Below are 51,646 nucleotides of genomic sequence, written 5' to 3'. Positions count from 1 at the left end.
TTTCAATTTTAAAAGTCGCATCTAAAGTCCCATTTTTTATGCTTTGCAAGGTCTTCCAATCCTGGATTTGTACCAAATATAAGAATCCAATTTTGGTCATTATCCCCAGAATTGTATAGTAGAAAAATTTCCCCATTCTCTTGCAATGCTACAAACTGGGGTGGATGGGATATCCTGTGCGAGAGAGAGGAGCAGATGAGAAATTGTGTGTCTCTTGTTTCCAGCTTCTAACTCATCTGGATATACTTTTTAATGCAGGTAGCTCTTCAATGTTTCCCCGAGTAAGATTTGACATGCTATTGGAGAGAAGATAGCGTGTTGATTGATGAGGGTTGGTTTTATAATTTTCTTTCAGATCCCTCTTGAATTCAATAATCTTCAATTCATCATTTGTCGCCTCATGACAGTGTTCATCAATAAATTTATGAATTGTGACATTTTCTAAGTCTGAATTATTAACAACTCTTGCCTTGCAATGCTTTAACTTTCTTCGAGAGCATTCCCAATAATTTTTTCCTCCTTTCGAATTCTCGCCATTCTTGTTATAAATGTGTTGAAATTCATCGACAAGCAACAAACTGTTTCTTTCAATTTTGATTAACTTTGCCGGATTGTAGAAATAAGTAATATGATAGTAGAGCAACCAAAAGAAAACTGAATATTAATTTGAATGATGCGTGTGAAATATAAAAAAGATTAATAACAGAGTACCCAATAAATTAATGCGTCATACGTAAAATACAGAAAACATCCAGTGTTCAGATTTCACTCAAAAGTACTTCGATGTATTTACTTTGATAGTACATAGATAAATGCGCAGATTGTTAAACAAAGATAAAATTCAGTACTCAGATCGCACTGAAAAGTACATTGAAGATATTATTTATGTGTATATTACAAACAATTATGTTTAGAAATTTATTATCACACAAGTTCTTGGATTTCGTGGGGGTACCATGAGAGTCACGGAGGTTGTAAAGGTACAGGTACTGAGATAATGCCCGAGCCATCCTATGGATTGTTCAAAATATAGAATACCGTTCTCACTGCACGAAAGGGCCTATTGCTTGCAATCTTTCAAAAAATTGCATAATAATCATATTGCATATGCCATGAAGGAGGGTTAAATAAAATGTCAACAATATGTGCGTGCTGAAGTAATATTATAGAAGTATACATTGAACTAACATAGCCTCTAAGATTTTTTTAAAAATAAACAAATGTGAGACATGCACCTTGTTGATTCGACGCGTGCCACTTGGCTTTTAACACTACACAGACTTCCACGCCCAGCCCGAGGTACTGAAACTATCTTTTGGTATTAAAGGGGTTCTTTGAATGTATGTGATGCTTTGGCGGTGGGTTTTAAGGATGCCGGGGGTACCCTCAAGTACCCCGCGCAATACGAGGGCTCGGAACTTTTTTTGATATTAAAGGGGTTCCTTGGATGTATTGGCGGTGGTTTTAACAATCCCACACCACCCCCGGGACATTGGTCAATCCTAGGGTGGAGAGTATTCAACCATATTTTAAGAGGCCCTAAGCTATTTATCCCCCCTCCCCCTACCAATCCTCTCAATCCATTTATTAGAAGATTGAATTGAATTTCAAAAAATGCAATGAAATTGTATTGCAATCATATTACTCACACTTGAAGGCACTCCCTCGGGTGATGGAAATAACAAATATATTTAGATATTGTTCATAAATAATATTAAACGATTTTTAATGTGATATTATTCATCATGAAGTTTTGATCAAAATACTGCCAATTTTCCTAAGTGGTAATTTTCTCCATGGCAATCTTCCACTGGCAATTTTCCCCAGAGCAGTTTTCCGTGCACGATTTTAACTAATGATGGGAAAAATTTATAACTTTATGATGATTACGAACACTGTTTCCCAATGAGTTATATATTTATATATATATATAGGGGTAAATAAAATGCTGTTAGGGATCTACGTTGGCGTTAATTTTTTTGGTCAATAATCTACCTAATTAGGCAAGTCACGAAATAACACAAAACACAAATTTTGCCTTCATAATACTAATTGTTGTGTTCTTACCTAAAGATACAATCAATATATTAATATTCAGTCTCGTCGCCGACCCAACGGGTAAAAGGAATATAAAAAGAGTTGACTCCGGACGAGGTATAGTTTAAAAGGAGTATATTAAATGGTTGCACTTAAATAAACGGACTAAAGTACATAAGAGCTAAAATACCGGGAAGTGACCCGACCCACGGGTAAAGAGGGAGTGACCATGTAAAATATATTATATACTTGAATACATAATATATTAAAAGGTACACAATGATAACTAATATATAAAAAGGATTGACAAGACACTACAATACTTATAATAAATTATTCTGCATTAATATTAATAACGTTTAATAAAAAAAAAATATTTTAACTCCTATTTTATTTGTGAAGTGCTACGTGGCAGCTTTTTTTGGGTAAAATTGATTTGATGACGCAGATAATGGGGAAATACGTTATCCAGGTTCCCCAAATTTTCATCAACAAACGTTTAGGGTTATGATGTACGCCTAACATTTACACGTCCTTCAAACCAGGTTTGAGTATGTTTTGACTATGGATATACCATCATATTATGAGATTGAAGAAACATAGATATGTCATGATACAAGAAGAGCTCATCGGAATACAATCGAACGAGAAACTTCAGGTTCAGTTCAGATAGGGGTTATAAGAGTAGCTTATCTGTCATGAAGTTTCATTAAATCAGCTGCAAGCATCTATGACGGGGACTTGAGAAAGAAAATAGACAGGGACATTAGCAGGAATTACTCTGATTTCGATCCTCAATTCTACTCTAAGTCCAAAAAGGACTTACTTTATAACTCCTCAACAAATCATCAGTGTTATAGTCTCAAGAATGATAACATCTTTGGAGAAAAAAAAAAAAAACACTTGTCAGATTGCCAACTACGAAAAACTTGAACACTAAACAATGATGAGGATCTACAACTCTATCCACATCATTAGCAGAAGTTATTTTAAGTCAACATACAAGGAAATTTCGCAGGATATTTGCCATAATTTTTTCATACATATAGCTTAGAATATTCTTTACTGGCGGGAGTACCCGGCATTCCTCGGAGTTATTAGGCATCGATGAACAGACCAAAAGATAGACACACTTTGCTTTAATAATACAAATATGTACGCCCTTTTTTATATTTCAAATAAAGTTATAAAGAGTTTCTCAAAACTTATCATTCTAAGTGGACCTTGTTCATTTTTTTGAAAAAACCTAACTAACATAAAGTTACATGATACGATAAGGTTATCCACGCAGAGGCTACTTCTTGATTAACTGATATTGGATCGAAGTACATAATCGCCGGGATACTTTGGGAGATTTTTCCTACAGTTGTGTGTCACAAGGAATTTTAAAGATTATATGTCTTCCAATCAGCCGTACGAGGGTTAAAATGGTTTCTACTCAAGTTGGAGTTCTTAAAAACCAAAAAAAGAAATTGTATGAAAACTGAGCTGTTGGAGACAGACTCAGGATTCTGGAAATTAATTCTCAAAGATTTATTCATACAGAATCTGCATTAATGTAATTACTATATTATTATCATAGCTGGGCTGTTTGGTCAGATAAATTACTGTTTTGAGATTAGAAAAGGAAAAGTTTGTAGAATTTCCTTTTTTTCTTAATTATTCATTCTTTCTCAAATTATTATTGTGCTAACACCTCCTCAAAGAATCTATTGTTTGCCGAATATCTTTGAGTTTGTACAATAAAATAGCTTATAATCAATAGTACCATATGTCTCGCTCCTGTTTTTTTACATAAATTCGGTCGACGCCCAGTCCTAATTATTATTTAGTTCAATCTACAATAATATAGTTGTATATTTCTATGTCCCAATCAAAAAAACTAATTATTGTACTAACAGAAAAAGGGAGAAAGTATATTGAATACGAATTAAAAAAGGGAATTAGAAAGAGGATTAGCGAGTTAGTCTTAGTATGCATCTTCATTATGATTAAAGGATGAACATAATTCCAATTATTTTGTTGTCTATCGACAAGTTTTACAAAATTTTGGAGTTATTTAAAACATTAATAAAATCTTTCGAAATAAAATATATAATTTGGGTACGTTCTAGTATACAGAAATTTATTATTGTTTTTCTTTGTTTTCCCTGCATTTTTTCGTTTCAGGCATCTGAAAGAACTTCCATGGTCAATTTTCTATTCCATTACATAAATATAAAGTACAAAGCTAATAAATAAAGTAAAGACACTCTAATACTTTTTAAAGAATCATGATTCAATCAAAGAAATTAAATGTACAAAAAATGAATATAAATATAAAACACCACATTCATAATTGTAAATATAAGGCATTGGAAATATGGAGACTTGAAGAGAAAGAAAACAAACCCAAATATACTTTTAATTATATTTCTTATGTTATAACTTGTAGATGCTTTCCAATGGAGATAAAAGCATCCACAGTTTTGTCAATATCGTCGGTAGTGTGAGCAGCTGAGATTTGAACACGGATACAAGCTTTTCCCTTTGGAACAACGGGGAAACTAAATCCAATCACATAAATACCCTTTTCTGTGGATAAAATCAATATAGTTAAGTAAACGAGACACATAACCCTTAGAGCTTGTACGTTATAAGCATTAAAAAACAAAGAATGAAATGGTAACCATGACAATTTGAAGGATGTTTTGTTAGGAGAGTGGGAAATTTAGCTGTAATGACGTTTTATTGCATTAACTCCAAGCGAAGCTATAATCCAAGTAGCGAAAGATACTTTTTAGCTCGAGTAGATTATTTGGCTACTTTATTTTTTTTCTCTTAAGATGTCACTTTTTATTATAACACAGATTACGTTACTATTTCATTTTTCTTCTCTTTGCAGATTTAAATGAACAGGGGGAATTTATGGAGGCTGCGAGTTAGCTATATGGTAATATTCAATGCCTTTAGTGGACAAAAACCACTACTTTAGACAGGGAGTGATCCCTGTTTCTTTGTTTTGGTAATTTGGTTGATAGCTTTCGTTTTAAGTACCAATGAGGGAAGATAAAATAAGTAGACACTGTTGTGTCTTGACGAGGGAGAGACACAAACTTATTTATAAGATCATGTGTATTCTTTATAATACAAAACCATACTCTAATTTATTTAAAATACACGACTATTTATACTATATAAAATACAGTACTTTAATACATAAAAGAAAATACAAGAAGATATGAACAAGGGGAAAGGAAATATGAAATACATTACATAACCCCCCAAGCACCAAATCCATGACGGTGCTTACACAGGTTCCTCTCCAAGAATAGCAGCTTATAGATCCGCTCCATCCATGTCCAGGCGCGGACAAACCATTTTTTCTTGTACATCAAATTTTTATCTCCATAGACGTGCCGTGCTCTCAGCACGCGCACCGGAGAAAGGAGAACAATACTCCTCATAGAGGTTTTAAGGACCCGAGAACCCTGTTCGTCCCTGGGAGAAATAACATTCACCCTTAACGAGGTTTTAGAGACACGAGCACCCTGCTCGTCCCTGGGAGACATATCGATCTTGCTCGATGTACCCTCATCCAACTCGGGATGATCCATAGGAGAGACCGTTGCACATCCATTAACCAATGATGTGAACGGGAGAGTAGGAACAGCAGAGAACCAAAACTGTGTAGGACTAAATCCACTTTTAATTATGTGGTCCCTGACCCGGACACACACTTCACTTCTTGTAAGTGACCAAGGTTCTCTTCCTTCCTCCACGAGGCCCAAACTGAGGCACAGTCCATATTGCTCCGCCTTCCGCAGACGAACGAGCGTTCTCCCTATCGACGAAAAAGGGCTACCCAACTCCAACAGGGCTAGCTTCGCCGACGATCCCACAGCAGATCCTCGTCGCCAATGTTGTGTCTTGACGAGGGAGAGACACAAACTTATTTATAAGATCATGTGTATCCTATATAATACAAAACCATACTCTAATTTATTTACAAAATACACGACTATTTATACTATATAAAATACAGTACTTTAATACATAAAAGAAAATACAAGAAGATAAGAACAAGGGGAAAGGAAATATGAAATACATTACAGACACAAATTCTGCTCCCCATCTGTCAAGGAATAGGCAGGAATTACTCTGATGTTGATCATCAACTCGAGTTTGATTCCAAAAAAGGCTTTACAAAACTATAAACTAAGTAGTAAACAAAGATCACGTGATGAATATGTGTACAAAGTAATTGTCTTAGCAAGACTTTTTGTACGTTAGGAGCATGGAGTATCCTTGAATATTTCTCTATAACTAACAATCCAGCCCCCATTAATTCACCCTTTTAAGTGAATTAAAAAAGTAAATTCTGCAAAGAGGAAAAAAATTTAACTACGGCATGAGGGATAATGGCAAAAAATGATAAATTGACGTCATCAGTGATATCATAATAAGCAACTGATTGCCTGGAAAAAAGATATGAATAATATAAGGAATCTACTCAAGCTTACAGGTGTGTTTCGCCAACTTGTTTTAAAGCTGTATAGCTCTCTAACAAATCCTCAGTGATCAAATACATAGAATTTACAATTCTAAAAACATATTTTGTGTGATGCCTTACCCAACATCAAATCTGCAAAATCAGACGCTAATTTAGCATCTCCAATCATAACAGGACAGATGGGATGATCATCCCCACTCAGAGTGAAGCCTGCTTGCGTCATTTTTGAACGGAATCGTAAAGTATTGTCCTGAATTTTTTTTACAAGAGAAGAGTCCGACATTAGGATGTCAAAAACTTTGCTCGCTGAGGCTACTACTGCGGGAGGAATTGAATACGAGAATAAATAGGGTCTTGAGCGCCGTCTCAATAAATCGACAAGCTGTTTGGATGCCGTTGTATATCCCCAGATGCTCCACCAAGGGCTTTTCCAAGAGTGGAATTGATAATATCCACTTTTCCTTCTAATCCAAAGAACTCCTCTGTTCCTCGTCCTGTCTTACCAAAAACCCCGTAGCATGACACTCGTCCATGAAGGTCAAGGCGTTATATCTACATGTGCAAAAATGAAGATTCTATTATGATAAGTGAGACTTAGATGAAGGACTATGATAATTACTTATCTGCAAGCTCCACAATATCAGGTAAAGGAGTCACATTTCCATCCATGGAGAAGACTCCATCTGTAACAATAAGGCGAGATCGAGCATCCTTGCTTTCACGAAGCTTGCTCTCCAAATCTAAATAGAAAGTACCAATACATGATTAGTGGTTAGTTAATATATACTAATTGTTAGTTTCTAAACACTGAGCAATAAACTATAAAGAATATGCTAATAGTTGAATGTGGAAAATAAAATATAATTCCGTGTAGGTAAGTAAATCGTACCGCACCAATTCGAGCTCCATAGAGCCATTATTACTTGTAATCTATTTTGGGTTACAAAAATTAAACCCTTTCAAAATTTATCAGCTTTGATACACTGTATTATTTGGAGCGATAGGTCAATAAACAACGCCAAAGAAAGCAAAAATGTAAGGGATTGTAGATCTCCTCCGTAGTACTCATCACTTAGTAAATAATGGGATGAATGAGGTTTTGCACGCACCGATAGTTGTTAGATGACAAACATCCAAATAGGATTATTGTTGGCAACGAGACTTAGCATCTGGCCATAAAACTAAAGCTTGGTGTACGGCTGGGACGTTGGTTGCTTTCATCATTTGGGGGGGTATCAACACCGTATATAATCTGTATATATTTAATACATTTTGTGTATGTGTCTTCTATGGGGGTCTCTTTTGAACCTGGTCAGGCTAAGCAAGGGGGTATCGATTTTCTGGGGGGGTCATATATGTGGAATTAAATCCATACCCGAAACACAACAATTGTTTTTCGGAGCTCAAGGAGACTAGATACGGGCCTGAGTTTTAAATCAAAATGTGATTGACGTCTCAAAAAACAACTATTTGAATAACTCTGTTTTCAAAATTTATTCAAAATCAAAAAAGTTATGGGGAAAAAAGTAAACGGTGAAAATTGCATTTTAGTTCTTTTTTTCAGGTGCAAAAAAATTGAATATTGGATTTGAAGATAAAATAATGGTTGTGAAATTGGTGTGCCAATTCGTTTGTATATAAATTTCAGAAAATGTTTGCACACGAAAATTAATGTTTAACTAAAATATTTGTCATTTTCTAAATAATTTTTCAAATTTTTTCTCTTTTCTTCATCAAACGTCGATTTTCAATTTTTAATGAGAAATGCTACAAAACGATACATTTTGGAGATATAATGATAAAATTTAACATTCTAACAATATAGATTTTTCAATTTCTGGAACATTTTATTTCATAATTTTTGCAATATTTGCAAAAATAAACCAGTTATCGAGGATTATTTTTTTAACAACATTATTAATCATAACTTTTTTTGTTTTGAAAGTACGAAAACATCTTGGTATGTTTGTGTTACTCTTTAAAATACCAATAAATTGCAATTTTTTAAAATTAATAGAATACATTTCTTTGGAACTTTCTTAACGAATTTTGATTTGGCAATTTTTTGACAAAAAGAAAAGATGGACATATCATCTAGACAATTTTTTTCAAGCATATATGTTTGTATGTTATTTGAAGTTTATAACGCATTTTTTTCAATTCTTAATAATGCATTTCATATAATATACAGGCGCTATATTATAATGCTCGCCCACAGCGAAGGGATCTAAACATTAAGAGGAAATAACATTGACCATTCTCAATGTGATTTCCCCGCTCCCTCCTTGGCCCGAGCAATGCCGGGTATCCCTTTGCTACTAATTTATATAAATATGTTTATTATATATATATTTATGTAGTATACAACTTACAATTTGCTTGTACAAGTTGCAACTTGAATATGCAAATTGTAAATGTGGCATTTTTTTCGTCTCAAAATACATTATTTAATTACAATATTGGACATTCTAATGATCATATATTAATTTTTATTTTGACAGGATTATTATGTGATCATAAGAAATATAACTGTGGGTATTTGAACTCCATAATGTGTGACACAATACTTATACCAGGTATGCACCTATGAAAGGAGGCTTTAAAATTTTTTTTCAACGTTTATTCTGAAAAAATGGTTACATATTTAATTTTCAAAGTATGTGCCTTCGCTAGCTACACATTCTTCCAAGGTTTCAAGTTGTACCATTCAACAAGCTGGGGGTGTCTATAGAGCGATGCGGTGGGGCGTTGTCATCAAGGAAAATTACCTTGTGTTGCCTGGCTTCATATTTTGGCCATTTTTGGCGTATATCATGGTTCAAATCTGCCAATTGTTGTTGGTAGCGATTACCATTAACGGTTTCACCGGGTTGTAGAATGTCATACCATATGACAGCACACTGGTACCAGAACACACACAGCATTGCCTTCTTTTCGAAGCGATCTTGCCACAGTCAACATATGATCCTTTTCGTTTTGGATTCTTGAAATAGCCCCATTTTTGATCGCCAGTTATTATTCGATGCAAAAACGACTTCCTTTTGTACCGGGCGAGCAGCATTTCACAAGTGGTTTTTCGGTTTTCTTGCTGCCTTTCATTCAGTTCATGTGGCACACATCTACCGATCTTTAAAAAAATTTTTGCCATTGCTCTTAAACGTTTTCCAACGGTCCGACGGTCAACACCCAATTGTTCTGCGAGCTGTTCTTGCGTCTGGCCATCATCTTCGTTGAGCAATCCCTGCAATTCGGCGTCTTCAAACTTTTTCGGTGGCCGGCCACACTCTTCATTTCTCAAGTTAAAATCACCACTTTGGAATTTTTCAAACCACCTGAAGCACTGTGCTCTGCTTAGAACATGTCCATCGTAAGTTTCTACAAGCATTTGATGGGCTTGAGAAGCGTTTTTCTTCAATTGGTAATAGAAAATCAATTATGTCAACACATCGTAGTTTGTAGGCACAAAATTAGACATTTTTACGAGCAAAAAATGTGTGTTGTTGAATGAAACTATACAAACAATGAATTAAATATTGTTGACACATGTCAAAATAAGTATTTAGATTTTTGGACCGGTTTATAATGTCTAACTGACGACACCGAGGGACCAATAGCCGAAAGTCTCATTTGATAGGTGTATACCTAGTATATTAGTAATTTGTGTGAAAGTAGCCAAAAATAACACTATTCATTTATCAATAATCCATGGAATATTCAATAAGTGCATTATCCTCCTCTAATATATTGTAAATCCTTTATTAAAAACTATTCATCTCATTCTTTGGTTGCAACTTGTACAACTTGCTCATACAAGTTACAAAATTAACAATTTATATACAGGAGGTTTCTGCATAGCACGGATTCAAACACCACGGATTTTGCATAACTTGATATTTGGAATTATTCTGACTCCCCGTATAGGGCAGTATATTCCTTCATATCGCGGCTTTCTATATTACTATAATAAATTATAAAAAACGCTTTATTGAGGCAAACAAGAAATTTTGTAGTTCCTTTATACTATGCCTATATATTCTTAAAATGGTAGTTTATAATTTTGAATAGGGAGGGAGAGTGTTCTGTTAGTATTTAATTTGAAACAGCAATACTTAAATTTTTTGGTTATTAAACAAACTTGCGATTAAAAAGGTTGCTAAATTATGATAAATGAAATGTTTTTCCTCTCCCAACCATACTAACAAATCAAAGGAAAAATAGGAAAAAGTGGACTTTGAAAAATAATTTCTCCCATTTTTCGGTTTTTAATACTAAATAAGTTCCTTTATAACGCAGATTTTCTATAACGCGGATTTTTCTTGTTCCCAAAAACTGCAATGAGCGGGGAACCCTTATGATTAAAAAATTGAATTGAAGTAATGACGCAGTTGCAGTCCCGGTATTAATATAGTACAATTTTAAATGCGTACCATTATACTAAAAATATACTAGACAACACTAGTACATAAATAAAAATCAGCAAAGATTAGGAATAAAAACTGTTTTTGAGATCAAAGAAGGGAAATGGTTGTTGCGTGTGCTCTTTTTATTATTATTATTATTATTCTTTGCCAAATCATTGATGTGATAACATCTCCCTCTCATAAAGAATATATTGTTCGTCACCTGCATTTCTGCAATATAATTCATATTATTAGTTAAAATACCTATAATAATTTAAACTATATTCATATTAAGTCTCCTCTAGTTTTATTTGAAATAACAAAAGTTATCATTTCTAGAGCAAAAACACGTCATATTCTATCCTGCACCAACCATGCCACAATAGAGAGATCATTTTAAAAAAGAATACTTGAATCATTAGTAGTATATGTTTTGCTCTTTTCCTCTACTCTTTCTCGCCCATATTCCCAGCCATTAACATACATAATACCTAAAATTAATTTATTTTGCATGAAAAGCAATTTCACAATGTAATTTACTATTGCATTGGACATATGAACTAATTATACCATTTGTTTTATACTTTAATAAAAAAATAAAAAGTTATTTTCTAATTACAAAGTTAATTTTATTTCGATTCTCAAATTTTTTTTATTGTGTTGGTGAACATGTCCATAACATAATTGTTAATAATATTTGCCATTTTATTTTGTTAGTTTATTAGTCAAAAATAAACTATCAATTCAAACGTTGTGGACATTTTTAGCAACATACTTGTTGCACAAAAGTGTGACATTATTAAATGACATTTGAAATAAATAACATACGATTAAATGCTATATGTAATTGTAAGTACTTTAGTTAGACGTATGCATATAATGTATACATTGGAAATCGTCTAAAAACAACATCACATTTCAATGGAATGCTCCTAAAATAATACTCGTATAACAAGAGTATCTTTATATTTCTTGGTGTCATAACATCTATGAGGTTTATGTCTTCCAATAACACGTATGTATATAGTTGTAATGTTATATTGGAGAACTAAATATATTCTGATTGAATTTGAACTCCAGAATGACAGTTGACTTATTTTTCAGAGACTACAATACAACTACTAATAAAAAAATGAGAATCGAATGAGAACTCAATTCTAAATTAGAAAATAACGGTTTCTTTTTTATCATACTTTGCATGTAATTGTACAGTTAACACTAGGTAAGGCTCCAATCTCAACTTACCTTTCATATCCTTGTGAGCATATTTATACTTTTTGGCTTTACATAGACGAATTCCATCAATGATAGAGGCGTGATTGAGAGCATCAGATAGAACAGCATCCTCTGGACCCAACAATTGCTCAAATAAACCAACATTTGCGTCGTAACAACTAGCATATAAAATTGTATCCTCACGTCCGTGAAATCGTGAGATTTTATCCTCCAATTCCTATTAACAGAAAATTATAAGATTGAAAAAATAAGTTACATTTTTAATACATATCAGACTATCGGCCGATAAATTTTTAAATTATGAATAAATTTAGAAAACGTTGTTACATGTATAGTTGCTTTTTGAAGCGTCAGTATCTATTTGATTTATAAATCAACCCCGTATCTCTACATCCTTGTGCACCACAAAACAATTTTTGTGTTTTGTGAATAGAATAAGACCCCCTCCTCCTTACATGACCGCCTAAAATCGGCTCCACTCTTTGCCTGACTAGGTTCAAAAGAAAAACCCATGAAAAGTTTTAGCCTCCTGTGTCCAATGGTGTGGGCAGCCATAAAGGGCACGTACACATAAACTCAACTATATATACATTATTAGTTACCGATAATGGCTACGTTCTCTACTTGTCTTATCGACAGGAAAGTGGGCATAACAATTCAACTGCTATTACAACTAAAGCACCATTAAATGTGAGTTTTCACATTTAATGGACGTGTACACGTGTTTGTAACTAGACATCTTATTTAACAGACCTTTGCAAATAATAATCGTCAAACCTCAACTAATTCTCCTATTCAAAATGAAGAAGCTCCGTGATTCAAAATGTGTATTGTATGAAGGAGAAACAATACCAAGAAGAGAAAAATTTGTAAAAATGTTAGTAACTCTCATGCAACTAGAATTTAATTTAGTTTTAAATCATAAACCTTTATATTTTGAATATAAAAAACGGAGAGTTCTTAAAAATGAGTTTACTTCTGGAAGGCACATAATCTCTGGGTCCCATAGATCCTCCCATACTCTACCCGGATACGTTGATTGTACTGCTAGCTTCTGAATTTCAGGGAACCAACGAGTCTCTTGCATTCACTTGATACTCCATATTTGAAGACCACAATGATTCTGTCTCTGTGAATGAATTTTCTACTGACCTCGTTTATATTCCTAAATATCAGAAGTTAACATATTGTTTGATTGGGAAATATAGAAAGCAAATGCAATTCAACGATAAATCATTATTACTAAGATAAATTGCTCTTGGTTAAAAAACAATATATTTACATTAAACCGTTCTAAAAAAGATTAATGCATTCTTCTAACTTTTTAAGGAATAAGTGAATGGAATAACAATATGAGATTTAACATCATTTTAACGACTTAATATATATTTTGATGAAAAGTTCAAAGTTTCAAAACAAAACTTTTATATCAGGTATTTCTTCGCATAGGTAGGTTTTTTTTTAATGAAATAAATTATATAGAAAAGGCTTATACTTTATCAATATAGGTATAATTAGCTGTCTTCTTATAAATAAATGAAAAACAGAATAGGAAATGACCGCTAATTGTGAGGCAAAAGAAAATAATTTACGTGCAGAATGATTAGTACAGATAAAATGTCCGACACTTTTGTTCATGTCAGGAGATTTGGGACACAAAACGTAGTATTTACTTAAGATTTTATTACATTTTTTTAAATTAAGCAACCAAACGACAGCTGAAATAAATATAAACAGATGTTGTTGTTTTTTTGCCATGTCTCTAAGTGTAAAAAGGTCAGAGGAAAAAAAAAAAAAAGACAACGCTTGTCCAATCTTTTCAAGGGCGTTGTCAGTGCCGACAAGGCACAACATCAGGAAGTCCATTACATCACCATACAGCCAAGAAAAATCTAAAATTCTGCCGCAACAATACGGCTGATTTCTGTCCTGCCACAATGTGGCCCTCCTCAACCCTCTGGACTTTACAGTTTGGGGCGTCTTATAAAATAATATCTGTCGCAGCTCTCATGCATCTCGCTCCAAGATGCTATCATGACATCGTGGTATACCCTGGGCAAGGCTTTCAATCTTCAAGGGATGTCAATCTGTTTACCAGCGTATCAAGGCTGTTATGACTAGTGAAGGAGGACATATTGAATAAAAAACATAGCTAAATAAAGTAGAGAAATACAAATATCACAAATTTGTTTTGAGTTGTCCTTCCTTGATTCCATAAACATAAAATGTTTTGTAAATGATTCATGCTGCGGAGAGTTTTGAAATATATATCGAAGTTTACACTGGACAATGTATATAGTAGGGCCGGATTGATTGGTGTCAAAGTTTTGACTTCCCGTTGTAAGTCTTAAAAACGTGTCCAAATCCTACACAAAGGACCTTCCCATGTAACAATCTAAGCCAAATGACGTTAATATAGATATGAACCAGTGGAGTTCAAAGGTATAAATCAAAACAAGTTAGTTTATGGTGATTCATAGTCTACGTGAATGTCCCTCTCCCCTCTCTACAAGATGTCACCTTTTCTAATACTATAAATAACTTCATTTAATCATATCCCCTTATGACGTATAAAGCATATTTTCCACTTGTTGAATTCACCTTGTTAATTCAATTGAAAGAATTAATTTATGGTAGTTGCAAAACTAGTTAAAGAGTAATATTCAAGTATTTATTCAATGCCCAAAGTGGAGGATAAGTTGCCGCGTAGCCAACTATATTTGGATAAATATTGATCATGTGGTCTTCGTTTATCCACTTGGTTCATAGATTTTTGTAAGACCTGGTTAGACACAGAAAAGTGTTGATAATCAACATCGGAGTAGTTCCTACCTATCTCCTTGCTAGATTTGGAGCAGGAGGCTGTGTGTTAATTTCCTTCTCCCTTCTTCAACCAAAGCTACAGTGTAAGAGGTTCAAAGTGTTAATTCATGAAAATTGAAAGTTAAATTTTAGACCAACTTTTCGGATACAAGAGCATCTTTTAAGTACTCTTTTTCTACCCATGAATGCGTATTTTTTAATCTATTTTCAAACTAATACGAAGAAACTCACGAATCCCCTGATCATTAAGCCCTTTTTTTTGCTTAAAGCAATAGCTATATAACATTTTACGTTTATAAAGTACAGTTTTAAGGTCATATAAAGGGTCACAAAAAAGGTCCACTGCTTCATAAAAGTTTATTTTAGCGAGTGTACTAGGGTGTTTAATTTTTAGGGGGACCTGTTAATTCGATCTCTTGTTGTATTTGAATGAAAAAGTACTGCTTCTAACATTTCCTTCTTAAAGGCACGTTTTTTGACTTCTATTACCATTTAAAAATGACTTTTTCAACGACATTTTCTATTTGTAAAGGAATTCAGAAATTTCAATTTTAAAGTTATGTTTCCGAATTTCAGAAATTTGAACTAAAAAAAAGTTATGTTGTAGAATTTCAAAAGTTCAATTAAAATTCCTTTTCTCAAGTGATACAAGAGAATATAATTCCTACTCTTCATTTTGAAGAAAAACAAATCGTAGCCCAACCAAATTCTTCGGACACTCAAACGGTCTAGACCTCCAAATCGAATCAAATAAGTATCATAGTTCGCTACTAAATTTTATTGTAAGTGGCTAAAGTAACATAAATATACATATATATGTGGAGTGCCAAAAACAAATGAACACATAGATGGACACCAATATATAAGGGATATAATAAGATAATCATGGAAACTCTATAAAGTAAGAGAAGAAATAAAAATAAATTTCGCGTAAAAAAAAATTCATTATTGCTGAATTATTATTATTATTATAAGATTATCTTGCATTCGAAAAGTTGGGCTAAAATTGAATTTGATTTTAACTCCATCCCCTAAAAGTAATAGACTATGAAATTTTTTTTGTTGTCTACTAGAGAAGATTAACATTGCAATATTACTAACTACGCAGCCTCAATTCACCCTTTTAGTGGAATTTCTGCGAAGACGAGAAAAATAATATAGTAAGATAATCTGTGATAAGATAAAAAGCAATATCTTGCAGTATTAAAATATGTCACGTAGACAAGGAATCTACTCAAACTAACCAGCGCCTATCAATTGCCACAACTGTTTACTGGTAAACAAAATTTAATTTAATTTTAATTAATTAGCATTCAAGGCACTAATAATAGCCAATATTAGAAAAAATCACACATGAGTAGTAAATTTCCATGTTAAGGCGGGTTAGCACATCTATTGTGTGTGAACACGTCTTTCTATATAATAGGTATGCACCTATGAAATGAGACTTTCGGCTATTGGTCCCTAGGTGTCACCAGTTAGACATTATAAACCTGGTCCAAAAATCTAAATGCTTATTGCGACATGTGTCAACAATATTTAATTCATTGTTTGTATAGTTTATTCAACAATGCACTTATTTCGCTCGTAAAAAGGTTTAATTTTGTACCTACAAGCTACGATGTGCGGACATATTTGATTTTCTATTACCAATTGAAGAAAAACGCTTCTCAAGCCCATCAAATACTTGTAGAAACTTACAGTGGACATGTTCTAAGCAGAGCACTGTGCTTCAGGTGGTTTGAAAAATTCCAAAGTGGTGATTTTAACTTGAGAAATGAAGAATGTGGCCGGCCACCGAAAAAGTTTGAAGACGACGAATTGCAGGGATTGCTCAACGAAGATGACGGCCAGACGCAAGAACAGCTCGCAGAACAATTGGGTGTTGACCGTCGGACCGTTGGAAAACGTTTAAAAGCAATGGCAAAAATTTTAAAGATCGATAGATGTGTGCCATATTAACTGAATCAAATCCAACAAGAAAACCGAAAAACCACTTGTGAAATGCTGCTCGCCCGGTACAAAAGGAAGTCGTTTTTGCATCGAATAATAACTGGCGATGAAAAATGGGTCTATTTCAAGAATCCAAAACGAAAAGGATCATATGTTGACTGTGGCAGCAAGGCCAGATTGCTTCGAAAAGAAGGCAATGCTATGTGTGTTCTGGTACCAGTGTGCTGTCATATGGTATGACATTCTACAACCCGATCAAACCGTTAATGGTAATCGCTACCAACAACAATTGGCAGATTTGAACCATGATATACGCCAAAAATGCCCAAAATATGAAGCCAGGCAACACAAGGTAATTTTCCTTGATGACAACACACACCTGCAATCGCTCGGTACCTTTGAATATCGCTTGTTTGCATCGATTGGCCAAAAGAATGGATGGATGGCTGGTTTGCAGCCAAAGACGAACAATTTTTTTTTTGGAATTGCCTGTAAGATGGGAAAAATGTTATCATTCGTAACAATTTTTTCACAATAAACGCTCAAAATTTAAAAAAAAATCTGTCATTTCATCGGCGCATACCTGTTACAGGTATATATTTGGGATATTACGGTATGGGATTGTACGCGGTTGGTTCGGTACGTTTTTACCTTCGGTACAGTAAATATTATATCGTTCTATAAGTCCCGTAGCTTTCTCACAGATGGCGCCACTATTGTCAAATCTATTTATTTTTAGGTGATATTTAGAATGCTAATCGGTTAGATTTATTACAAGAAAATGTAGACAAGCACGTCTTTTTGTGAATAATGTATAAATTCATGAATTGTAGAATTATAGAACCTGTCTATAATTTATATATTAAACTTCATTTTTAAAAGAAGTTAAGTATATTGAGGAATAATTTATTTGTACTTAAAATAAATTATTAAAGAACATAATATGGGAAAAAATATATATAAAAACTACATTAATTCTATTAAATAAACAACACATTTTATACCGTACCGAACCCCGTACCGTGAAGGGTGTACCACGGTTCGTACAACCCGAGGGTTTAGCATTCCGTCCCATCAGCAATGCTCCGATCTCTGTAACCCTTCCAAATAGCACTCAGCGTTTTCCTCTTCAAAATAATTGTTCACAAATACCTCTTCATTTGACGAAAATCTACCCTCAGCTTGTCAAGTAATTATTCGTAGTACGCTCCTGTAATGTTCTGTTCCTTTTTGAAGATACAGTAATTCATCGTCACCAAAACGCCAATAGCTCGATACTCAAATTTCACAAAAACATCACAAGCATCAATTTATTCAATCTACTGTTATTGAATAACGGTTGTGGTCCAAAATGGCTGAAACTAAGGTGAGTAGCTGGAACTAGATATACATGTAACCAGCTTTTATCTACGAGTGTTGCCATCTTCACGTTGAGTTCAGAAATTTTTCAGACATAAATGATTCAAGAAAGTTTTTGTGAGGGCAACTGTTCTCCCGATATCATTTATATATATACACTTAGACGTGTGCACACACGATAAATGTGGTAACCCGTCTTTAGTCTTCAAAAACAGACTTCTTTCTTTGGATATAAAGATGTACAACTACAATTGTATGTGTTTGCCCACATTATAGACTAGATTAGTAAACAAAACATGTTTTAAATGTTTTGTCACACTAAAGAAGAAGGAAAGCCAACTCTTAGTCGGTATCAATGATGGTTTAAGCCCCCACAAAATAGAATGTATATAGGGTATAACAACAAAACAAAGTATATAAAACTTAGTAGAAAAACAACTCTCGATTATCCTGAGAATAGTTTATAGAAAATAATCGGGCTTTAATTAAATAAACTGGCAGTTTATTACTTGATTAACTAATCCAAAAGTACTAATCCCTCATACTGAAAAAGGGGATGTCTGTAAAGAAAACACTTTTAGCGATTAGAAAAGGAGAAACGTTCCTCTTTTTTTGTTCATTATTTAATCAGTTATGGTGTGAGTTAGCATCTCGCTCGAAAAGGAGAATTCTCGCCTATCTTTGGTCTAAATTGATTTACATAAAAATACTTAATAAAATAAATACATATGAATTTAAATATAACAATAATACTTTTTTTTATGATTTTCTATTGTTCTATTGATAGTAATTTCATACAAAAAATTCAAAATTTTATTCGCATTATATCTTATTTTATAATTGTGGATGATTTGTGGTTACAGGAGATTCTGCAAAGGTCTTAAAAATGTTGGTTTCCCCTGAATAAATCCAGGCTCAATAACCTGATTTGAACAAACTGCCCTCATTTAGAATTTTTTATCACACTGAATCTAATTGTACCAATTGTATCTATCTAACATAATTTTTAGTGGAGTTATTTTCGTTCAAATAATTTTGCCATTTTCAAATTATGAATTAAAAATAAAATCCGTAAACTGTTTTTCATAAATCCCAAGAATTAAACCTCAGTTACTAAATTGCTCTTAATCCATTTTTTGATATTATTTATTTTCGACGGGAAACAGACTTTCAATATTTTACATACTCAATGAGTTCCTCACAATACTACAAAATATAAGAATAAATCTTTTGCATACAAAATCAACCCTATTCAGCCTACTTTTTTTCTTTTTATATATAACTCTAACTCAAATAAATCTTAAGGTTCTTAGGCTTAGACAACAAACTCATAAACATATATTTCCTTTCAAGAAAGGAAAACATTAAGAAAACCCAAAGTTAATAGAAATGCAAGGTTAAACCATCATGTAATCAGGCTTCCTAGAATTTTCAATTTGATGTATCGTACCGACTGCTTGGCAAGATAGGCAGGTTTTGACAAAACATGCAACCACTCATAGTCTATGATGTCACTATTGATAGAACATTCAATTTGATGTATCGTGTCGACTGATGGGGAAGAAAAACAGAGTTTGACAACATATACAACCACTCATACGCAATGACGTCAATATTAAAAAGCGTGGTGGAAGTCAAACATCAGTCGTACACGCATTATGGTATAACCTTGTTTCTCTATGAACCTTGGGTAAACCCATAAGTTATTTTTGATAGAAAAATAAATAAATAAAGACCCCATAATGGACATAATATATCTCATAGACATCCAAATGAAATGAAAGTAAAATTTGATAATAAATTATTATTATACAAAAGGATATTATTTTTTTCCAAAATGCATTTGTCATGGGGAATGCTATGATTCAATGAGAGTCAATGTTACCTCCTTATTTTTTTACAAGACGTAAAAATGGGAAATAAACTTATAAGACCTATTAGATTTACAGGGGTGGGCTGTAAGGGCTGTAGCCCCCAATTGAGGAACTTTTGCTTTTTACTAGAAAATTAAAAATCCACAGCTATTCACAAAAAAATTACATTTTTGGGAAAAAAATTCAAAAATTTTATATCCATTCTCAAAAAATAAAATTTTTTAGTATATTTTTTTAAATGTGAATTTGTTCAAAAAAAATAATTTCAATTATAAATTTTTTGATTTCTTTTTAAAAATCGACAGCTATTCACAAAAAAAATAATATTTGATATTAAAATTTAGAAATTATTTTCCATGAAACTTAATATTTCTATTATTTTTTCAACAAATTTAAATTTATGGATTTAAAAAAAAAATCCAAATACCAAGGTCCCCTAAATAAATAAATATATATATATAATTCTGCAAACACCTCTGGCCAGAAATTCCACCGATGTGAATTCACTTTGAAAATTATGCTAAGGCAAGGTATATACGAGCTTATCTGGTACCCTTGGCTTCCCGCAGTCAGGTAATTGATGAGTTGCAAGCAATGATCAAGCGTAGAACTTTTACAAGGGTTGAAACATCTGAATGGGTATCTCCGATTGTAACCATGCTCAAACTGGATGGAAATGTCCGTGTCTGTGCAGATTTCACACAGACCCTCTCACATATTATTAACAAGCAACTCTAACATTTACATCATCCTGAAGAACTATTTGCCGACCTGGCTGGAGCCCGTTTTTCCTCTAAGTTGGATTTTCAACATTGTGATGAACGCTCCAAAGAACTGCAGCAGTCAATAACAACTATTGGGTTGTTGAGGTACAATGTATTGCCTTATGGTGTACTTTCAGCTCCAGCTATAGCACAGGCAGCCCAAGAAAAACTATTTGATGGCATTCCTAATGTGGAAGTTTATATCGATGTTCTTCTTGATTATTCAAAGACCAAATCCGAGCATTTATCGTCACTACTTAAAGGGTATGAACGTATCTGTGCTGTTGGTGCATGGCTTAATAAGAACAAATGTGTTTTTGCAAGGCCTGAATTAACCTACCTTGGAGTCAAAGTATTGGAACAAGACCGCTCACTGGACCCTGAGCTCATTCGTCCGCTTATTGATTTTCCTGTCCCAACCTCTGCTGTTGAAGTCAGATCGTTTTTGGGTCTAGTTCAATTTAATAGCCACTTCTTGAAAGACCTATCTTCTACTGCGACTCCGTTATATGAGCTCACCAAGAGTATTGTTAATTTATGTGGTCCCCTTGGTTGAGCAGAGTTTTATTTCTATCAAGAAAGCCGTGACAAAAACCCCTGTCTTATGCATTACGACCCTTCTCGTCAGCTAACTTTAATAACGAATCCATCACTGCTTGGACTTGGTGCGGTACTGTCCCAATTTTACCATGTCCTTCAAAATTCTAACTGGTCTTTCTGCCTGACCATTCGATTCCGTATTTCATGGTTCAAATCAAAGTTGAGCAAATTGGGAGTAAAGCACACACTCTCGCCTCCATATCACCCTGAATCGAATTGGCAAACAGAAAGAGCAGTTAGAATTGTGAAGGACATGGTAAAAAATAACCCCAATAAATCCCTAGATGAACTGCTTTTCTCGTATCGCTATACACCGCTCAATGGTGAGCGAACTCCAGCCGAGCTTCTGTTAACTCGTCCAATACGAACCCGCCTAATGGTTTCATTGCCTCCCATGAACCACCTCAACTGAGACCTACATCAAGTTCCCTATTGTAAATGATAGAGGCTACACCAAAGGAATGAAGTTCTTGTGTAAAAGTTACCATAAACGTGAGGACAAATAGATCCCGAGGACATTTTATTTATAGTATTAAGTAGGCTTACTTTACCAGTTGTCTCTATCTCGGTATTTTATATCTTAAAAAGAACTCTGTATTTTAGTAGCGTGTGTGCCTTTCTTTTCATTAGACGTATAATTAATAAAAAAAAATGGGGACAAGTCTGATATATTAATTAGTGTTTTACTCATAGGTAATTATACACAACACTTATATTCATAAATAAGTAAAATACTTTTTCTTAGAATTAAGACACTCAACATTACAACTGGCATTCAAATGTACTTAATTTCATAAGATTTTTTGCAAATAATTCGACATATCATTATTATTATTATTTTACACCTGAAAACAGCTGGAGGAAGAGTAATACTAACAAAATGTTTGCAAAATCTTTCACTAATGATATGAAGGACCTTGATCCACTATTTGGACAAGACGTTATTTATTATTTATCTAACGATGATAAATCTAGAATACCATTAGGACTTGCAGCAGCAAATCTTCATGTTCCGATTCTAATGAGTCTAAAGTCAGACTCCCAGATCATAACCTTGCAGTTGGCACAAGACAAATACTAATTCCATCGGTTCACGCTGTGTGTTAGGTCTTGGAAGATGGAAAACCTAACATTCAGGAAAAATCTTTATTAGAGTCAGAAATGGAAAAAATGATTCCTCAACTGCCTTTAAACATGCTTTTGACTTAAGGAGCCTTTTCATATCGGGATCAATAAAAAAAAGTGATTCTGAATGATATTGTTTGAAGTAGTTTTTTCTCAAATTAAACCAACTAATAATCAACAAATAACTATTCAATTACCTAAAATCATCACTTACATATATCAATTATCTTATAGTATCAAATTTTATATTTGCCAATATATTTTTTAATAGGAGGCTCCAAGGAATGTAAAGCCATTTCAATGTTCTGTCAGTTTGTTTAAAAAGCTAAATCCTGATGCTTTGATACATTGATTCAATGCTATTGGACTCTCCGCTTTTAACCTGTTAGAAAGGAGAATGACAAAATAAAGTCATGACTTATCTGTAGACTTAAGAATTAGAAGCAATTTTTTTTTGAAACATGAGTAAAGAAGAGTGCTAAAATTTTGAAAAATGAGCACCCAAAATACCAAATTTAGATTTTTGAAAGTAAAGGAAAATATAGTTTTAGAAGGATAATTTAAAGTAATCGGTGTTGTTTTATATTAATGATAATTTATTCACAAATTTTACTATATTATAATGAAAATATAGATTTTTTAAATATTTTCTTTCGTAAATTTTCGTCTTCGATACGTATTTGTAAATTTAAACATAATGTGGTAAAAGACTGTTCGACGTCGAATGTAGAAATACATTTCTATCAACCTTTGAGCATTTTTTCGATTGTTTTCCCGCCTAATGAAGGTAGGGGTTTGTATATCCATTTTCCCTCTAAAAATATCATTGAAGCTGTGGTGTAATCCAACTAGGGTCCAAATTTTCTCTATTTATTTCATACTAGTCTGGAAAAATGAGGAATTTTTAAACAAAAAAACGCAAAATGAGCAATCGCTCACGAATCCTATTTCTACTCATCTGGTATAATTTCTACCCCATGACACTTATAGTTCTTAGCTGAATAAATATGGAAAAACTAACAATCCTGAACTGTAGGATTTTTTTTTTCTCGCAGCATCTGAAGCTCTCTCTGAAGTCTGGTCAAACACTGACATTGATAATTATTTAGTAAACTGTTTAACACTTTAAAAAAACTCTGAATTCATTCCTTGAGGAAACAAGTGCTAAGTGGCTTTCAATGCATGTATTACAATCGCGTTATGTATTGCAAATAGTTAATTGCATTGACAAAAAGTGTTGTGAGCCTTTTCAAACGAATTGGAATCATGTTCTTCTCCACAGATTTTTGCCGCCTTCTTTAGTCTACAAGTATGGAACAAGTGGATTAGAAATTGTGGAACCACAATTTATCCTTTTTTTTAAATCTTTATTCATATCATATACAGGGAGCGGGGATGAAATTGTCGCCAAAATATTTTTGTACAAAAACAACACAAAATATACATTTTTTAACTTTTTTATTGAAAATCAAGACTATGACGAGCATATAGGTATAGAGTAGCCATTCATTCGATATAATCACCGCAATAACAATACGGCCTCTGAACCGGCCGCAGGCTCTTCTGACCATCTCATTGTCCATGTTGCCGAATACCTCCTTGATGGAGTCCATCAGGCTGGCCTTGGTGCTATGGGGATGTCTGTTGGTATGTCTCTCGACAAGGCCCCAGACAAAATAGTCCAAAGGATTAAGGTCGGGAGAGTTAGGAGGCCACAAATCCTTGGTTACGACGTCATAACAGTTCTCGGTTAACCACTGCATTGAGATTTTGGACACATGGCAGGGTCCCTTATTGTTTTCTCATGGCAGCCCAGATCCCTCGCCATGGCCTTCATGGACCTGGTAAGGTCATCCTCAACCATCTTCTTCACCTTGTCGACAAAGTCGGTGTCCCTGACCTTCCTGTCGGCGCCCTCCTCCTAGGGTGCCCTCTTTATGGTGGCATCAACATCCCAGGTGTCCTCTAGCTTCTTACAGATACGCTGAACAGTCTGTAAATTCACTCCTAAGGTTGAAGCAATCGTTGAATTGGAGATTTCACCTCCATTATTAACCAATGCCATGACTACGGCGGACCTCGAAAGCTCCTCGTTCCACTTATAGCTCTTTATCTCCTCATATGATGACGGCATGATGCTAATTGAACTACGTATCGTCAGCTGACGACAATAGCTTTCCTATTTGATAACCGGTTTTTTATTTGATAATGTCGTCTTCAAGTTATCAAGGTTTAAAGTAGGCAACAATTTGATCCCCGCTCCCTGTATGTGGATATATATACAAAATATTAATATGAATTGCTAGAAGGAATTGCGTTGTATTAACATAAATAAGCATTTTAGCTTAAAATTAGTACTCCTAGCCAAGATCTACACCTATAAACAGTTAAAGATTCCAACAATCAAAAATTCACACCATAAAATGTATAAAATATAAAAATCAATCCATTGGTCTCCCTCGATGAAAGCGTTCATACCTCCAGACAACTGTTTTTAAAGTAGTTCTATATCTTGTTGAATATGACAATTTATATTTGACAATACCAATAGTATGGTCCCAGGAATCACAACCCGTTCTTGGTATTTTCAATGCAAAAGCAACATATCTTGCAGCAGAGGACAAAACTATTGCCTTCAGGGTTTCTCTGAGAATTGGTTCTCCCCTTACCAATTTATTGGCAATAAGGGCTTGGCACTCAAAAGAGGGAAATATCAAATTTCCATTTTTTGTTTCTCCAAAAGCGTCTTTTTACAAAATTACATTCAATGGCAAACAAAAATGGAATCCATAAGCCAATGCCTTTGAACTCTTACTGTCCTTTAATGCAGTCCAAATTAGAAGGATGTATTTGTTCAAAATGTAATTTATCATAGCTTCCCCACACTCCAATGAAGCTTTACCTTAAATCTCATAAAAAGATTGAAGAAAATGATACCGATTTTTGCCCAAATATAATAATTTAGAAGAACATTTATTATCACCATTTGAAGATTCTTCATCATTAATATTTTTCTATTCATTTCTATATTTTATCTCAGTTTATTTATTTATTATACCAAAAAAATATCATTAAAATATATATAAAAAGACCAGAGGAAAACAAATTAAATATTAAATCATTGAAAATATCTTAAGGCATCTTTCAATTTGTTTAAAAATAGAAATTATTCATTATCCTCTAAAATTCATTATATATTTCCAATCAACTTTGAATCCTAGATTTTGATATTCTATCCTTTATCCTATCAATTAATTTATGAGATAAAAAGGGTTAAAGGCTCGAAAAATATTTAATGCGAGAAGGTTAAAAATGAAAAAATAACTAAACACCAACATATTTTATGTGTAGCCCATACAACGGAACACACTATATTTTAATTTATTTTGTCAAGATTTACGAATAATCTAACCTAAAGTCTAGAATGATGCATCTTCATTTAAAAAAAATATATATTGATATTAATGTAAACTGTTGATATTTATCACATTTTCATAATATCACGATAAGTGTTAATCGACTAAGTTTGAGCTCAAGTCGACAGCACGGGTTATTCATGTTCTAGATAAATACTTTTATAAATTTGTGTGCCTGAGATCAAGTAGTAAAAAAACAATGATAATAATTACTTTATGTAAAAAAAATTGAAAGTTCAATTACCTTATGAATGTTTTGTGTTCCATAAATGAAACGAACTGAGCTTAAGGCAGCTCCTTGCGAGTCCATCACCATTTTTCCAGATGCAACGACTTGTGGGTGGCACTGTTACATTTGTAAATGAGGAAAAATAAGACACATAAAATAAAATTGTACAATGCAGAGGGTCTGACAACGAAATTAGCGTGAAATAACATCCATAATAGTTCTATAATGCATGTTGGGCTAATATTTTGTTAAAAAAGTAGGTTCTTAGATATATAGAGATATTTAGCATGTCATAATGACACAGGTAATGAAAAAATAGAGGAAATTCAAGCTAGTGAGTAGATATGAAGATTTGCCCTTACCAGGAATGGAAAATATTCACCAAGGAGGTATTTGAACTCGCATCTGTACCCTTAAGAACCGTACAAGGGATAGGAAATGCCTTGGAGGGGACAAATGATCCTTGAAAAGTGATCAAGTGAACTGTAATGGTGAGTGGGGAAGGAGATATGACCCCCTAGTAATCCAGATCTTAATTCTAAGGACTATTTTGGTTAGAGCTATCTTCAATGTCCAAAACAACTCTAGTAAACTCAATAGAAATGGCTAAAATGGACAGGGGCCTCGTAAATAAGGGCTGTCCTTCCTTCAAGAGCAAGATTGAGAAATTTATTAAGGATGAAAGGAATTATTTCGACTGAGTGGATACAGCACATCCATCAGCAATCAATTCATATTTTAGAATATTAAAAACAAAAGAAAAAAACAGATTTCATTGTACTTTTAGTAATAAGGTTTTTTTCACGCTAATTTAATCGCCGGCCCCTATCGAATAATTCTTACAGAGAGACCCAAATAATTATTGGCACAAAAGTTCAAGATAGGTCCGGTGCAGTCATCTACTTGGATATTAATATCCTGTTTGGAAGTAATTACTCGCTCTGTTTTCCACGTACCAGCAGAGCGGATTTCCTCTAATTCATCATCTAACCGTGCATTCACAGTCTTCATGGCAGAAGAGGACGAGGAGGACATGTGACGTGGGACATAGCAATGAGTATGTCGAAGTATATCACAAAAGACTTTGTAGACAAACATAGAACATGGAAGAAAATAATTTTTATTTATACTCGAATGAACACGCTATCTTAAAAATAGCCAATTAAAAAGATTTTATTTATGTTAAAATTCTAAACTCCAAACGATTTACTATAAATTATAATTATATAATAGGTAAATTTCTATTGTGAAGCCTCTATGTATACAACATTTTGTTGATTCTGTCCATTTGATGTAAATATAATCAAATCTGCACCCCTTTTGACAACTTTGAAAATACAAAATATAATTTACCATGTGAAAATACTAATTTTTATAAATATAAAGCAATTATTTCAAATGTTTTACCTTGTGAATTATTTATTGTCATTACTAATTTATCATGTTCCTTCTTCAACCATAATGAATATACAAAGTAACCCTAACTCGCTAATCCTCTTCCTAAATCCTTTAAAAAAAATTTAAGACTCGGGGAATCGATCTTCTCTTATGAAAAAAAATCAAATTTGAACCCCCCCACCCCAGAGCCCATGAATGCGGTGTGATCAGAATTAAACAAAGCCTTACGTAGGTAACTCAATTCTAAAAAACCTTTTATTTTTGTCTAAAGTCTGTACCTGTATCTGTTTTTGAAATAAATGTGTTTTTACCATTGTTTTTCTAAGAAGGACATACATCCCGATACATGTAATCCGGTGTGTTTTTTAACTGACCCATTAATTTGGAATTGGTAGTAGTATAAGGAAGGGATTTTCTTTTCCTTAGCAGTTGTCATTATTCTTGGATTCTTGAGTAGTGAGCATCCTTTCCTAAATAGATTCAATTATATTCAAAACCTGACTGAATGTTCGTATGTGCTCATAAAAGACGGAGCGTAACCCTGAGGATTTGTTGTGGAAATATAATTGGGGATCGACATCAGTGTAATACCAGCAAATGTCATAGTTTATATCCTTTTTTCCTTCCTCTCTTGTAACAGCTGATTGTAGCTGATCTAATGAAACGTCATGTGCATTATTCTTTCTCTCCTCCAAAATATTAGTCAAATTGTCAGGGTTACCATATATTTTTTTTACATGCCCATTCCACACTGGATTTTGACCTTTGTACATCAGACACAAATAAATTATTTTTAATAAAACATGGGATTATACAAATGTATTAAATAGAAAAGTTGTCGTTCTTCTATCGACAGTCAAGACAATGAGTGTGCATAAAAGAGTTACATAAATTTGTGGTTTTATTTTCGAGATATTGAAGGATATATAGGACCATGGTTAGCGTGAGCACAATCCTTGTCTTTTTTTTAATTTGAGATTAATTTTGAAATTTTTTTAACGAAAATAAAATGCAGAGAGTTTTGTAATAGTTAAAAAAAAAAAAAAAAAACATCCCTTATTCTATTTCAAATGTGTGAAAGTGGAGGAAATGATCCCAAAAACCATCTATAATAATACTATCCCCCAGTATGTTTAAAAAACCCCGAAAATTAACGTGTTCATTCATGACAAAACTCATTTGAGGCTACACTTTATAGTTTATTCGTATACAAATATAGGTTCTCTCCTCAAGAATGAATGAAGCGCTAGAAAATAAAAAAATAGAAACATATATTCAGGTAGTAACTACAAAAATCCAGGAAGTAGTATTTTAATCTTTTATAAACTCTGCAGCTTTTTTACTATCATTTTTTTTTCTTTAGTCAAATCTGTTTCTTGCTGAAAATTTCTCATGAAATGACCCACATATATCCCCAGATCCGATGATAAAGTTACGCCACTAGAGTTGAGCTATTAGGGAGGCTATTTATATTTCAAAAATTAAGAGCCACTCCAATGAATATAAATTAATTTTTCGACTATGGTGATGATGATAAGTTGCTTATCTTGTCATAAAAATAATATTGACAAAATTAAAGTAAGTATAGGCTCATTATACTTAAATAATAAATATTAAAATATAAACTAAATTTGACATGTTCAGATCATTTGATGCATTCAACTTATAATGTACTAGCTAAGGGTTAACTGACATTTCTAGGTCCAAGGAAGGAGCAGGAAATCAGGTTAACATTGGTCAGTATTATTTCTTCTGAATGTTTAGACACCTTCGGTGCGGACAAGCATGATAATATAGTATCAACATATTATAAGAAATATATAATTTTGAATTAAAAAAAAAAGTGTTCTAAACTTCCAATAACATACTAACATAGGTATATGTAAAAATGAAAAAAATCACTAAATGAGAAGTCTATCTTTTATTTTTGTCAAAAAATTGCCATATCAAAACTTACAAAGAAAATTGCAAAACATTATTTTGCACTAATTTTGCAAAAAAGTAGTTAATAGTAGCATGTATTGTTATTGTAAAGATAAACAAAAACCTTTCAATACATTTTTCGTACTTGCAAAAAAAGAAAAAAAAAGGAAAATAGTGTCGTTGAAAAAATAACCATCGATTATTGCAAAAATTATGTAATAAAATGTTCCGGGAAATTGAATATACTATTTTTTTGTAATGTTAAAGCTTATAATTTTATGTCCAATATGCATTTTTTTGTGGCATTTCTTCTTAAAAATTGACGTATGATGAAAAAAAAATAAAAAAATGAAAAATTATTCAGAAAATGACAGATATTTCAGTTAAACATCAATTTTTACGTGTCAAATTTATATGTACTCAAATTTTCAGACAAAATTTTACGACCTTTATTCTATATAAGAATCCAATTTTCTATTGAAATTGATTTTTTTTAACCTGAAAAAAAAAACAAAAAAACGAAATTGTTATTTTCATCGATTTCTTTTTTAAGCATAACTTTTATGATTTTGAATAAATTTAGGAGACGTACCTATGTATATAGATGGTTTTTGAGACGGTATTCATTTTTCTAGTCTCAGTTTTTGTGTTTTGCGAATATAGGTCGTTCAGTTATATGACCCCCCCTAAAAAAATAGACCTCGCCTTAGCCTGACCAAGTTTAAAAGAGCCACCTACGCAAAGTTTCAGTCTCCTATGCCCAATCTGCGGCCACACATAAAACACATACACAAACTCTATTATTTAATATATTGAATTATGTGCACATCAGTATTAATTTCTTAACCAATGTTTCATTTCGTCTCGTCTTCGTCTAATTTCCTTGTATTTGCTCATATTTCGTCTCGACTTAATAGAGTATTTTGCTGACGTCATGAATTGCATCATACATGGCATCTCCTTTGGGCTCAAAGTTAATATTTTTTATACATAAAATGAAATGAACAAATTTCAATTCAATCTTGATTAAAATCTACTAAATGGCTTTAGGAATACAAAACCAAACCTGCATTGAATACTAATTTATACGAATAATAAAAAATTATATTTGAATTAAATCGAAGTAATAGATACTCAAAATTCATAAAAATAGCTTGATTTGTGTAATTAATTATTTGTTGGATCGATAAAAGTTGGATAAATGGAGGAAAATATATTTTTCTTACCATTGTAATAGTTAATTTATTGTATATATTCTATATAATGAAAATAAAATATATAACAATGTACTAACATATTTTTAGACCTTTTAGGGTAAAAATATATAATAAAACTAGGCAATAGATGGATAGCTTTTTGATAGCCAGACTATTAAGATGTACTAATTTCTTTCATATAATTGAAAGAAGGGGCTTCATTGTTATAAAACTTAGTTTTTTAGGCCTCAAAAATACAAAACATCACCTTCTAAGTAAGATTTTTCATTTGACTCGATTTTTTTTGGTGGTTCTATACATTTTTTATTAATTGTAATCAAGATAAAGTAATTAATAATTCATTTTATATATGCTGAAATGTTTGTATCAATTTATATTTTAATCTATTTAGTTCTTTCATGTCGAAATATGCCACTGAATCGTTATTATATCCTAAAAACTTGTCTTATATATATGTATATGTTTGACTTGAAAGGCCAAACCTATATCCCTTGAAAGTTTAAATGGTCATATTTGTTTTATACAGCTTAAATAGCAATAAGAAATGTGGGGTTCAGCCTGCGGCCAAAATGCTATTGCATGGTATGTTTCATCGATATAAGAAAGAAACTACAGACTGAGATGTCTCTTCGATTTCTTTTAGTCTTTTTGGTGTTTTTTGAAAAATTCATTAGTTTAAAACAAATATTATTAATAATTGTAAGTTCAAAGATTTGTATCTTATAAACGTTTGTAACATAGATAAAGAGATCATAAAAAAGGGAAATTAACTTTAAACTAAAATGTGTATTTATATTTTTTTATAATACAAATTCCCTTTATTGCATCTATTTAATGATTTGTATTGTATAATATTAAAGAAAGCAAGACCTTCGGGCCCTTTCTTTTTTCAAACAATTTTTTTTATTAAGAAATAAACCGAGGAGCCTTAGAATACTTAAAAAAAAAAAAATAATATTTGAGTATGACTTTTATCAAAAAAAAGTAAAACCTTTTTATAGCGTTTAGTAATTTATTGTGTCCATATTTATTTCATTTAATGACCTTTTTTAGAAAAAAGATCAATCGTTTTTTCTATTTTCATGGATTAAAAAAAATCCTTTTATAATTAATCTATACTCATAGACGTACATTATATCCAATTCCATCTGGTACAGGGTTTTAGTTCGGAGAACAGCCTATGGCAAGTATTTCTAGTTCCCTACCCCTTGATTTACCCATATGAATGATTGCCTTAAAATTGGGGTTTAAGGAAAATTTCAAAATTACGCGGGAAATAAGTGGAAAAAAGGCTATATGTATAAACATAATTGATATAACCTGAGATCTTTCATCAAAGAGTAGAAACCGACTATTCAATAAAAAAGGATGAGATTTTCGGAAAGCACGAGGAAAAATCCCATATTTGTGTTCTTCTCTTCAAAAATCCCATCCCTATTAATATGTTATCAAATGACAAACATATTAAATTATCCGTTTAAAGGAGGAGGAATTTCACGTTTGTTCCTGTTGAAATACTAGAAAGTTCTATAGGCAACACTTTGTGTCTCTCATAAAAACAGGATTATAAAGTATTACATCATAAAATAATTACATAACAATACATCATTTAAGGATTTTCTCTCATACTCATTATACTTACTTTTCTTTTGATGAATTTTTCATAAGAGATAAGAAATATGAGGTAATTTTTCATTTATTTAATATATTATTAATTATGTTCAATGAAGGATTTAAGATGGAGTATCTTATATTTTATATACCATTTTTGTAAGGCCAGAAGGCAAACCTTTATCTGACAAACAAACATTCTAACTGAATATAACACTGCTAAAATATCACAGGTTTCTTCATTTTTTTATACAAGCACATTAATGATTAATGACCATTGCCGGAAAAATTAGCTAAAACGTCGAGTTCTTTCTCAATTACTCCTTTCAAATTTGTTGGCAATGGTTTCTTGTAACATTTTTCCTTTGATAAAGTAAAAGGGTGTTTAAATAGTATTTTTGTATCAAAATCAATCCTCAGGGGACGTAGTTTGTCCAACCGTTTGGTTGTTAGCTTTTCCACTGAGGTTTCTCCCCGACCTAGTAGTTCCGTTCTTAGTCTAGTCCTTTATTTTTTATTTACTCCAGAGCTGTCATAAAAAAAGTTGGTGGTCCGAAACGCTTTTTGCTTGTATCATGAATCTCTTTGAGTCATTGAGGGAGGGGAGGTTGCAAGAGCCTTCCTATTCTAAGTTGTTAAGATATTATTGGACCAACAAATAAAACGACTTAAATTTTACCGTGTATCTAAAATATATCCCTCTATTGCATAGATTTGTTATAGATATTAGCATAAAATGGCATAAAAATAAGTTATAATATGGTTATACAATAGGCCGGTTTGTTTTTCAAATTTTCTCGAATTTTAAATACGGCTAGTTTGAAAAAGTTATAATATGATATAAAAATTACCTATGCAAAATTAAATTGCACTACAAGGTTATCTTTAGGTCGCACATCTCGATCAAATTATGAAAAAGGAAAAAAAAATTACTTTATTTATTTAGATGCAAAAAATATATTTTAGTTTATTGTATAAAATAATTTTGACATACATTTTTTAAGCTATAAAAAGTATTTATGAAGTTGAAAAAAAAAAATCTTCTATAGAACAAAAAAAAGAATATCGATCATCTTTTTAGAACTCTTGACTATAGTTCACTCAGGCATATAATATGTAGAAATAATAAATTATCCAGCTGTTATCATTATTCTGCCATTTCTGAAGAGAGAAAATCTATGTATTGAGTAACTACGTGTGAGTGTACTCAAGTTATCCAAGAAAAACTTTTCTGACCCATAATTTTCATTTACTTTTTCTAATAATGTTTTCATTGCTTTGACTATACTTTCAGTGTGGCTGTTACTTTGAGTATAATGAAAAATTATTCTGCCATTCCTGAGTAATACTTATAATTTCTGGGGAAATTGGGAGTAAGAGGCATTTAATATTATGTGTTTATATTGCTAAGGTTTCTGAAACTTTGTATTAATTAAGTAGTTTATAAAAAACCTTAAATTGTAAATTTAAAATTAGGATTCCTTATAATTACTTTTGCCAGCAAAAATAAAGATCTACCTCAAAAAAATTAGTTTAGAGTTAGAAAAAATGAACTCAGAGAGGGAAGTATGTCAAAATTCCCCCGGGGTAATTGTCGCAAAATTGGGAACTATCATAAGAATAGTTTTTTCCTTAAAATTCCCTTGAGTAGTTGTTGAAAACACCTCTATATTAAATAATATCTTCCACATTATTTTAAGTTTTGTATGTTCTGTATGTTTGAATGGAACTGTTCTCATTCTCCAGTAATATGATATAATAAAGTACTATAAATAATGCTAAAAAGATATCAATTTGTATCCCTTTCAAATATATTCCTTATGAGTATAATCTCCCCAAGAATATTTGTATCTAAATTATACCAATGTAATTTTTATTTAAAAAAATAAAAATAAGATATGGAATAAATTTTTTTAAATTTTTTTTATAAGAAATCGTTGTGATAATATATATGCACCAAGTAGTCCATTAAAATCTGAACACTTTGAATTTTAAACTTCAACAAGATATAATTTATTAATTAACAATATAATTTCAACAAAATAATACTATAAATAGATGTGTGCCTGTGTTATCATAATCATTAATGTAGCCACCCTTAGAAGCAATGATGGCTTCCAGGTGGCGGCAAAAGGCATTACACCCGCTCTAGATGTAGTCCTTTGTCATGGCGTCTCAGTGCTGACTTAAAGTGGCTTTGAATGGCTATATTTTTGAATGAAAACAGTGCAGGCCTTCCTCTCGACATGGGCCAAAATATGTAGTCAAGGGGTTGGCATCGGAGCTTTAAGAGGCTCTAATGTGCCTAAAAAGAGTTCAAAATAACTCAAAAGAGTCTTGCAATGTAAGAAATGGATTTCTTTCAATCCCCGCAAGGCTATTTCCACCTACTTTTTTGATAGCTCTCTGGACAGACTGGTTTAAATTCTCGATATCTCTTGCACGGCCCTCATGCACTTGAAAGGATTGGCCTGGGTTGTGTATGTAACTCCCCTTGTCCAATTTGGCCTTTTTGACAGAGCCTTTCTTCCTCTCCAACGTTTCAGAATTACTTACGGGGTAGACGATGGTCCTGTAGACGCCTAAATGTTGGGAGTGACCGAATACAAATTCGTCGATCATATTCAAGTGTCATTTTCTCGACTGGTACGTAAGCTAGGGAGCTGTAGTTTGTTGTTTTGCTACTAATTGTTTATGCTCTAGTTCATCGATATATTAATTAATCTCAATCACTCAAACTTCATTAATGATTAACTATCCAGTAAATAAAAAGGAAAATCTCAAGCATAGCTGAACATTAGAGTTGGGGTTAGGTCTGAAACACCTAAACTGGTCTGAGATCGTTAAAAGTTTTAGTACATCGAATTAATTTCTTAAAGATGCTCAGACTGGATCGGTCTCATTTAAAATTCTGGCTAGACCGATTCTTCAAATTAACTGTTGATGACGTCAGCTGTGAACAATGAGGTTATATAAAGTTAAATGTGTTGCATGAATCATGTTTGTGCTACTCATAAATCAGGAGTGAGGAGAAAATTAGTCCACGATTTGAAAACAATTAAATTTAGATCTATGGTCTGAGATCACAGTTAGAAGCGAAATATTAATCTAAATCAGTCAATAAATATCACTTAAGACTAAACCAAAGAAAGAAATCCATTAGTTTCAAAACTACTAAAATGTGAGAAACATCGCTTTCCCCTTAAAAATCTGAAAGCCATCATTTACATCCAGTGTCTTTTCACTTAAACATGGTGTTTTCGCCTTCACGTGCTGATGAAGCTAACAAGATATGTCAAAAAGTCCGCAAAAAAATGGGCACTTCTCGAGTGTTGGGCAAACACGATATGGAATTTTTTTGTGGGCAAATGTCAAAGTAAGAAAGTTTACGTCTGTATTGCAGATTTTTATAATGATATAAAGTTTTGTACGATCCCTGTAAGGATTGTGGAATGTTTTTTAACAATATTTTTGATACTTTTATCGAGTGCCCTTTGGCTCCCTTTTTACTTGAATAAATTTCTCTTACTGTGGAGGGGGGGGGAATGTATATGCTATCAAAGAGAAGCATTTTGTTCGACACCCCGACAAAGCAAAAAACGAAAAAGCTTTGAATATCGGGCAATACATTTCAATATTTTGAGCACCAAGGCTATTATTACCAATAAGTTAGAAAGTGGAGAGCCAATTCATAGAGAACACTTGAGACCAATCGTTTTGTCCTCTGTAGCTAGATATGCTGTTTTTTCTTTAAGAATACCAAGTATGTGTGTTGATTCCTATGATCATACTATTGACATTGTAAAATACAAACTGTCCGACTCAGTTAGATGCATGACTAGTTAAAAAAAGAATTATTTTGAGGTATTAACGCTTTCATCGAGGGAGACCAATGGATGTATTACTATGTTTTGAAATATTTAGTTTGTAATTGTTTTATATAATAATTATGTCCTCGATTCATTAAATTGTTTGATTATTTTTAGATCTAGGTCTTGGCTAGGAGGTCTGATTTTTAGCCAAAATGATTATTCACGTTAGCGTAACGCAATTCTTCCTAGCAATTCATACTATATATTATACTATGATATGAATAAAGATCAATAAAAAAACATCTACTTTCATTGAGCGTAAGAACCTCCCCGAAATAATATCACAAAAAATATTGTAACTCTGAGAGACATCATGTCCATAAATGTGCATTCTAAGAACCATAAATAACAGCTATATTCTCATTATGTATTTAAAAAAAACCCAAAAAAAAAACTTCAAATAAAATGTTGGAGTAAAAGAAACTTCTCATAATAGCAGTACACATTCTTAACTGCATTTTGGGAAGGAATGGTTTGAAACTGATGATGTTTCATTCTATTCTGATTCCAAGAAAAATACTTTCACGTGTAAATCTGCAAGAAATCTTTAGGTCATATTTTTAACAACTCTCTCTATATATATCTACAATAGAATTACTGGTCCATATATTGGACCAGAGAGGGCTTTAATATCAATATGATGTTTAATTAGACAGCTAAAATAGGAAATCTTATAAAGGATCTATTAAAATACAAGGTACCATCAAAAGTAAAAATAGACTCATCAAATAAATATGTTTGCACGCCATCTATACTTTTTCCCTAAACTATTAACATACATACATTTCATGTATTAATTCAACGATAGGATCTCATCGATATGAACATAGATAAATTTTAAGCAAACTCACTATATAGAAGCTGATGGATGGTTATTGGTAAATATGTATACTTAATATTGAGCCCTATCTTTACAACAACAACAAAAAATCGATGATTCATGGAACATATTTAGTTTTTTTACTCTTCTTATGTAATCATAAATTAAATATACATTTATTGTATTTTATAACAGAGGAAGGGAGATAGTTGATACGGGATATCATTTTTGGCATGCTATCGAAACGGGATTTTTTTCTTTTTACAAACTTCAAAATAATAAGCAACTATGGCAGGAATAACTTATTGGTACTTTAAATAAAATATCAATATTAATCTAGGCAATTTTTGCATCAACTTCTAATTATGTACATAATTAGAAAGGTCACGGCTGATTGGGAAATAAATTTAAGGGCCTACTCGTTCGGTTTTTTGGGATAGTCATTCATTTTTAACGAAACTTTCTATTATTAGTCCTTTTGATGAAAAATATGTAGGTCTGTGATAATATTGATAGAAATTGAGCAATTTATTACGCTTATTTCATGTTAAGGCTTTTTTATTGTTCTAGCCATTTGATGAAGTTGTTTGGAAATGAGTCTATTTTATTAAATAAATTCAACACACCTTCAAAGATGGTATTTGAATTACATAATTGATTCAAAGCACACTCTACAAAGCATCTTTTTCAATGATATTATAGTAAAGTATCTCAGTTTACAATTTAAATGAATATAATAAAACTGTAGGGATCCTTAAGAGACGTGAATATTTTGCTCCTATTCATAATTTATGCCAAATAGACCATGAGTAAAATTAAAAATATATATTTTCCCGTGAGGTGGTGTAACAGTCTGTAGCTTGGGAAAGTAGCATGCAATTTTCCACAGCACCATTTGTATGAGTAACATTCTTCTAGATTTAATATTAAAAAATACCATCATTCCTAGAGTTCCATTATTTTTCGTCAAGACAGCGCCCCTCCCTGTCACTTTGTTTACAAAATAATATAAGTAAACAACGGTCATGTCCCATTATATTCTAAATAAGGCTTATAAAAAATGATAAAAGATTGAATTATGATGACGTAACAACCAAACATTCAATCTTTTAACAACCAAACATTCAAATTTTTAACAGCCAACAAACATAATTATTGATGTCACTGAATGACGCAGGTATTCGTCATGATGTTTCAATAAGTCACCAACAATCAGCTGGTAGAAATCTATTTGGACCCGTTCTTAAAATTGAGTACATCAAAATTTTGCAAGCGATCCATCCCCATTTTAAAGTGAAAAAACTTTTAAATAAATACTCAAACTGGGATTACTCAAAAAATTTTGTTAAAATATTTTAAATTTATTTTACTTATCTGAATCCTTTAACAAAGATCTTTTAAATGTCATATACCTATGTAATTCCTCTTAGACAATCCTGTAACTCAAATACCCTCTCCGAAGGAGTTTGATATATTTTTCTATTTTATTTAATAAATCTATCAATTCAAAGTCCCCTGACATGGAGTTAGTTTATGATACAATTATGTGGTCAATTAATAGGCTTTATAACTGAAACCTATCGAAAAATAAATATTATACACGAGCTCCTTGGCTTTCGAATAGATTTTGTGTATACAATTTATACACAATGAAATGTATGTACTTCAGAGGCTTTATCAGAATAATAAACCCTTCTAAATATTTCATAAATAACATTTCCCCCTCTACTTTATGCAGACCATAAACCAATATTTGCTCATCCGAAATAAGAGACCTAAATTAAATCATATTTACTATTTATGTATATATATACATATACAAACCAGGAATCTTCAATAATTGAGTGCATACATTACGACTGTATAAGGTAATCAAAAGTAAACATAGGCTTATCGAGAGCTATACAAGGTTATGCTCTATAATGGCAACCAACTTAAACCTCATCTAGATCCTATATGAGTGCAACATTGTAGGGGTTTTTCATCCTTATACAAGAGAGTAGAAGTCTAATACAATAAACTTCCCTTTATTTTCAGACTGTTAAATTAGTGTTTTGCCAATTTGAAATTTTCCAAACTCTTTGAACACGAATAACTCATTAATTAATTATGCTAAAGTGCTATAATTGGTGCCATCTGATTTTAGGTCATTCAAGGACTCTAAATTAGTGCAGTTGGTATAGATTGAAACAAACTATGGGACCATTTGAAAATGATAATTTTTTTTTATTATTCAAAAAGGATATGATCGTTTTTACTTGACAAATTTATATAAATGCAAATATTAACATCTAAGAGTTGAAATAAGATAAAATGTTATTAATATCAGTAGTTTCAAATAGTACCACACTGCCTAATACAATTTTGAAGTTCTGATTTTTTTTTTCCTTACGCGTCTTAAAAAGTGCAACACAGAGAAAAATGGTAAGCTGGGCCGGATAATGCAAACTTTTTTTAAAACCAAAACTTTGCATATTCAGAAAATCTACTTGTGCTAAAACCATGTGCCATTAATCGAAACTATTGATAATAATCGATGTTGAAATGAGTTGCATGGGGATATTTTTTTCAGGTAGTTCGTCCCATGCAGCTTCGATGGCATTTAGTAGAGTATCTAAACTTTGATAGGACCGGAATTTCACCCTTGACTCTAGACAACCAAATACAAAATATTCGCGGGACTTGAAGATGGCCGCATTGATTTATCTTAAAATTAAGTGTGCTGTTCCAACCATTCTTGAGTTTGGCGTCCGGTGAGTATGGGAGCCCATTCTTGCTGGAAAACGAACAAGAGGTTACTTTAAACCCATGGATGCATCACAGGCTCTAAAATTCTTGAAATGTAATTATCCTGCTTCAAAAAACGTTCGGGCAAAAAAAAAACAAGAGGAGTTTGTCTGCAGAACTCAAAACTTCGACCCAGACCATAAGAGATCAGCTGTTTTTAAGAGCCAAAGTCCAAAGACAAAACTTTAGACCTGAACAAATTTTGATCGTTTTGTCTATTAAATTTTTGGTTCAAATCCCACTTTTATTCATTGCTGAAAACAATTTCCGTCCTCGGCATTCAAACTTGTAACAATTGTCGACAACATTCGACTCTCTTTGCTCTAGTACTGGTATTGATGATTTGACCGTACCGTAACTTGTAGGGCATCATCTTCAAATACTTAAGGGCAATTCTACACGATGACGACGTTGAAATTCCTATTTCATGTCCCATTTTGGACATCAGTCATTTCGAGTTCCAATAAATCGAAATACTTTGATGTACTTCCAGCTTCGTGGAGTCCAAGGGGAATTGTATCTTGGCGTGGCATTAAACTTCCGGTCTCGCAGAGCTTCTTAATTATATATTTATACAAAAGTTAGCTTATTATTCTGGATAGAAGTTGATAAATTTGAGTTGGCGATTTTCCGTTGTTAAGAAAAACTTTGACTTCATTCCGTAAGTGGTGTATGACGACTGAGGAATGAAAACTTGTTTTAACCTATTTATAACCTTTTGATGAGAATTGAATCTATTTTGCATGTCAGCCAATCAGATTCACGATTGATTGATTTGGTGACAAAACAATTACGATGTAAAATGAGAGGTTTAAAACTTTTGATCAACTGTGTATAAGGTGTAGAAAAAAATCCATTATAATTAATGGATTTTAATTTTTTTTTTCCCCATAAATTTTCACTTTCTTGGCAATTAAAACAGTGCTTACATGGCGGTTTTATACATTAGTCTGACTCGACAATTTCCATTATTTTATACACATTTTCGAGAATTGGCCTTCTAGAGCGTATAACGAGAAAATAATCCACGAAACCAAAATTGCACGTGATTGGGTGTTAAAATATCAAGATTATATATAAATTTTCAGCCACCTGGCTTCTGTTTTGCCCTTTATCGAAGGAAAACTGTAAAATATGGTGCATTTCTTTTACTTGGGGTCGATCTTTCGTATGATTTAAACAATAATGTGTCAAACAATCCAAAAACTCTCTGCAAAGTTGTTTTTTTTAGGTCGAAATCCTAACTTTCTAATGAGATACAAATTACTAAAGCCATATATTATAAAAATACTCAAGAAAGTTGACTCATAGTTTAGAGCCTTCATTTGGCTTATAAAAATTAATTCGGCTCCTTGAAATAAAGTAAGTCAATTTCTAATTATTTCACTGAGGCGGTTAATTTTTGCAAATTTAAGTGCAATTTGCGGTATTTCCAAAGGATTCATCGGAATAAATCGTTGAATTAAATGAAGGATTACAAATTCAAAGCATTAGTAAGCGGCATTCAAAATTTATGAAGGAGAACGGGAGCACGCTTTGTAATTTTTTGAGCGCCACCAGTCCTTTGTTCAAATGTAAACCAGACCCCATTTCGAGAAAAATAATTTAAACTTCCTTTTGTGTGGTCAGACCACATATTACTGATCCTTTACCCCATCTACCTAATTAAAATAAACGGTAATGTTGCTCAAAGTCACAATAAAAAGACAAAATACAATATTATAGTATTTATTTTCACCATTTATGGTTATCGGAAGCAATAAATGATGACCTATATTATTTTATCTATAACCCGTGGATTACATTTGTATTCTTCGACGAAAAATCGTACATTTCAATCAACCAACTATTGGTGTTGACCCTGGCAAATTGTACTTAATGTAGCCCAAATTGATCATCACAATTAAAGAATAAGAATTTGATATATTTTATTTAATGAAAGGCGCCATATCTAGGACAATGTAAGTCTCTGATATATAAAAAAAGGTATTAACTATGGTTAACATTATTGGATACCTTAATTTATTCAACAAATTTGAATAGAAAGGCTATAAGGGACTCAAATATGTCTATGAAATATTTAGTAGTATATACAGGGTACGGTTTTACAATTAAGATTTTTTTGAAACCAGTTTTTCTTGGAAACCCTTCGTCGTACAGCTTTAAAAACCAGTTTATCAGATTCAGCAGTTAATTTTGTATCAGTTCTGTTTACAAAGCGTTGAAAATGTTCTCCGAGTACGCCCATCGCGCAGCGATCATTGTCCCCCTCCTTGAAGGCTGTGCACCCAAAGAGATAATCGACTTTCTCAAGTTGTCCTCTGCCACCGTGTACAAAGCTGCAATAGAGTTTTGAAGGTTGCAGCTGGAAGACCATATCTCTACGAGCAAGACCCGCTCATACCAGCCATCTGGTACAAAATTGGCTTTTGGGCAATTTGCATATGTTCTGGTCTAAGGAAATGTGGCCCCTAACTCCCCGGACTACAATCCTTTGGACTATTTTGTGTGGGCGTCTTGGAGAGGGAGTCCAAATACGTGCTCCCAACCATTTGGCTTCTCTGAGAGCCTCCATTATTGAGACTGTGAACAATATGAATAAGGATCAACTGATCAAGGCGTGCAGCAGGTTCCCCACCAGGTTGGAGGCCATGGTTGAGGCTGAGGGTGGTTGGATTAAATTATTAGGTTTATGGAGGATCCCTACGTTTGTATATAAATGGATTTGTAAATATCTCTACTAATTTAAGAAATATAAAGGTTTATGTCCTGGGCTTGAAAATTCTTAATTGTAAAACAGCATTCTGTATTTATAGGTATATAAAGTAAAAAGTTATTAGTGATTTTCTCCCTTTCTTGACTTTGGTTCAAGATTGTTTTTACCGCACCCCAACTCTAAAATAAGGCATTGAATGGCAATTATGTAATATGTAACAAATGGAGGTGCATGATATCAAAAGCAATCTTAGACACATTACAATTAGGAAATGTATATTGCATTACTTCTTCCATACACTCATAAAATTACTCAGATCCTAATATCAGAGTAATCAAGAAAATGAGAAAATATAACAGGAAATGATTACATAATGCACATTTGTTTCAACTTGACCCTTCAAAAAGAATTAGCCAAATTATAAATAAAAATCTTAGGAATTATATCTTTCAACTTTTTTTTCAAAAATGAGTTGGAAAATATCCTTAAAAGTCTCCGTTTCGTCCCTCCAAATCCTAACTCAAGTACTTCCCTGGGGTGTTAACTACCCCAACAGTAAATATAGCAATTTAAAACTTTATTTGCCTTCAGTTGTTGTTACAATTACAGATTGGACCGGAGGTAATTTGGGTTTACTAAAAACCACTGCCAATACATCCAAGTAGGCCCTCTAATACCAAGAAATAGTTTCAAACCATCGGGTTGTGCATGGTACTTGGGGTACCCTTGCATCATTAAAAACCACCCCCAATGCATCACATACATCCAACGAATCCCTATAATAGTAAAAAATAGTTTCAACCACTCGGGCCTCGGGTAGTTTTTAGCCATCCCACACTACACCCGGGCCAATCTGAGGGCATAGGGTATTCAACCATATTTTATGAGGGCCTTAGCTAGTTTTCTCCCCCCTCCTTATTAATCCTCTGGATTCATTTCTTAGAACATTGGACTGAATTTTAAAAAAATTCAATGAAATTGTATTGGAATAATGTTACTCACACTTGAAGCTACTCCCTTGGGTGATGGAACAAACAAATATGTTTAGATATTTGTAATAAATAATATTAAGCGAATTTAGAATGTGTTATTATTCATCATGAAGTTTGAACAAAATACGGGCAATTTTCCCCGAGCAGTTTTCCTAACTGGCAATTTTCCTCCGTGGCAATCTTCCATGGGCAATTTTCCCCAGAACAGTTTTCTGCACACGCTCTACAACTAATCCTCAAGGTAAATCCTCTCTCTTTTAAGATAATACATGAATGTTTAATTAAATTTTTCAATAAAATTGAATGTAGTAGGAAAGGAGGTTCACTAATCTGGAATTAATTAATAATCACAACTGCTAAGGAAAAAAAAATCATTCTTCAGATTACAAATTCCAAAAAAAGGGTTGCTAAAAAATTTAATCAATTTAAATAACTAATTATAAGCATCAATGAACATCAAATGAATTATATATATGAATTAATAATCTAGTTGAAGAATAAAAAATTTAACTTTATATACTGTAATGGAAAGATAATTATCTAATTATTTAAATTAGAAATAAAATTAGATATTTTCTATACAGCATACAAAATTATTTGAAACATCGGTTATTCATGACATAATTTGTAAATAACTAAAACAATAATGAAGATCTGTCCCTCAAAAAAATTGACTAATGCATCATTATATGATAAATTAAGTATTTGAATGGAAAATAAAACAAAATATGGTATAAGAAAGAATTGTCTAGGCTATTTCTGTCCCTGGGGTGCTTATTCATCCCACATAAATAACAAAGGGTTAAGGTAGGCTTGCACAAACTATAAACAATTTGGCGAAACGAAGACCCTGTGATCAAGTATCCTTGAATATTAATCTATAAATAACTACAAACCTCCATATTCAAGTTTTTCAAAAAAAAATCATTCATAAGGCCATGGCTATTCTCAAATTATTGAATTTCTTGGAAAATTAAATTCAAAAATCCTTAGCTATTCACAAAAAATTAATTTTTTGTAAAAAAATTTGAAAAATCCATACCTATTCTCAAAAAATGAAAGTTTTAGGAAATAAAATTCAATTATAAAATTTTTAGAAAAAAAAAAATTCAAAAATTGAATTTTTTGTAGAAATTTTTCAAATATTAAATGGTTTGGTCAAAAATTTAAAAATCCATAGCTATTCCCAGAAAATTAAATTAAATTTTTTGAAAAAAAAAAAGAAAATCAAGCCTTAAATTTTCTACAAAAAAACAACACTTCCTTAATTTGGGCTATCTTGTCTCTTGAAACAGGTCATGATCAACAGCTGAAATAGATATTGTAGTTAGCATTGTGTCATTCCTTATTTAGGACTAAGGGCTGTAGCCTCAGTCCAGTCCAGTTGATTCCTGAGTATCAGTCCTAAAAACCTATAAAGTTCAGTCCTTGATGACGTCAATCAACTTTATTTCTTCTTCCTTTTAATCAGTTCTAGTACTGACAGTTCGAAGGGCCAAGAGTCTAAAAGCCAGTCTTAAGGATTTATAGGACCAGTCCCAAGACTGGACTGGATCGTATAAATAAGGACTGACACTAAACTAGTTGTAGTTACCATAAAAGATCGATAAGAGCCGGTCCTAGGACTGACAAATTTTATTAGGACAGGACTTATACCGATCTAACACCAAATAAGGCCGAACCGAAACAAAAATTGGGTATTGGACCGAGTCTCAACACTAATACTACGAATAGAAAGGGAATTAGAGCGTTCTATAATATATCTTATAATTATTATAAAACGTCAAAAACAAGAAATACTTGTGCATAATAAACTCACCCCAAATTTAGTAGTTATTATATTACATTTTTTATGAAAATGAAGCTTACATCTGTTGGAGGATAGAGTTCTAATTGTGACGGAGGAACTCATGCTGTTATGATTCCTTTGATCTTGAATAATCTCCACATGTGATGAAGAGGAGGGATTTGATGAGTCGACGTAATGACACTTGGAAGCAATTTTGATGAATAATCTAAGGGATTCAACTTAAATTATTTATCATAGAAAGAAATAGGCAACACAATCTCTTCTCTATTTCTCGCTGTCCTCTTTCTCTAGAGAGAGGGACGGGTCATCATCATTGTGCAACTCAATATATTTTCAAACCGGTTAGAGTTCAACTAAGCAAGTTATGACAATTAGGAGATAACATTTGAAGTGTGTAAATGATATTTACTTACTAAGTTTTCCTTGAAAAAAAATATGAAACTCAAAAGTTCCTTCCCCAAAGAAAAGAAGAAAGGACTAAGGAGTGAAATAGTTATTGTTCGTGTCCCTCTCAAGGGAGCGGGGAACGCGAGTGCTCTTCATTTTTATTGTGTTACTGGATGTTGTTGCGTTATTTTTTATTTATTTTTACTTTTTTGAGGAGTTCCGTATTCTTCCAACCTCTCTGGAAGCTTGTCATACTTTTTATAACATTACTTTAGTACATTTTATAGGAAATGTCTTGGAATCCTGAGGGATCCATATTCACATTAAAAGAATCGCGGAGGTTCATTCTTTACTTTTTAAATGGTACAAAGAACAGGGGTAGTAACGGGGCCCGCAGGAATATATACATATATTTTTCTTTTTGGGGAGGGGCCTTGATTTTCTACAATTTTTTGGAAAAAAATCTAAAAGTTAAATTTTTAGCACAAATATTGAAAATTTACTATTGTTTAGACAAAATTCAACACTTAAATTCAAATATTGCATTTTTCGGAGAAAAAAATATCGGCTTTTATTTTTTTATAATTCTAAGTCAACATCGGAGTATTTTCAACTAATTTCCTTGTTTATATCCTGTTTTTCCTTCCTGTCTTGTAACTCCTGATCTAAAGAAACGTCATGAGCATTATTCTTTTTTTCCTCCAAAACATTCTTCAAATTGTCAGGGTTACCATGATGTAGTAATATTTTTATCATTTTAAAAAAATATTGTCTTAGAAACTTCAAATAAGATAACAACATAAATGCATCAAAAAAAAATTCTTGTGAGGAGTTCATTATTTATTTTTGTCAAAAAATTGTCAAATGGAAATTTGTGAAAAACTTTATTTGAACACATTTTGCAAAAAAAAAAAAAAAAAAAAAAGTTAATATTCTTTATTGGGATTGTAAAAAGAAACACAAACCTACAAATATGTATATTTTCAGTACTTACAAAATATTTATGTCCTCGAAAAAATAACAGCGATAACTGGTTCATTTTTGTAAATATTGCAAAAATTATTGTATAAAATGTTATTAGATTATATTATAAATTATATTAGAGTCCAAAATGATATGTATAAAATGCATCTTTTTGTGGTATTTTCTTCTTAAAAATTGAAAATTGACCTTGAATGGAAAAAAGAAAAAAAAATATTCAGAAAATATCAAATATTTCAGTTAAACATCAATTTTTATGCGTCAAATTTATATGCAAAACAATTCACAGACAAATTTATAGAAACGATATATTATTTAAGAATCCAATATTTCATTGGAAGTTCATTTTTTTCTACTAGGAAAAAACAAAATTGCAGTTTTCTTCAATTTCTTTCTTTTACTCATAATTTTTTTGATTTTGAATAGATTTAACAAGCATGGCTATTCATATAGTTGTTTTTTGAGTCGCCCATCAATTTTTGGCTTATAACTTAACCCCTATTTAGTCTCATTGAGCTGCAAAAAACGGTTTCTGTGTTTTGGGTAAAACATATCTAGTATAGTAATATATGACCCCCCCCTTCCAAAAAAAAAAAATGGACACTCGTCTTAGCCTGACCAGGTTCAAAAAGGCACTCATGCAAAATTTCAGGCTCATAAGTGTAACGGTGTGAGCTCCCATAAAGGACACACACAAGGGCCCATCCATAAACTATGTCGGCAGGTAGTGGGATGGAGGGGGTACATTATAAGAAGATCTTTGTCGACTAGGGGAAGGGGGATTTGAAAAATAACGATGTCGAATTACCGGTATTAGCATTATAGAAATAATTAGCGGTAGAGTTAACTGAAAAGGAGCGTGTGTTAAAAACGCTTGGTAGTTATAATTAATAACTTATAAACTAGTTTTCGACCGTATTAAAACTTCATAGTTTTATAAAAGTATCAAAAATTAAAGCACATGATATAGCAATTTATTTTGTTTACAACCCATCAATAGAGAGTTATCTATGAAGCCATCATGAATTAGAGAGACAACAATTATGAACATATAATAAATTTTGCGAAGCTTTTAGACATGCCCATCTGTACCAAAGTAAGACCTAGTGTTCAAGAAGATAAAAATATAGAATGGAAATCTGTCCAACGATCTAAAGAGATCATGGATATCAAGCCTAATTGTAGTATTTTCAAAAGAGCCAACCCTCCTCCAGAAAATTTTAATCGGAAATAAATCGCATTAATGAACAAATTGTCTCGCTCCCGCTTTTTAAACGCACTCGCTCGATGCCCATTCCTAGAAATGAGTAATGACTAGTTTGATTTATGAAAATTGATCATATAAATATACCCGACTCCTAACAATGTCTTCATCCTCTTAAATTAATCAACTTCTAACTTATTCTAAATTATATTTATCCTTTTAACTTAATCATTTCATTTTATACCAAGAAAAACTATTGCATACTCCAGAGCTTCTTGTCTTTCATTCTCCAAATACACTCTTTTGGTGCTTGTTAAGGTCTGTGTTAGTCTTGGAGGTGGTGATGGTGATGAGAAGTAGTTTGGCAGATTCCGACACTTTGATGGGGGTGCATTATCTTTTAACCACCTGTGAATATATATCATTTATAAGTATTATTGTTTACTTATATTACAAGGGAAGAAAGTGCATAATTTAGAATTTGAAGGGAATGCTTCTGAACTAAGCTATAATTTATTTGTTCAGACTTTTGTGCATTCAACCTGATTTGACAAGCATCTACAGTGCTTCTAAAAATATTTTAAAGAAAATTAAGCAAAAACTCTCTGAGATTCACAAGAATTCAGGAATATTCATATTATTGGGGAGCATTTTTTACCTTCGTTGTAGTCATTTTCCTTTATTACAGGATTGATCTAAAGGTTCAGTTTAATTTATTACCATTTATATCAGTAATTTAAAAAAATAAAATTTTATATATTTGTGTTATTTTTTGATTTTTTGCAAAAATTTCCATAAACCAAGTTCCCTCCCCCAAATTAAGGAACTTTTGATTTTTACTAGATAATTTAATATTTGAAATTTTTTTTCATAAAATTAAAGTAAATTTTTGCAATTTTTTTTCATAAAATTTAATTAAATTTTTAAATTTTTTTTTCTAAAAAATTTGAAATTTAGTTTAATTTTTGAAATTTTTTTCACAAATTTAATTGTCTGTGAAAACGGATTTTTGAAATTTTTCAATGAAAAATTTTAGAACTTTTAATTTTTTCTAAAAAACTCTGGATTTATGAAATTTTTTTCCAAAAATTTTAGAACTTTTTAAGTTTTCTGAACACTCTGGACTTATGAAATTTTTCCCAAAATTGTTTTTAAGTTTTTCTGAAAACTCTGGATTTATAAAATTTAAAAAAAAATTATTTTTTTGTGAATATCTATGAATTTTTGATATTTTTTTTTTTATTTTTTCAAAAAAATTCCAAGTAAAGTAATTTGGTGTTAGGGGAGGGGGGTTTGGCCGCCAAATTATCATTATTTTTTTCCAGAGTTCTTAAAAGATCATTTTGTATCTGAAAAGTTAGGCTAAAATTAAATTTACTCATTTTCATTAATTAGATGGGAAGATAAAAGATAAAATGTCAGTAATACCAACATTTTGAAATCATACCACACGGCCTAATACAATTGAATTTTTTTCATTAAGCACCAATTCCTTGAAAAGGTGCAATGCAGGCAAAAAATGCAATTCTCAGCCAGATAATGCAAACTTTTTTATTCAAAATGTGTATATTCAAATGATTTACTAATTCTACAACAATAATTTGACTCTAAAATCAATTTGATCAACTCTGGAACCGTTTTTGCTAAATAAATATTTTTTCTTTGTAAAGTAAAATGGTTACTCTGTGGGAGAATTGAGGCAGTGATTGAGCCACAAGGGCGTCATATTGAAAATTAATATGCTTCTAAAAAAACCAAAAAAAATCCTACCAAGGTCAATGTTTGTTCCAATTGTAGTGGAGGACCCTGTACACTCTTAATATTTTGATCAGCCAATGAAATTCCAACGACTGCATTCACCTCATCACATGTTAAGTCTAAATTCTTCATATATTTGCATAAATAAATTTTACAAGTTGTATTCATATGATTAATCTTAATTTAGGGTAATACGAGACGCTTTTTCAAAATTGTCTATATTTTTAATCTCTTAAATTCGTGCAGCTGGAACTTTCAAATTGTGCATTAAAAGTTCATAGCATTTACCTCTAACACACAAAATATTTGAAGTTAGAGGCCTTTCTGTGAAAATCTGCAATTGACCAATATTACTTTACAGTCAGACCCAAGTTTCATTAGAATAAATAAAGCTTTATTAATCAATTTAAAGTTTTATTGTATTAATTAGGCAATGATATATAAGCAGTATTATACTATCGATAAAAAGAGTTATATAATACATAATTTATGGCATCAAGTGTTTGTTAGGCTTTATATAGGTTCACCTTCTTTTCGCAAAGTTTGATAAATCTATGGCCAAATTCAAAGTTGTAACAGCTCTAGATGCACTGCCTAAAAATTGAAAATTTGAAAGCTTAAGGAAAATGTCAGAAACATCAACAAATATAACCCCAATTAGTACGTCTCAATTTATCCCCACAGAGTCATTTCATATATTTTATTATGGTCTTATACTAAAAAATATATCATCTTGGAAACTACTGCTTATTAGTTTATATGTATTCTATGCTTACTATTTTATCTTTGTTTGGAGAACAAATTTAACTACGAATAAAATAGAATTAAAAATCTGTGAAATAGAAGGTCAAAATAATAAAACAATACCTTCTTTACATAGGTGGCACAATGAGCAAGTCATAACAAAGTAACTTTAGAATTAATATTAAAGTGTATATTAGTGTGTCTGATTTTACCCAAGGGGCCATATTGCCCCAGTACTTGTGATACGGATTATTACTCATTATACATTTTTTCCTGAGAAAACTGGATTTGATATTGTGTATCAAGCCAACCCTTGGCTTCAACAGTATTTTATGAATACATTCGTAAAATTACCAATGAAAAAAATCAGGGTAATTGCCCAAACAGATGTTTTATTCAAATCTTACCATATACTGAAAATATATATGAATATTGATATACATAAGGGAGCAATAGCAAAAACAAACAGAAACAGTTTGGGTTAAACTATTTTGCCTCAAGACATTTTGCTTTAAACCACTTTGCCTCAAGGATATTTTACCTTAAAATATAAATAAATGAGATTTATAGGTCACTTTTATGTTTTTTGGTTAAAATTGGTGTTCGTTGGAATTTTGCAACCAAAATATGTAACGTGAATTACTATAAAACGCAATAAATAATTGTTTTCTGTTGGAAAATGATGGAATCAAGCCACAAAATTTCAATGTATACACGAACAAAATATCACTATATAATGAATTCGAACCAAAGACAAAGTAGGAAATACAATTAGTATTTTAAGAAAAACAAAAATAAATAAACACGGTAACGATTCGAATAGAATAATTACTTCTCTATAAGTAATTATTTTTAGATATTTTGGATTATTCATATTAGAAAATACTCATGGATTGACGAACATTATATGTTACATATATACACAGCGCACACGTCTGCAATATTTCATTAATACAACTAAATTATAATTTCTTAAATTAAAAATATGATCTATATCAGATAGCACAATATACAGTTCACCCTGTGATAGTTTTGTTTTTAATGCCTACAGATAACTTTTGCTTTATTAATAGTTTTTCTTAATGTAGAATTAAACTATTAGAGCTATGAGATCAAAA

At 32.0% G+C, this 51,646-nt stretch overlaps 1 protein-coding gene across 1 annotated transcript; it reads right to left on the bottom strand.

Annotated features, from left to right (window-relative positions):
• Positions 1 to 4,224: 4,224 nt before the first annotated feature.
• On the bottom strand, positions 4,225 to 45,846 carry LOC121123367 (2-amino-3-ketobutyrate coenzyme A ligase, mitochondrial-like). Its single transcript, XM_040718488.2, is given in 9 exon segments — positions 4,225 to 4,611; positions 6,650 to 6,937; positions 6,940 to 7,038; positions 7,041 to 7,081; positions 7,149 to 7,269; positions 12,175 to 12,382; positions 26,324 to 26,425; positions 27,152 to 27,390; positions 45,514 to 45,846. Coding segments are annotated over 9 exon segments (1,299 nt in total). The 5' UTR covers positions 45,557 to 45,846; the 3' UTR covers positions 4,225 to 4,453.
• Between the last annotated feature and the right edge of the window lie 5,800 nt (positions 45,847 to 51,646).

This window comes from Lepeophtheirus salmonis, chromosome 8 (assembly GCF_016086655.4).
Source record: "Lepeophtheirus salmonis chromosome 8, UVic_Lsal_1.4, whole genome shotgun sequence".
NCBI lineage: Eukaryota > Metazoa > Arthropoda > Copepoda > Siphonostomatoida > Caligidae > Lepeophtheirus > Lepeophtheirus salmonis.
The sequence above is the reverse complement of the archived record's forward strand: the minus strand, read 5'-3'. Positions and strand labels throughout refer to the sequence as shown.